Raw genomic sequence first — 72,089 nt, 5'->3', positions numbered from 1 at the left:
TCATTAAAAACATGTTTATTTGAGTTTTGACACTATTTATTGGTACCGCTCTGTCATAAACATCACTTAGATAGGACCTCAAAAGAGATAGCTAGCAAAATCTCAGCTCATTTTGCTAGATAACAGCAAGAGCAAAATTTATTTATACAGAACATTTACATATTAAGATTTAGCTCAAAGTGCTTCAGAAGATGTCAAAGAGAAAGTTAATAAATGAGTAAAAAAAGAAAAAAATAACTAAATAAAAATAAATAAGTCCATACCATCTTTTAAAATATAAGACATTAAATTAGTGGAAGATTAGCATCCTTATATACTATATCATATTGTAGGTATCTAAAAATGAGTTTGGTTTAAAGGTCAGATGGCCAGGAGGACAGAAAAAAAAATAGTAATATTCATGAAAATTGGTACACTACATGGGTACTAGTAATTAGTGAGGGATTTTGAAATTAGATTGTGCTCAATCAGCAAATAAGAAAAAGAAAGAAAAAGAAGGCTGATGAATTTAGGTGAGAGTTAGTGCAGCCCCGATGATTTCCACCCAGAGATGGCTATTGTCCTGACATTAAAGGAATCTTTATTGTGCGTCATTTACAACCACTGCCCAGTGATGGTCATATTACCGCATCCGTTTGGACTGAGTCACTGATGAGTATGCACCTTCACAGTCTAATTGCATGACTCTAAAACTTAAATGTTTCTTGAAACCAATTTAAACGGCACAACAAATTTTCCAATAAAGTAAAAAATGATACAGTACAGCTTTATTCACTTTCTGTTATCAAAGTTTTAGTAGTCTAACAAATATTTTACTTAAATACACAAATACATTTCAGAAAAAGGTAAATATTTTCTTTTATTTCAGATATGGTAAACAATAATATTCACTATGTACATCACAGTTGCATGGATGCATAGTATTTGCACAAAACAACAGACAATTCTTGGGCCAGATGTATAAATTAATCTAGCCATATATCTCTTTTGTGATGAGGAGCCCAATAAGCAATGGATTGTCAGTGGTAGGAGAACCTTAAAAATGTCAAAATCTGATATCAGTCATGCTGGAAGAAAAGGAAATGCACTGATACACTTCTGCAAGACAATGGGAAAAAAGAGGAATCTTGGAGATGAAACCTCCATGAGCAACAGAGCATGAAAAAAAAAGTGGGACACTAGGAATCATGTAATTCTCCCTTTCTAAGGTTAGAGGGCAAGCCACCAGCGGACCCCATGGTCACACCTTTCTCTGTTAAGACAGATAGAGAACATGGATGGTAGGCAAGGGGACAAAAGATCTTTCAGCCAAACAGGTGGCAAAGCCATGATCGCTCACTAAGGAAGAAAAAACAAAGTTACCCTACAATTCAGACACCAAGACTCTGCTACCCAAACTTTAATGTGCAGATCACAGCCACTTGCTAACATGAATAGCAAAATGGTGTCCCTTTAAAATAAGGAGGAAGAAAGATGTTTTGTAGAACCACCTCATTAAGGCGATTTATAGATGTAGAGACACTGAAAGTTTGTCCTTGTAGTCAAAATGAGACATGATTTCAAGTAACCCTGAAATTGGAACGAAAAGCATTTCAGACTAGAGTTCAATGAGTGGAGATGGGAAGAGAGTTTTCATAATGTCACAATAGCAGCAGTCTACGGTATGGACTAGGCCAAAAGAGTAGATATTAAAAGTAAGAAAGGTTCAAGAAAGATGGATAATCAAGTAAGCCACCAAATCCAACAGACATGGGTTGAACACCTGAGACAGATAAACCTGCGGGGACAGATAGGGATTTGTATATTTGTGTTGTAAATTTTTTATGACCCTTCCCTGTTTTATAGGTAAAATTAATACATTTTTTAAATAAATAGTTTTCTTTGGCTTTACTCTGTGTTTGAAGAGATGTCATGATGGAAATCTCTCTTTTCACTATATATTATAAACAGAAAGCCAGTTAAGACCAGGACTTCAGGGAATTTACTAAGGTACTGATCAAGAAAAGGTTTAGAAAAGACCCTGACAGGGTATGAACAGGTACAGACCAGCTGAAGAGCCAGTACAAGTAGGGAACCATTACTAGGAAGTGCCAGGGCCGGCGAGAGAAAATCCGGGCCCCAGTGCAAAGAAGGTGTCTGGGCCCTTATACAAAATTCTACACACATGTATTTGTGTATATTATTATTTATTTCTAGCAATCGTAGATTACATTGATATATTTAGATAAGTATATATAGGTGTAAATGTAATAATAAAGTAATATATTTATAATAGTAGAAAACGTTTATAATAACACATTTATTGTCTGCTGAACAAAGGTGCTTTCCTGGCCTTTTTCCTGGCGAAACTCTGAATCTATACTAATAAATGGCAAAGCCCTCACTGACTCACTCACTCACTGACTGACTGACTCACTCATCACTAATTCTCCAACTTCCCGTGTAGGTAGAAGGCTGAAATTTGGCAGGCTCATTCCTTACAGCTTATTTACAAAACTTAGGCAGGTTTCATTTCGAAATTCTACGCATAATGGTCATAACTGGAACCTGTTTTTTGTCCATATACTCTAATGGAGGAGGCGGAGTCACGTATCGCGTCATCACGTATTACGCCTCCTACGTAATCACGTGAACTGAAAACAAGGAAGAGATTTACAGCACGAGTCAAACGCGGGAACGAAGGTAAATGACGTTAATTGTTGAGTGTCTTTTAATACTGTGTAATTGTTGAGTGTCTTTTAATACTGTGTAAGCATACATATTAAGACATGTGCAATTAAATGTGCATTTACGGGGTGATTTCTCAGGCTTAAAAGCTCGCCTTTTATTAAAAAGATAAATGCAAACTGTTTTCATTCTGAAGGGCACAAACCACGTTAGATTTCAGCCGTTAAACGCGCAAAAATGTCGGTACACCAGATAAATAACCGCAACATATTATCAGTTGTATTGTATGCTTACAATACATATAGAAATGTGTTAATCGTTAACTAATATTATGGGATGGTGTTTTTCGACTCGCGCCTTGATTTAAACGATTGCATGTCTTGGTGGGTTTGCGTAGCTTATTGTCAATATCTTTACACCTCTTTTTAAGACTTAATTTAAAAAGTTTTTCTTTTCTTCTTAATTAAAATTTAAAAGCAATACTTCACCGCTGTGAAGCCCCTCTAGCGCTGACGTCCGAGGTTCGATTACCGTAAGCGAGTGCAGTGAGTGTGTACGCCTGATGAGCCAAGAATAAGGGGGAAACACGTGTCGCGTACTCTTTGCATTATTTGACAGTAAACTATTTTCAACCATTCTATGATCTGCTTCTCACAACTGAAGGCACCGTGGCTGATGTTACCTGACTTGCTGGCCAACCATAAGTGTTACCTGGTAGGTAACCACCCACTCACTTCACTCCCTTACAGGAATCGAACCTTGGACGTCAGCGCTAGACGCGAAGCCCCTAAAATTGCGCCACAGCGTGTGGTTCGTTTATTTGACAGCATGTAGATCGGGGTAATTACATTCACGGCATTCGTAGTCTGATTCACAATCTGATTGTATGGGTGGTTACCTATCAGGTAACGCTTATCGTTGGCCGGCGAGTCAGCTCGAAGTGGTCACTACTAAGGCAGCTTCACAAAAAAACAGATCCTTAACAAACTGTTGTTGGTATATTTTCCCTCAATTTAAAAAGGTTTTCTTTTCTTCTTAATAAAAATTTAAAAGCAGTACTTCGCCGGTGCGAAGCGCATGGATTTGAGCGACTGACGCATACAGACATATTCATGAGTGCAGGTACTTCGGAAAGAAAGCACCGTGTAAACCTAAAGTTTAAATTAAGTTCATAGACCTACAAAAGGTTGCCATTGATTTGAGGCAAGATTGCTTTTCTCATGTACAACTATACGTTTCATTCTTAACAGTAAGCTTGCACGGCTTGGTCATATTACAACTGGAGTGCTGAACTGACAACGTGGTATACAAACAGAACTATAACAATCGTAATAAACGAACAAAAAAAAAAAAGTGAAGAACCCTTGGATTTAATAAAAAGGCTCCTTCCTTGGCGAAGCAAGGAAAAAGGAAGACCTTATATGGCGTTCGTTTATAAAACAGCGGAAAAGCTGTGTTAAGGCTGCTTCACAAAAAAACAGATCCTTAACAAATTGTTATTGGGATATTTTCCCTCAATTTAAAAAGCTTTTCTTCTTAATAAAAATTTAAAAGCAGTACTTCGCGGGGATTTAGATATAGATATATATATATATGTATATATATATATATATATAGATCTATATATATATATATATATATATATATATATATATATATATATATATATATATATATATACTGTATATAGATATATATATATATAGATATATATATAGATGGATATAGATATATATAGACATAGATATATAGATATACATATATAGATATAGATATATATAGATATAGATGTATATATATGTATGTATGTCTATATATATATATATATGTAAGCTTATAAGTACTGCCTTACTTCTCTTTAAGAAAGGAAGATGTAATGATACTTGATTTAAACGATTCCATGTCTTGGTGGGTTTGCGTAGCTTATTGTCAATATCTTTACACCTGTTTTTAAGACTTATTGACTGAAACGGGCTTTCACGAAAAAAGTTAGGGCTTTGCTACAGGATACACCCTCCACAAGTTAAGGAAGTAAAAATAAAAGTATATATTTCTGTTTTATTTAAACCTTTTAAGTTCGTATGCATAGCCCCATTTGGCTGTTTTAGTTTTTTTTTTCTTTTTTCAGTAATATTTAATCTCCTTAAAGAAAAAGAACATATGCATTTTACTTTTTTTGTATCTCTTTAGTAATATTTTAGTGTAAAAGGATAACCAGTATTTAAACCTTTTATGTTACTTTATAAATTTATTTTACACAATGTTGAAAAATTAATAAGAAAGCTACATATTTTGGCAGCTGCTGCTTTAATTTTCAATGAAATGAAAAAAGCTCTCCAAGAGAAAACGTCAATGAAGAAGAAACAGTTTGCACTATCTAAAAAGGAGAAACCCTCATTTATAAAGGTTTGCTGTAGATGACTTAACTGAAAATAAATTAATAGTTCCTATGTGTATAATACATATTTATCTATTTTACTTATGCCTTTATTCCAGCAACTTGCAACATCTGAGGTACAATTTGTTACATTACTTTTGTTTTTTGCAGCACAGGCAGGTGAAGTGACTTCCTCAGGGTCACACAGTGGTGTCAGTACCAGGATTTGAACTGACAAGCTCCGGGTTTGCTGAAATATTACTGAAGAAAGAAAAAAAACGAAAACGGGCAAATAGGGCTATGCATACAGATGTCCATCCATCCGTTATCCAACCCGCTATATCCTAAATACAGGAGCCAATCCCTGCCAACACAGGGCACAAGGCAGGAAACAAACCCTGGGCAAGGTGCCAGCCCACCGCAGGGCGCACACTCCCACACACAGCCACACACCAGGGACAATTTAGAATCGCCAATGCACCTAACCTGCATGTCTTTGGACCGTGGGAGGAAACCGGAGTACCCGGAGGAAACCCAGACAGACACGGGGAGAACATTCAAACTCCACGCAGGGAAGCGAACCCGGGTGTCCTAACTAGCACCTTTCACTGCGCCACCATGCCGCCCGCATACAAACTTAAAAGGTTTAAATAAAAAAGAAATATATACCTTTATTTTTACTTCCTTAACTTGTGGAAGGTGTATCCTGTAGCAAAGCCCTAAGTTTTTTCATGAAAGCCCCTTTCAGTCAATAAGCCTTAAAAACAGGTGTAAAGCTAAACTTGCAGCACCACTATTCAATTACACTTGCCTAACGCCTCTACTAAGGGGACATACTGTGGCTTCTGGGCATCAGTCAAAGCACCAATCACAGGCCCGATTAGAAAGTGGGAAGCTGTGATTTGTCGTCTCCCTCCCATGTAACAATCACAGCCCGTGTTACAATGCACTATGTATGTATGTATATATGTATATATGAAGAGGATGGATGGATTGATGGATGTATATGTGTGTGTTTATGTATATGTGTATATGTATGTGTATATATATGTTGATATGTGTATATATATATGTATATATATGTTGATATGTGTATATATGTATATATGTATATATATGTTTACATAACCTCTTTAACACACTACGTCTCCGCTGTGAAGCGCAGGTATTTTGCTACATATATATATATATATGTGAATGTATGTATGTATGTATATATGTATGTCTTTATTTATATATATATATATATATATATGTGCATATGTATATATATATATATGTGTATATATATGTAGATATGTATATATTTATATGTATATATATGTACATATGTACAGTATATATATATGTAGATGTGAAAATTTGTATATGTATATATATGTATATGTGGATGTGTATATGTATGTATATATATGTATTTGTAGATATGTGTATATGTAGATATGTATATATATGTATATGTATATATATGTTTACATAACCTCTTTAACACACTACTTCTCCGCTGCGAAGCGCGGGTATTTTGCTAGTAACATAATAAAAATAAATAAGTTTTGCTAGATCAGACACAGTACTGAGTCTTACCAGTTCTACTAATTTTGAAACTAAACAGATTTGCAAAATTTAAAAAATACAATAAAAATTAAATGAATTAAATAAATAAATGTTCAAATTATAATAAAAATTATGGGGCGCGTTGGGCTTCATGGGCATCCTTGAGCTTCATAGGCCCCAGAGCGATGTACCGGCTGCACCCCCCCCTCTCCTCGGGCTTGGGAAATACTATACTCTGGGTGTAAGGAGGAGAGCCCTAGAAGAACTACAGGTATGGGAATTACAGAAGTGTGAACTGGATAGAATCAAGGAGACCTTGACTTTAATTACTGATAAAAGACAGGGTTCAGGGAAATGAGGGACTGCTAGGACGAGCTGTAGCCTAGTATTCCTGTTGCAAATATTGGACCACCTATGGAGGTGATTCTGGGGCATGGGTGAAACTTAACTTAAAGTGATGTATAAAGCCTCCGCTTAGTCAGGCAGTCACAGACAAATGGAGGCGTGAGAACAGAAATCAACAGAAATCGACAAGAACTTGATTTCAGACAAAACAATGTCCAGAGTTTTGAAGAGAGATACAGCATGTAAGAGAGGAATGTTGGTGGAAACAGATAGGTTGGGAAGTGGACATGCCACTCCACCTGACAGAGTGGGTGATTCACCTAGTTGAGGAAGGCAAGAGAGGCACAGAGTTTGTTCTTTTGTTTATTTTCTAGTTTTTGTTCTCCTATTTTCTGTATAGCTCCAACTGAAAATATTTTTTGTAATGCAATTTTTATTTTAGTATGATCTGGCCTCTTTAGATTTATTCTGGATTGAGATAATCTACAATCTGTTTAAATTAAAAACTAGACTAAAGAAGAAAAATTGAGCGGTGGAAATTGTATAGTATGTTAACTACAATATTTCTGAAATTAGAAAGAAGTCATTTTGTTTTCTAACCTGCTTAATCCAGACCAGGGTCATGGGAGGGGGGGCTGGAGCCTATCCTAGCTAACATAGGGCACAAGACAGGAACAAACCTTGGAGGGGACACCAGACTATTGCAGAGAAAACACACACAACCACCATCATCAGTTCACCTAACCTACATATCTTTGGACAATGGGAGGAAACTCACAAAGACAAGGGGAGAGCATGCAAACTCCACATAGGGAATGCCTGGGATTAGATCCCTGGTCCCCTTACTGCAATGCAGCAGTACTACCACTGTGCCACTATGCTGCCCTAAATAGAAAGAAGAGAAAAATGTAATTAGTCTACAACACACTGTATGTCAGGCACCTTTGTTGTGCCAAGTGATCTATATGGCTTTAGGTATGTTTATGCTATCCAACTCTGGAAGCAAGACAGCTGAACAGTCACAAAGAAGAAGACAAATGCTAAAAAAATGTTTTCTGCAAATGTAGATACAATGGGAATAACTGCAGCTCAAAAAAGAAAAATGTAATTAACTCCTATCAGCATTACTAATTTGCATTAAATCGATGGCTTGGTAATGCCAATAGGTGTTATGTAATAAGAGCTGCCCAGTCTTTAAGCAGGTTGGCCCTTTTTAAACCTCGGCATGCTTACTAACTTTCCCTGCCTAAAACACACTGTAATGTTTTGTTATACTCCCCCTTAACCAGTGAGCATTTATCCAAAATAAACTCACCATTTACTCTTCAGATAGTCAAAGCATTGAAAAACCTAGGTAAAATGAACATTTCATGCACACCACCTTGCTGTGGATCAATGACTATACACAAAGCATTCCCACTAACCCCATCATAATACCAAATATCAAGAACACACACATTATCACTGTACAGACAAAGCTACAAATGATGTATTCTAACACTCCCTACAACCTCTCTGCATATTGTTCCTCCCCATACTTATTATACACATTTCTCAGAATGAATCACTGAAGCATTGCCAGTAATACATGTGTGCCAGTCTCACTATTTCACAGTATGTTTAACATAATAATTAATGTACATAACTTCTCCATAGTCAGGCTACTGAAATTCAGTTTTGTCACCTTTCTTCATTACTCTTGCATAGAATGTATGCTCTCCTATAGAATTTAAGACTTTATTTGTAATCTTTTTATACAGTCTAATATGTGGATAAACATTGGATAATTGAAAATAATTAGCTTCATTGAACATACCTGGTTATATTGAAAATACCTGGCTTCATTGAAAAAATGAGGAAAGTGTTGATTTTGCATTTAAATACGTGGTTCTCATGCTCCCTGCATTGTGCATGTACCCTGAGAAATATTAGCCTTTTCAGTTACATGTATAAGCTTATGTATAGCTTGATAAGGTTTTGCCACATTAGGTGACTTTTCCAGCAATTTTCAGTTGTAGCCATCATTTATGTAATCTTAGTGAGCTGGAGACAGTGAGCAGCATTGAATCCGGTCACCTAATGTGACATACTCAATGGCTCACTTCAACTAGTCTGCAGCTTGCTCTGATTTGATTTTGTCTTTAGTAATAGGGGTGGGCACTGTGAGTATGAACGTTGATATCCAATGAAGGTTCTTTTGGAAATACAAGGAATACTGTATAATGCAGCAACAAGAAATAAGGAACACACATGTTTTGAACCTTGGAAACAGAAGAAATGCTTGTCTTTATGATGTCTCGTGTTTTACATTCTAATACAGAGAAAAAAAAAAGAAATAAAAAGGACAGAGACAATGGCTGAACTCACCACACATGCTAACCTATTAACCATTTGTACAGCACCAGCTACATCAGACAGCAAGTTACTGGGTGTAAAACAGGGGCAAACACTGCTGTGCTGGAAAGTTTTCAAGGAGTCAGTAATTGTGACATGTGTGAGATTTGCAGTCATAGAAACTGACATAGTCCGGCAGAGTTATTTGGAAAACAAGCAGCAGGTCTTACAAGTTGTCATTTCTTTAGCAAGTGAAAACCCATTTGGATCAGCCAGATTCAATGACATTGTTATCACTGATGCACTGTGATGCTAAGTCAGTGCAGTATCAGCCAACTCAGCAACTTAGAGGCAAGATCCAATTTTACAGATTATTTTACATGTGTAATTTTACAGATGATTGTTTTGCCTAAACATTTTAAAATTAATACACTGAATACTGCAGATTTGCATTGCTTTACCAACACTAATCTATGCTAAAACAATCATATAAACTGTTAGTTGACATACAATTAAACATGCCCATGTTATCCAAGTGTAATTTGACAAGTCAAAGAATAAAACAGATGTTAATAGCAATTTTTTAGTAAAGGGATTCAAATATGTCCTTATGTATAGAGAAACCATGGGCATCAGTCACTTCAGGCTATGACTTTTGATGCGACGACTGAACTCTTTTATGAAGACATTAAGAAAGTGAATGAAAAAATTACTAATGACAGTGGCCAAATGTATCAGCTTTACAATGACAATGTTCAATACATTTTTAAAGAGAGTTGGTCAGTAGTGCAAGTTGTGGTCATATATGATCAGAGATCTATATCATTTATAGTCAAATTTTTAAGGAAAAATGTTTTTCCTTAAATAAAAATGCTTAATAATGAATTTTGTAAAGATAATCCAGACAGGCTGCATTACATTGTTAGAATGTTCTAGATCTTTTTTTATTTGCTAAAGCAATATTGTACTTGTAAAATGGAAATTTTTAAGTGTTTAAAACGTAAATTACAGACAAAGCAAATATGTTGTGTGTTTAAGTTTAAATAAGTGAAAATAATACAAATGTCATTATTAGTGAACTATGGTGTAACGATGATCAATATTTCATTTTTATACTATTTGTATATCCCCATTCAAGGTGTCTTAAATCTTTATTGCTTAACCTTTTTTAAGTAAAATGAACTAACCTGTAGTAGAACTGATACATTTAATACTTATGTTTTGAAAATAGACACCTTTATTAAGACTTTGAAACATATTATTTTATACCTAAATTTCCAGTGTATATTTCTGTCTTTTTAATCTTTTCTGGGATAAAACATTGGAAACAATTTTTTAATGTTATTATATTTATGAGATACAATAATAGCTTTTCCAGTGCAATAATATTTTTTAAATGATGGAACACTGAACATAAAGTTTGAATCATTTATGAAGTTGCTTCTTGAATAATTTCTTTTAAAATAGCTTTCACTACATTTAACTGAGCTATAACTACAACTGCTGCCCCATGTTGATCCAGAACGATGAATTCCTTGAGCAGGGCTGGTGCTGGATCCCATTATATCTGCACTCTCCTGAAAATGAATGGTGGTCCAATACACTTTTAAATCACATTTTGCTGGGGTTTTCACTTGAGGCAGGCTTGTATTTTTGTGTAATGTAAGTAAGCTTTCTAAGCATATTTGATCAAAATATAAAAAGTAACGATTATCATATAACTTTTTAACCAATACATTTTAAAGATTTGTTTTGTTATATTGTGTATTGGGTACATTGAAAGATTTCCCACAGACTAATAAGTAAGACATACTAACCCAGCTGTAACCCTGGTCCACGCCTAATTCATTCTTTTTTGTGTCAACCTGTGGCACTTTCACTGAGTTGGCTGAAAACTGCACATTAATTTATATTGCAGTTTTAAGATTGCAAATCCTGAGGTAATCCTAACATGCACTCTGTTCTCCAACAACATGATCTTCTGCCTAGTTTTATGAGACTTTTAAATATATTTTTCAATGCTTAAACACTGTTTTAATTATTTACCTTGTATACCTTTTCTGTATCCATGTTTTAGAACTAGCAAGATAGAAACAAAAAAAGAGAACATACTCAAATCAATTTTCCCTTCTCCATACCTGATAAACTTTGTAGCCTCTAGAACAGAAGCTATCCATCGTGATTCACCTGTGCAAATACATTTGAAACACTAAATACCACCAAAATCTCTACCTAACTCTCCCAGGATTCCTGCTGGCTTTGATTTCAGGGCGGGGTGGAATTCCGCCCAGCTGAACAAACCAAGCTGCCTGTCTCCCATCTCACCTGCAATTTCAGCGTCTGTTTTCTTCCTTATTTTTTTGTCTCTGAAAGGTCACTTAGAGTGAATACCTCCCTCCGTGTATGGTTGAGTGAAGCTCGTGAGCTTAGTAAAGCTTAGGAGACCCATTGAATAAGTAACACTACCCTTTCTCTCTCCCTCCACTTCACCTGCCTCTGAACTTCCCACGATTCCAACTAAGTTTAAATATCACACAAAAAGCAGCATGCTTGTTACAAGCATTTTAACAATACTAATTCCTTTTTTTACTCTTAATGGGGCTTTGCATAGTCTGACACAATCTGACCAAAAAACACCTGAGCATCTTGAAGAGCATGACAGTCAAAGTAAAATGTGAAAGAGTGAATTCTATACATCAGGAGCTCTGGTTAAATATTACATTTGAAAATGCAAGTTTTAAATGTCTATTACTGTTTTATAATTATATGCTGATCACTCCACACAGACAGTCATATGGCACAGGATTCAAACCCAGAACGCTGGCTTTATAAGGTACCAGCACTGAACAATGACTGCATCAGCCACAGAACTAAAGTACTGACCAAACTGTAAACTTCATTTTTCAAACATCCGCTAATCCAATTTCTTATTTACTGTATGTTTACCAGTTCATGATCACATGGAACCAGAACTGATTTTGACAGTATCCGGTTGCAACACAGAGATCTTTACAAAACAGTGACACCAAGGTGTTGCATATTGTATTTCATTGAAGGTCAATAAATTCAATATATGATATATACAGAACATCTTCTTCAATAAGAGGCTAAAGTGCTCCTTTTCCAAAATTCACCTCCAGTCATGGTCAGAAGGTCACTTTTTTCTTTTACGAAGGCAAGTTTTCTTTTTTTGGCCTCCTTGTTTCAAAATTGCCAAAGCAACAAAAGTTAAAAATCAGTCTCACCAAGCCTTGCAATCAAAGCTGGCCCAAGACATATGAAAACTAATTAGTTGCATATGGCCCCACAAACATCAAGGGGCCACTATCTGCTCAGGTTGTCACAGAAAATAGGAAAGATGGGGAATGGAAAGTTTACAACTGCAGAGTAGTCAGTGAGCATGTGGGTACACCAGCCCAATGTACAGATTAGGCACCAATACCCCTCTCTGCAATCGTGTTCAAAACTTTAAAGGGACACGCATTTTCCGACCATACGAGAAATGCAATTTGATCGCTTTCAATACTCCAAAGGAGACCCCTACCCCAACTCTTCATTTGAGCTGATTATTCCAAGAGGAAACTCTACCTTTGTAGTCTAAATTTTAATCAAAGGGCCTCTAAACTTTATTTAGCTTAGGGCCTCAACAAGCATAAAATCAGCACTGTTTGCAATTATCATGGTTGCTGCACTAATTGGAATTTATTGGTGCTTTTGGCAGATTTTCTATTTTTATACGCACTCCCTATAAAGAGGCACTAAAGCTGCTCATTTGCACGATAGAATGCCAGCTCATACTGTTGGTGATTCATCCACAGGCTGCTGTAGCTTGTCAGCACCATTACATAGCCCTCCATTCAATGCTGCTGTCGCCAGCGACTACTTCCAAGTCCTTAGAACATAGACATCTTAAAATGGCGGCGGTCTTCATTTCTGCTGAGGTCATAAGTCTTATAAAAAAAGACACATCATCAGGGGACTTGAGGGCTGATCTGGCATGTAATGCAGCAGGCGTGTGAAATGCTGAACTTCCATGCAGTGATTTATCCTTCATATGTGGGCAGGCAAACCTCCTTTCGTGGAACTGCAGATGTACAGGTCTGTTGGCCGTAGTCCTTTATTGAAATGATGCTGCAAACAATGTTTCAGTTGTGAATCTCAGCTATGAGAGTCTGATTCAGCAGTTGCTCTGTAACACTTCTATGATCTTCTTCATCCTTTGCCTGTGCAAGTGCACTGTCAGCCCTGCTTCACACTGCTCACCTGGGGTTAGTGGCAACTTGATCAGTCAGTCATACAACTTTTTCAGCTCCATGAGCCCCAAGCTCCACCAGCAACAATACACCCAATCCAATGGAACTTAGCAGAAGGAAAAGTGGTTTTGGAGCTACAGATGTAGCAGTTTTTCAGTTCCTGTACTTTTTTCTTGTAATGTGGCTATAAATGGCATTCCAGGTCTTGGATCTCAGCCTTGGAACTCTCCAGCAACTGCTCAAAAGAGCCCAGCAAGTCCATTTTAAGTCTCTGAAGCACGCATAGCTTTGCTAAGCTGGGCTGTAGGCCTTCTTATACCACTTCTAACACCAATGTACACCAGCACAGAGTGCCCACAGATTCTTGCTCTTTACATTGCTGTTTTAGGTAGCTGATCCTCTTACAAGGATTGCTGACTGTTGTCAAACTAGCTGAACATTTTTTGGGACTTCAGAAGGCTTGCCATTTTTATAGGAACCCTCTGCAGCTGGTATTAAAGCTGCTCATTTGTGTGGTGGGATGCCATCTCATTTTGTTAGCGACTCACCCCAAGGCTGATGCAACTTGTCAGCACTATTGCAATAAACTGAATATCATTAACATTGTGCTATACAAATACATAAGCCGATTTTTAAGATGATGAACTTAAAAAAAGCCTGATGTATTGTACACAATTTAATAAATACAATAAACTATATAAGTTAAACATTACTTAAAGTCTCAAATTTTCCTTCATGGCTCATCATGATTAAATCTGTTTCATTTAAACTATAATGGCCATTTAAATATGTCCCAACAAGCCATCTGCTTCCATTTCTACTTAATACAACCCTCAGATGTAGCTTGGCTGTCACAAAGCCTTATTATTTTCATTATCGACACTTACTAAAAAAGGCTGTTTACATTTTATAAGACAAGACTACTTATTTAAAAATAGTTATATTTAATAAATTAGGTCAGTTGGGTTATCCACAAAAACTAAACTGAAACGTCTGGTCCCTGACTACAGCCTCTTGAGCTCAGATTTGGAAGTGAATTTGGACAGAGGCTATGGCATTTTGGAAAGTTTGATCCAAGAGTAAAGCATGTAAAAGAGGGAGTTGTAGGACTTGCACCACTGCGGGACTTTGATAGTGGGCAAGTGGGTAAGCCTGTACACCTGATAGATGGAGTTTCTATGCTGAAAACACATTACTTTAACATGGCCTTCTCATAACTTCACTTTAATTTAATCCTGATACTCTGTATATTCAATTCATTATAATAACTATTCATGGTGGCTCTAAAATCCGTACTAACCCCTACTCTCTCTTCTGTTTCTTTTCCCGTTTTTTTATGGTGACGACCTGCGCCACCACCACCTAATCAAAGCATCATGATGTTCCTACATTGATGGATTAAAAGTCAGAAGTCTACATCACCATCATCATCAAGTCCTTCCATGAGAACCCTAAATACAAAGAGGACTGTTCATTTATGTTAGGTAGAATGCCCAGAGGGGGCTGGGTGGTCAAATGGTCTGGAACCCCTGCAGATTTTATTTTTTTTCTCTCCAGCTGTCTGGAGTTTTTTTTGCTTTTCTGTCCTTCCTGGCCATCGGACCTTACTCTTATTCTATGTTAATTAATGTTGTTTTATTTTAATTCTTACTTTGTCTTTTATTTTTCTTTTCTTCATCATGTAAAGCACTTTGAGCTACATTATTTGTATGAAAATGTTCTATATAAATAAATGTTGTTGTTGTTGTTGTATCTGAACCTGTAGCTTTCAGATGTACTCAAATAATGCTCCATTTCGGTTCTTAAGCATTCATTGATATATTATTTATGCATTTTAGTATTTGTTTAACTATTTTTACAGTTATTGCAGTGATGCCATTCTGACACCATTTCCTGCATTTATTTCCATGTGTGTACCAATTCTCTGTGTTTTTTCTTCATGGGCTCTACTATTTTGTGCATTTATGTAAGTGCCATCATTACACTAGTGATCAAACATTTGGAATCACCCAGAAATAATTGTGTTTTTGATAGAAATTGATACTTTGTGTTGTGGTACCATTAAATTAATTAAAAAATATAGCCATAATATTATTAATGTTGAAAATGGCTATTGCTGCTTGAAATGAGTAAATTATAATTTATTATTAACATTAACCTGTGTTAATCCAGTGTCTTCATGGTAAATTGTAGTACAGTATAAATGGTAAACCCATCATGCGTAAATGCTAATGTTCAATAATGCAGGTAAATTGGCTTTCCTTGGTTTGCCAGATACTGCCATTTGTAAAGTTCAATTCTGGGCTCTTAAATCCAAATTTAGAAAACTTGATAATTGGGCTACTGATAAACAATATTTGGACCTTGGCTATGATTAACCTTGTTTTTGTAACATTTCTTTAATTTCTGACACTCAATGCTATTAGAAATGAGGAGTATTTGAAGTATTTTAAAACTTGTTTCTGTAAATAAAAAATGTTTCTGTTGTCACAAAAACGAGACATAAACTGATAAAGGTTTGGGGCAGCCACCCGTATAATATGGTATCCTGGCTGCAAAGTTGTTTTTTATCAAATAACAGCACTGATGTGTATACAATTGAGTCCAGAACAAGACTGACAAATAGGGGAAAGGGGAAGGCTTTTAAATGGGAAGACAGGAAGTGAGGTCATAAGGATCGGGCCCATGTTCTTTAGCCATTGGTTCCTACCCGGATGTGACATCACAGGGGCCGGAGCCAGTAAGGTCTCCTTCCATTGGCTCGGTCCTGGAAGTGACGTCAAGAGAGGCAGATGGAATCTCCCGGGAATGGTCTACAGGGAAGAGAGAAAAAGAGTCAGTGCACTCTGCCACCTCCCGGCCTGTCTCAGAACTGCCATCACTCAAGCCCTTTAGCTGCCTCCCATGCGCACGTGTGTAACACTGTTTAATATTTTAGAAAAGCTTCAACTTAATTGAAGATGCATGATAATGCATAATGAAGAGAACCCAATCAAAATGAATTTGCAGGCTACATTGTTTTAATGAGTAGCATTTCTATTGTTTGCTCTATTGCATCACTCTAATTTTGGGTTGTGAATCCTTGAAAAGTACAAACACATAGTTTGCTATTAAAGATTATCCTTAAAAGCTCAAGATGTATGCTAAGAACCATCTACTAAACTAGTTTCATTAAATTGTTGCACACATTATTGCATAATACATTCATGATAAAAAAAAAGATTATAGAACAAATCAGTAAAATGGGCAAGAACTAAGGCTGTGCACTTGTAATCTTGCAAGCCATACTGCAGTGGTAATAAGATACTTGTCTTTCCTAAAGCTACTTGCATCAGTTAAAGTTGTCTAAAAACGTTTTAATTTGTAATATAGAATGTTTTAGTCTATTTTAGCATCATAGTGGGATCACAGCCTGTCTTGGTAGCATGAAATGCTAGACAGTAACACCCTATAGACAAGACATCAGTACATCACAGTTCACACCCATATACACACTAACAGTTTAAGGTTATCAATTAGGCATGATTATGATTATGTATGATTTTGTGATGTGAGAGGGAAAACAGAGTACTGTACTTAGAGAAAACATCACACAGACATTGAAAACCCAGTTTACAGGAACAGTGATAAAATGCTGAAACAACTTTCACACCTTTTTAGGCAGATGTCATACTTAAATGCAGAAATCAGTGTGTGTGGATGTGTATGTGTTCACCCTGCAATTGACTAGCGCCATGCTCAGGGGATTTTTTCAGCCTTGCACTCTGTGCTTGCTGAGATAGGCACAATCCCCCCACAACTTAGCATGGTTTATTATATGCACATTTTACAAAAAATGTAATTCAGAAAAACTTACATTAAGATAAGCAAGTATGTTGTCACTCACACACAAAATGAAATGCTCGTGACACTGAATGAAAAACTAAACAAGAATTGTTAACGCTGAATGCCACTTCATCCATGCACACATGAACAGTAAAATAGATTCAGTCTGTACACTTTTCACAGGCACTTTCTTTGCCTGGGTTCACAGACTCACTGAGAAAACTAGTAAGTGATAAGTATTATTTTTTTTAAAGATAGGGTGAACTTTCCTGGAATCAATATAATTAGTAATTGGTCAAAAGAATGAGTGCATAAGGCAGTGAGTTCAGGTGGCAGTATTTTTCTAATGTGGATTTCCTGGCACTATGGCATTTGATATGGTTTAAGTTCCATAGTTAATAAAATATTTACATTTATATTACTTTTTTTTAATGTTGTTATATGATTTAAACATTCCTGTAAGATGGCAGTTCTGTTCTGACATATATGCCTTGTAGGGAACAGCCCGGACACAGACAGGTAGACATGATGGTTTCACCACACACACGTTTATTATACAATATTTACAAGCTCAAGGTGAGCACAAACCCAGTGCCGCACCACCAATCACCCGTTAAGTCCTGGCCACAAAACACAATGCCTTCTCAGTCCCCGGATCCACCTCCACTCCTCTCCACCGAGCTTTGTCCTCTTCCACCCGACTCTTGCCATTGAATGGAGGGAGGCGGCCCCTTTTATACACCCCCGGATGGACTTCAGGTGCTTCCCGAGGAGCCTCCGTTGACACACCCCTGTGTGGCGGAAGCTCTGGCTGTGTACCCGGAAGTCCTCCGGGTGTCCCCAATCCTCTTCCCCCCAGCGCTTCCGGGTGTGGCGGAAGTGCTGAGGTCCAGGGCTCCCAAGGCATCGGGGCACCCTCTGGCGGTGACCACGGGCCCCTACAGGGTTGAGCTTCCAAGCTCTGTACCCGTGGCCCCCAATAGAACCAGGGCGGTCGCCCCCTCGTGTTCTGGAGGAGGCACAAGCCCTCCTCCGGTCCTCCTGGGCATCCCGGCCGGGCATGAACCCCAGCCGGGTGCCACAGCCTTAAAAGTAATTTTAAAATGAAAAGTAACTTTGCTTGTAAGGACAAATAACGTGTTATCCTGAACAATAGCCTATCAGTTGTAGGGGTTGAGTTACTTGTACAAACTCAAAGCATGTGAAGTATGAAATTATTCAATCTGTATGTAGGTTGTTTGATATCACCCAGTCCAAAAGCACAACACTGGTTTATACCATACTTAAATAATTCAAAAATACTTTCATGTAATTGTATTTTTGATTCTTCAGTCCTTCTCCAATTTACATGTTTTAATAAATACACATTGAGAACAAAACAGAAAAATCTTTTTGATGGAGATGTTCCATTACTGCTCACTTTTCTGGCGTTTCTATCATTACTTTTTATATTTTCTTTATTGTATTGCATTTTGTGTTAAAGAATATTGATCTCCTTGAAAAAAGTTGAATAAAATAAAGCTTATCTGAATTATTGATGACAATATATACAACAATGTTAAGTCGGTCACATACTTAAGCAGGTATGCTGTTCTAGATTTAACACTGTAGCAGACACTCAATCACACTTTTCCATACTCCCAGGTCAAATACTGTAAATGCACTGTTGTATCATCCACCCCCATACAACAGCCTATTGTGCTCGCAACATGTAGACTTTTCAGCACACACACACAGGCATGCTCTCTAACTCACTCTCTTATGTACATCCTGAACTGGTCTGTCTCCTTAAATGCAGGTTGGGACTTGACCAGCGTGCCAGACTAAACTTGGCTACACCCTCCCCACAAGGTACATATTTCTATTAGAACTCACTGCGTCACCTCGATCTCACATCACCTGTGTAAATGTCAGATTCGTTGGATATTCAGAGGTCTATGTCAGTGACTTAAATGATTATCTATCAAGAGGAGAATTGTTTATGCATTTAAAATATGTATGACCATTTGCCATTATGTTATTATTAAAAAATTGTTTCAACTCTTTGACAGCAAAAATAATATTCTTTTTAGGTGTTCTTAAAAGAATCATTTTTGTTTTTTTCAAAAATTATATAAGCTCTTCTTGGATAAAAGTAGTACTTGAGTCATCACTCATAGACTATAATTAAATATGCAGTGACGACTATAACATTCATTGCTTAGGTATGATAATTACGTGATGTTTGCCTGTCATTGACATGTCAATCTGAATTTGTGCAGCAAGGATGGTAATGCGTGTAAAAATAAATAGTCATCTGTGATATTCTGTGTGGCTTCACAAAAAAGTATTAAGTGATAAGCAATTATGTAACAAAGCATACTAGATTTAATTGGTGAGTTGCAATGTAGATTGATGCCTTATATCAAAAATTAAGGTAGATACAGCTTGTTATTGGTCCTTTAAGCTGAGTATTAGTTTATTAATTTATCCTGATCAAAAATCAGATCAAACTTTACCATTATCAAATAGGATATTCAATTGGTCATGTATGTTACAAAGGAATAAGAAACAATATCAAAAATAGGAGAAAGAGTGCATAGCTAAAGTATTCACATTTTATTGTTATACATTGAATTAGAGTGGATATAGTTTGGCTTTTTAGACACTGATAAACATGACTCTTTAATGTCAAAGTAAAAACAGATCTCTGCAAAGCAGTGTAAATTAATTGCAATATTACAACATAATTGGTCACATAAGTAATCGCTGCCTTTAATATGACACAAGTAAATCCTCACTGGTGCAGCCAATTGGTTTTAGGTATCACCTGATAAATTCAGTTGTCTGCAGTTGAGGGATTTCAATTGATTGTAGTATAAATGCACCTTATTTGAATGGTCCAACTTGTGGAGAGTCAGTACTGTGGTCAACCTACACAATGAAAACACAAAGAACACTCCAAGCAACTCCTGATGAAAACCTGATTGAAAGGTACAAGTCAGAGGATGGATAAAAGAAAATATCCAAATCAATGAATATCCCTTGGATTCTAGTTAAATCAGTCATTAAGAAATGGAAAAAGTATATCATAGCTGTAAATCTGCTCAGAGCAGGCCATCTGCAAAAAAATGTTTTAATGTTATTAACTTTATTACATATTGTTTATGTATAATTCTTTGCCTAATTTTTGGTTAGTACTTTGGTTTTGCATTATTTATAATATTTTATGTTATGAAGGTTGACACCATTTGTGTTACTGTTTCCTGATATTTCTGTGGGCAGTGTCCATGTTTACCTGTCGCTTGGCCAGTTGCCATCATGTTACTGTTATCAGTGTGATGCATGTCATCATCACCAACCAACTACATGGTATGCTTGCTATGCTAGTTTTGGAATAATTAAAAAAAATTTGTGTAACTTTGTGTTGTCTTTGGTTAGGCCTCAGTTCTAGTTACCATGGCTTCTAAAACTCAGATGGTTTAGGATTTTAATTCTCTAATGTTCCCAAAAATGCTTGCTAGCTTCATTTCTTGGGTTCCTGACCCTAGGACATTTTTGATGCTTAGATTGCCAAGCTTTTTAAAGTTTCTTTTCTTTTTCAGGGCCTCATGTATTAAATGTGCTTACACTTAGAAACATGTATAAGCCATTTAAGATTAAGATTTATAAAACATGAAATTGATGTGAAAATTGACTTAATGTTACACAAAAAAAATTCAATCGTTTCTAATTCTTTTGCAAAATTTTTTGGTATTGGTATTTTAGCGACTCCAGGTAGCAGGAAAATGAAGTGCACAGATCTGATGTTCTTGAACTAATTATATCATAGTTAAATGACACATCCTCGCATTGCAGCTGTCTTCAGTACTGGTAATAATGCATATGCTTAATCTTAATCCTTGGTGTGTTGTCTATAAAAGTAGTGTGCTGTGTGTTGTATGACATAACTGGCAATGGCAGTGTTAGCTGGAGGATATTGCCAATGGCAGACTATGCAAGGAGTGAATTGTCAGGGATTACAATAATTTTTGGCTCATGATGATGACTGGGCTTATAAAATGGTATTGACTTCTTAGAGCCAACCTATTGGAAATATGTGTTGAATTGAAGCCTACATTATAGAACCCTTCATGCAGTCCCTATTCTGTTGCAAGTTTAAATAACCTTAGGGTATTTAGCAATGGTCCCTTTCCAGTGTAAACTGGATGACCAGTCAGGAACCTTGCAGTTATCCCTGAGCAATGTCATGCCATCTGTATGGGATGGTATAATTAAGATGCTACATAGATACATCCCATTTATTTACTGTCAGGGTGAGCAAGACAAGCTCAAAAGGTAATTTGAAGGGATTGTTAATTTTTTAATGTAATCAATGCATTGACTGACATACGTTCTGTGATCAAAAGCACCATCACATAATGAATTTGCTAAACAGACAGCACTTTCATTTAACTAACATACAACTAATATATGATGTCCCAAATGTGTCTGATTAATATTGTTGTGTGGTGACCTGGCTCAACCAATGACTTCTTTGTTTGTTAAAATAGTTGTGTGGGAAACAGACTTCAGGATCATGCTGTGTGTGATGTTTGGCTTCTTGGTAAGAAAAATTGCAATTAAGTTTAGTACATTACAGTCAACCTGTATAATCTTTTTTTCAGATGATAGTCGATACACCATAAGAGGGGACGTATAATGAAAGGCACTACCACCCACAATCGGTGTGAAAATCCATTATTGTTCATTAAATGGTAGATCAGAGTGTTTGGACTCATCGGGCACCACACTGGGGTTTGCAACATTCTGTTGGCCTGTGCCATACTGCACAACATAGTACAGAAACTGCCTCTTCCACCTGAGATAGGCCAAGATGACCACATTGATGACCCAGACCCTGTCTCTCAGAGCAGTTGTTACAAATATCTGTTGTATGGCAAGCTCTGGGTTCCTCACCCTGCTCACACCTGCTTTAGCAGGATGCTGGAGAAATAAAGTAATGGAACCAAGAGTCAGCATGACAATAAGCGAGGCAGACACAACAAGTAACAAGATGGCTTGTATTATAAAAAAAAAAATTCAATAAACTCAGTATCAAAAACATGTAAACAAACACTTCAGTAGATAAGTAAGATGAATACAAAGCTACTCTTAAAGGTATTCTTAAACCCAATGGCCACGCAGAAAAAACACTGGGATGAAGGACAATGGACAGAAGCCATGTGTCTCCACTTGAGGGCCCTTCAGATGAAAATATGTGCTACACTGTCCACTTCAAGCTTATCAACATGCGGCTATTTATTGTGTGCACTCGGAGAACAATCAGTTAAGAAAACAAATGCTTTTCATCTTTTTATTGTAATGATTGTGCCTGCAAAGAACTAAATGAAAACAGGGTAAAGTGCTTTAGAATTCCATATTTTGAGGAATTTCCTTGCAATAAAGAGAATTGTATGTACTGTGACATTTACATTTATTCATAAAAATTATTTTTTTTTTACAAGTTCACTAAGAATGTTCTTAATATCTTTTCTTAATATCTCGCAGTTCTACGCATACAGCCTGCATCAATTACTGCTTTGTACTGGTGGTGGTCTGGGCACATTGCTCTTGTCCTTTCCACTAAGTTGCTATCATTTGCTTCCACTCTTGTTTTTCTTTAATTTGTGAATCCAGCAGAAAGACCAGCAAAAGAATGTTTTTTGCAGTTCACCACTTTAGTTGGTAATACTTCAAGTACACATCCACTAAAGTTTCATTTTCTCTGTTCTTCCATGGTTTGCAGTAAAGGCGTCACTCAGGAACATGGCCAACATTATGTGGTGGTAAAATAATGAATATTCAGAAAAGGCATTTTTCAAGTCATAAGTGGTTACTGATAGCTAACAGTGTGCATGCGTGCATGGTTTTGAGTTTATGGTTTTATAAACGGTGTACACCATTTTTGCATTTTAAGTGTGGAATCCAAGCAATGGTTTTTAAATGAGGGTCCTGGTTTTTAGCAACTAAGTGTAAACCTCAGTTCAGACCAATCTAACAGTCAACATTTAGCATTTGATTTATGAGAAAAATGCAAATGTCACAATTCTCATTTTTATAACATAAAGTATTTTAAATTAAAAAAGTACTATACTATTATTTTAGGAATGCAAACATTTTCACAAGAACATGTCATTCAGCCTTATATAACTTATCTATATCTGTTTATTTACCATTTGTAAAATATACTCAAGTTAAGATCTGAAAGTCCCCAAAGTATTAAAATCTACTAGTATTTTACAACTTATTCCATTTATATCTTGTTCTCTTTTTGACATAAAAAATCTTTCAAACATTTATGAGAAATTTACACTTAAATAACTTTCATCTGTTTTCCTGTGTTTTTGTGGGTTCGCTTCCCAGTTCCTCCCTGTGTGGATAGCGCTTTGAGTACTGAGAAAAGCGCTATATAAATGTAATTATTATTATTATTATACTTTTAAACTCTTCTATTATGTCTTAATCAATTTCTGCTAAAACTGAAAAGACACAAATTCCACATCTCTCCTTTTAACTCACTCCCCACAGTCCTGGATTAAGTCTTATAGCTTTTCTTCAGGGTTCTTCTGGTGCTGTTATACTATATCTTTTTTTTGCAATAATGGGATCAAAAGTGTAACCAGTATTTAAGATGAAGCTTCACACATCTATTGTGATTGAAAAGAGATTGTAGCTGAATAAATTTGGCGTTGATTTGGATCAGAAGAAAAAACTATTAAAAGGAGTTGTCTAATGCAATATGTAGTCTAAGAAGGAGCCACAAAGTCAAAATATCAGAAAGTCAAAAGATGAGCTATACTTCAAGCTGAGTACATTAATCAGAAGTCAAAGTCAAAATAAACATATCATAAGCTCAAAAACCTGTTTGTGAGCCTTTCCTTATCTATCTGTAAACAAAACTGAAGTTTTTTTAAGGCTTTAGTATGTAAACATGGATTTTAGTAATACTGCAGAACAGTGATCCAACATGCAGTGTTATAATAGACAATGGACCTAATAACAAAAACAATATGGCCACAGCCATCAAAAACAATCCCTAAATGTTGACGAGCCACAGAAACGCAAACAAAATGACTTCATAATGGTTTCAAAATATTGTCATGAAATTGTTTATTCATTAGAAATACTGTACATAACCTCTTATATCTAAAACTGCTGCAGTAATTTCACAATTTAGTAAGGATCATATTTTTTTCTGAACCACAGGGATTTCAATATCCAAGTTTGTAAGAATACTCTTTACTTTCATCAATGCATTAAACTTACTCAAGAACTAATTTTTTAATTAATAATCACTTACTACCCTCTATTCAATCTAGTAGATATGAAGCTATTGTCATCTAAGATCATGCTTCTCAGAACACAAACACAGGAATTAAAATGTGGCTGGGAATAAATCAGGGAGGACATAAAAATAACTAACACATAGAAGGAATGCTTTGAATCCTTATATTCTTCAAAGTGTAAAGAAAGTAATGTTCAAGCCAAAGACTTTCTTGATAAAATATAAATATCATAGTTCAATAATCTTTTCATAAAGAAGCTTGATACATCTTTGAGATTCTCAGGAATTTGAGGTGCTATAAACTTATTGCAAGGAGGAAAGCTGCTAATGGTTAATTAGTGGAATTTTGTATAAAAGTTTAACTTAGTTTACAGCATTATTATTAGCAATGGATATTGAGAACAGAAAAAAATCTAATTTTATCAAAACTATTACACCAAACACTAAATCATGCATCACTGTCTTCACAAAAAGAAAAAAGGAATTCCTAAAGTGTGAAAATGGTTCCACTTGTTGAGTAGTGATTTTAAGATCCTAATGAAAGTTTTAGTTAGGGAATATGTTCACCTCTATAATATCACAAAACAGAACTTTTTATAGACAGTTAATATCCAATCTTTGGCATTTGTTGAATGTTTTTAAATTTTCCCATACAGAATCTGATTTTGTAGAGGTCTTATTATCTTTGGAATAAGAATTAGTCTTTCATAGTATGGAAAAAGGATATATTGAGCAAATTTGGGGGTGATTCCATTATTTGTATCAATTAAAATGCTTTTTATTAGTGCAGAAGTCTCAGTCTGTATAAGTAGTAGAAATTTAGATTATTTCAAATTAGAACATGGATGCTTTTTGTGATTGCTATTGAAACCTTATTGAGGGTGTAAGATGTGATTGAACCACTAGGGTCAAGTGACCATGCTATAATACAGTTCTCAGTGCAGCTGCAAAGACTAAAGTTTAACTTTGGTAGGGCAAATTTTGAGCAGATGCAGTAAAGTCTAAGGAGGATAGACTGGGATAAGCTTTTAAGTGTGGAGACAGTCAAGGAGTAGTGGAACAGGTTTTAAAGTGTTTACATGTAATGTAGGACTGGTATATACCTAAATTTGGGATTAAAAGGAAACCAGCTGTATAAGACATATAAGACTAATAGCTCCAGAGTGAATCATAGGGCATATGAGAACATGAGGGCAACCTTTAAGAAGGATATTAGGGAGGCTAAAAGACAGTTGGAGAGGAATACAGCAAATAAGGTGAAAGATGACCCTATGAGATTCTTTCAGTATTTTAGTAGTAAAAGAACAGTCAAGGAAGAGGTGAAGTGAATCAGGAAGAGTAAAGGCAAATTAAAAAATACAGTCAGTGAAATAGCGGATACTCTAAACTTGCATTTTTCTGAAGTCTTCACAATTGAGGAAGTGGATAACCTCCCAGTGGTAAATGGGACTACTAAGGATTTGGAAATTGTAGGGAACAAACAGAGGTTCTTAAGGAACAATGTTAGGTAACATAGCACAAGGTGTTGAGTACAAGTCCAAGGAGGTTATGCTCAAATTTTATAATACACTGCAGTTTTGGTCTCCATGCTGCAAAAAGGAAATAGCAGCACTAGAAAAGGTCCAGAGAAGAGTGACCTGGCTAATTCCAGGGCTAAAGGGGATGAATTATGAAGAAAAGTTAAAAGAGCTGAGTCTTTTCAGTTTAAGCAAAAGAAGATTAAGAGGTGACATGATTGAAGTGTTTAAAATTATGAATGGAATTAGTACGGTGGATCAAGACTGTTATTTTAAAATGAGTTCATCAAAACACAGGGACACATTTGGAAACTTAAGGGTAAATTTCACACATACATTAGGATGTTTTTCTTTACACCGAGAGCCATAGACACTTGGAATAACCTACCAAGTAGCGTGGTAGACAGTAAGACTTTAGGGACTTTCAAAACTAGACTTGATGTTTTTTTAGAAGAATTAAGTAGATATGACTGGCGAGCTTTATTGGGCTGAATGACCTGTTCTTGTCTAGATTGTTCTAATGTTCTAATGTTCTAAGCATTTATTATCCATTTTCAGAAGCAGACAGATGTGAAGAAAATCAATAGGGAATGCATTGGACAGAAAATATATCTTTATGGCGAGGATATGGTGCTCAATATTTCAGACCTGTACTTATCTTTAACATTGGCAAAGATCCTAAGGTCTTTAGACTCAAAATTCATTTGAATAAGCACATGTTTTTTTCTAATAAATTTTCTCAACTGCCAGACAAAGGCTAAATTAGTTTTTGCTCATTATATCAGAGTTTCTTGGAACTTATTACAAAAAAATAAAAAGCTCCTTAAACATAAATTCATTACTATATAAAAATGTTAAACAACACAATAATATATAGTCTTCCATTCATTTTACTTTAGCTGATAGAATTATATCATCAGAACTGATATCAAAACTCCCACTGTAATTATTTTGTTTTATACTTGTAATTAATTTAGACCACATTGCAGAGATGTTTTCTCTTTGACTTTACAGAGTTTTTTTTCTGTTGATCATTATCAAATAAGAGTGGCATTTAGGGATGGCAAGTGGGGCAACCGACCCAGGCCCTGCGCCTAAGGGGGCCCCACTTTTTGAGGTCAGTGTGTCCCATTCGAACAGATTTGTCAAGTTATATTCTCCAGTTATATTTTGATATAGTCTGTGTATTATCTTGCAAAAATTTAGCTGAATACTGTAATGAGAAATGAAATTCAATTTGGTTCCATGTTGTTAAAGACCTGAAGCTAAACATGTTTGGGTCCAGCCAGTTCTACGATGGGAGACCAACCAGGAAATCTTGGCTTTTATTGGTGAGGCCAGCACGAAGCACTTACCCCGTGATCTGTGTGTGGATCATAATGACACAGTACAGTGACAGGAATGAGATTTAAAACCATGGTCCTGACTCTCTGTGGTCATAAAAATTGCTGGACATCCTTTGAGAAGTGCAGGATGTATCCCAATGTCCTAAAGAAACTGCGCCCCACAGCCAGCCCCACATCCATTGTTGCCCCCTAATCATCCCCAGTTACTATCTCTCTCACCCCTTCTCCACCTAATAGCTAATGTGTGGTGAGTGTACTGGCACAAATTTAGTGTGGATGCTACACATTGGTGGTTGTTGAAGTGGCTCCCCACTCTCAATGTAAAATGCTTTGAGTAATGAGAAATGCACCATATAAAGGTAACTATTACATTATTATCAATATAGAATATTTTTATATTTAGCTTTTTTTTAAAAAACAGACGAAAAATGTGACAACTGAAAAGCTAATAGGAGTCAGCGTAGTGTAGTGAAAGAAAGTATTTAGTTTTGTAGGCAGTATTTCAGGTGGATGAGTGCAGTAACAGTGTGGGAGGAGGCAATGTAACCTTGGTTGGGAGGAGCAGAAATTCAGGTGACAGATGAATGTCATGGCAACTCTGTGGGTGGGGTCAGTGGGTGGTTGCTTGAAAGACAGGAGAATCATTGTAATTATTGTAATTGAGTAGAAAAGAAGTCAGGAGCAGTGGGACATTTTTGAGATCAGGTGAGGTAAAATAGGATTCCCCTTAAGCCTTGAACTACTCCCTCTTCATTGTTACTATACTACAATTTTTTTCTCTTCTTCATCCCCTTTTCATTCAGAGTACTGTATCTCTTGATTTGTTTTCATTTCTTATCATTTTTATTTTTATGTTTTTTTAGTACAATGAAACCCATTTTGGCTGAACACTTGACTAGCATTTTCTGTAAAACATAGTTAATTGTAAAAAAGGGGTTGTCAAAGTGATTAAGATGTTAAATATTTTAAAAATGATTGATTAAACTGATTTTGACTAATGTGAATACATTTTGAATATTGTATATTTATACATAACTACATTTATAATTATTGTATATATATATTTATATATATCCATCCATCCATTTTCCAACCCACTGAATCCGAACACAGGGTCACGGGGGTCTGCTGGAGCCAATCCCAGCCAACAGAGGGCACAAGGCAGGAACCAATCCCGGGCAGGGTGCCAACCCACCACAGGACACACACAAACACACCCACACACCAAGCACACACTAGGGCCATTTTAGAATCGCCAATCCACCTAACCTGCATGTTTTTGGACTGTGGGAGGAAACTGGAGCGCCCAGAGGAAACTCACGCAGACACTGGGAGAACATGCAAACTCCATGCAGGGAGGACCCGGGAAGCGAACCCAGGTCTCCCAACTGCGAGGCAGCAGCGCTACCCACTGCGCCACCGTGCCGTCTATTTATCTATATATTTATATATATATATATACAGTATATATATATATATATATATATATATATATATATATATATATATATATATATATATATATATATATATATATATATATATACATATACAATAATCCCTCCTCCATCGCGGGGGTTGCGTTCCAGAGCCATCCACGAAATAAGAAAATCCGCGAAGTAGAAACCATATGTTTATATGGTTATTTTTATATTGTCATGCTTGGGTCACAGATTTGCGCAGAAACACAGGAGGTTGTAGAGAGACATGAACGTTATTCAAACACTGCAAACAAACATTTGTCTCTTTTTCAAAAGTTTAAACTGTGCTCCATGACAAGACAGAGATGACAGTTCCGTCTCACAATTAAAAGAATGCAAACATATCTTCCTCTTCAAAGGAGTGCTTGTCAGGAGCAGTGACTGTCACAGAGATAGAGAGAAAAGCAAACAGATCAATAGGGCTGTTTTTCTTTTAAGTATGTGAAGCACCGTGGCACAAAGCTGTTGAAGGCGGCAGCTCACACCCCCTCCGTCAGGAGCAGACAAAGTGAGACAGAGTTTGTTTTTCAATCAAAAATCAATACGTGCCCTTCGAGCTTTTAAGTATGCGAAGCTCCATGCAGCATGTCGTTTCAGGAAGCAGCTGCACAAAAGATCACAACGTGAAGATAATCTTTCAGCATTTTTAGACGAGCGTCCGTATCGTCTAGGTGTGCGAACAGCCCCCCTGCTCAATCCCCCTACGTCAGGATCAGAGAAAGTCAGCGCAAAAGAAAGAGAAAAGTAAGCCGGGTAGCTTCTCAGCCATCTGCCAATAGCGTCCCTTGTATGAAATCAACTGGGCAAACCAACTGAGGAAGCATGTACCAGAAATTAAAAGACCCATTGTCCGCAGAAACCCGCGAAGCAGCGAAAAATCCGCGATATATATTTAAATATGCTTACATATAAAATCCGCGATGGAGTGAAGCCGCGAAAGGCAAAGTGCGATATAGCGAGGGATTACTGTATATATATATATATATATATATATATATATGTGTAGGTAAACGAATAGATAGTAATGAATTGAAATAAATAAATGCATAAATAATAAAAATAACAGCAGTAACAAATGTACTGCATATAAAATAAACTACTATGAACAGATCTAAGAGGAGAGTTCAGAGTTTTGGACGGCCAAGGGGTAGAACCTGTTGCAAAACTTTCTGCCAGATCGAAGTGGGACAAAGAGATTGTGAAAGGGGTGGAAGTGGTCCTACACAATGCTATAGGCATTCCAGATGCAACACTTGATAAAGATGTTTTTATTGGAGGGCAGAGAGGCCCCAATGATCTTTTCTGCTGTGTTCACTATAGTAGACATTACAGTTCCCTAATCAGACAATGGTATAACTGGTTAAAACTCCCTTGATGGTGCATCTGTACCTGTACTCTAACCATTCCGAATGTGGTGAAAATGGGAGTAGTTAGATTTGCCTTTCTTAGACACTGAAGGAAGCGAGAGATAATGCTTTGCTGTGGAGGTGGTGTTAATTCAACAAGTAAGGTTCAGCTATTAAGTGCACAACAAGGCATTTGGTGTTCTTGATCAATTCCACCACAGAACCCTTGACATACAGTTGGGTGTAGAATACATGGGACTTCCTGAAGTCAACTATCATGTCTTTCATATTACCCATGTTAAGATTATTGCATTTGCACAAGTCTGCCAATCACTGTATCTCCATTCTGTAAAGTGATTCATCCCCATTGTTGATGAAAGCCACAACTGTTGTGTGGTCAGCAAACTTAATGATGATTTTACAGTTGTATTCAGCTGTATAGTCATGTGTCAGCAGAGTAAACAGAAGCAGGCTGAATATACAGCCCTGTTGGGCACTAGTGCTCAGCATGATGGTGCTGGATATGGTATTTCCAATGCCGACTGCTTGGGGTATCTTTGTCAGGACGTCCAAGATCTATTTGCATAGAGAACTGTTGTAGACTAGTTGCATAGGGAACTGTTGTAGCCTAGCAGACTCAACTTCCCTATAAGGATGTGAGAGGTGATGGTGCTGAATGCTGAACTGTTTTTTTTTGAGCAGTATGATAAAAAAACAGAATATCCAAAATGTAACAAGATAATAACAACTTTTAGCCACGATATAAGACAACGTATCACTGGATTTGTCAAGTACTGTATGTTGAAATGGCAGGTTGTACACCAGCAAACGTTCACTTTAATTAATGTACAGTTCAAAGAGCTATACATAAATGTAATCATATAAAATACAGTTACCATAAAACACCCATGAAATAGACACATATGATATTATACTTGGTTGTGTTTAAAGTGTGCTCTGCTGTTGAATTATAGCCTATCCCTGTTCCCATTTTTTGCTCATTGTTGGACAGGTAAAGGCTCCTCATGTCACTGGTTTAAATAAGTGGGTTAGAAGATTGATGGAGGGATGCTTACAAGTTGCTGTATATTTTTCAGAATCATCTTAACATGCTTATTGTATTTTGTAAAGTAATAAATTGTTAAAGTTTTGGTCATATGAATTAAGTCTGTAAAGATACAATCATAATTATTTAAATATTTTATGTCTGCTTTTATTTCATTGCTTCTGAACATTTACATGGCATAGTAATGCATTGGTTAGAGCTGTTTCAGATTCATGGGGTCAAATTCCAGTCTGTACATGGCCTAATAGTGTTGACATGTTCTCCCGTGTCTGCTTAGGGTTTTCTTAGATACTCTGGTTTTAGTTTCAAAGGCATTCATGATATATCAAATTTAAAAAAAAAACTATAAAATGGCTTAGTGTGGGTGTGTATTTGAGTGTGTACAAAGATGGACTGGTGCCTTGTCTAGGGTAATTTCCTGCTTTGCACACAGTGATGCCAACATAGGCTCTGGTGCCTCACAAATTTGAAATTAATAAGCAGGTATCAAATTGATTAATGTTTTTTTTTGTGTTTCTGACAGGAAGAAAAAATATATTCAGTTTTGAAGAAAGACAGAAATTTTAAGAGCAAATATTTTTTACATAAAATTATTATATATCCTGTATGCCAGATTTGTTGGTTGTGTCCCACAGAATTTTTTCTTTAGTTTTTTTTTCTATTCTGTGCTACTGTGTAGAATAAGTTGGTTCTGTGAAACATCTTTTGCCTGGCTAGGAAATCCTTGACTATTAACTAACAAAGAATGTGAAGTAAAATGAATATCTATGAGCCTAAAGGCTATTGTTCCAAAGGTGAATAACAAGTAATTTAGGCCATTTCCATCTCCTGGAATATTTTGGTTCAGTCTCTCAATAAATATCATAGATTTTTTTCACATATTTGGATATACAATTTATATAAACCTTGCTGGGCTTCTAGCACATGCTTTAATTTGACAACAGGCAGAGTTGGTTGTCAGTACTTTAATTTTCTTAATCTTTTGCTGATATTTTTCATGTCACTCTGTATAGAAGGTTTCTGGGAAAAAAACACATACTTTTATTGTTTGAAAGGAAATTTAAAAAGAGGTAGAGTTCAGCCCTTTTAAACTGAGCATTGTTCTCTTTTGACAGGGGTTATTGATAACCAGGTAATTACCTGAAAGTGATAGCACTGCCTAGTGGCACACCGGATAGAAGATGGGTAGGCTTACCTACTCTGTTTTACAGGAGATCAGGTATTTCAAAGGTGAACTATACTCACCTGTGTCACACCTCTACCTAACAGCACAGCTCTGTTGCCGGGAGCAGCTTCACATTATCTGAAATGGTAAAAATAAATTAAATGTTTTATAATGTTGTATACACAATAGCCATTTACATGATGTTTATTTACATGTTTCAAGAAATTGTATTTGACTGTGAAAGAGGTTGTTGAAACTAATGACAACATTAGCAAAAATGGAACAAAAAATTGCTTCTTACACTTTATAACATAATGTCCAGATCTAATTGTTCCAGATAACAGTTGATGAAAGAAAAATAGCCTCATCTTTCCACACAAAGACATGCAACCAACAACAGTTTTTATTTTGCTTTGAAAGTGATGTCACTGTGAATAGAAGGTAATATTTTCTATTATGATGTTTCAAGAATTAATTTAGTAATTCACTTTAAGAACCTGTTAATATATACCATAGTGCCACAGTATAGATAGATAGATAGATAGATAGATAGATAGATAGATAGATAGATAGATAGATAGATAGATAGATAGATAGATAGATAGATAGATAGATAGATAGATAGATCATCCAAGTATGTGTCATTCACATCTTAGTAGTAAAACACATTTCATTTTACAGGAAAAATAAATATTGCTAACATAAAAATCTTTTTTGATTTTTTCTACTTTTGAGAATAACTGTCTTCACTCCTCTACTTAGTTGTGAGTTTGTGCGCTTTGAATAAAAATAAATAACACTTAAATGTCATTTTGAAACATTTTTATACTCCCAGCACATTCATGTTCTTTCTAAATTCATTGGATGCTGAAGCTAAGAATGTCTTTATCACTATAAATTATATTGATAAAGCATTAAGGAAGCGTACAAACTATTGTAATGCTGTAACATTTGGGTTGGTTTATAGCCAGTCAAAATTAACTCTGTTAGCATTGTAATACCTTTTTATCTCTATCATAAAAATAAATTGGAGTAAAAATAGTGCTTTAATTACAATAAGTTCACCTCTGTATGAGTCTGCTTTAGCAGATATGAAAGCATTACCAATACAAGTCTCATACAAAATGTCTATCTAACCAAAAGTAAGCACAAAACATGGAACAGCCCATGACAGTATCGCAGTCCATTGCAGAGGACATTCATATTCATATGCATGGCTAATTTAGTTCCTGGGTCATTCTGAGCTGCATATCTTTTCAGAGTACACAAAAAGAACCCCATAGATGCAGAGCACATCAAGAAACTCAACACAAATCATGCTACTACTGAGATTTGTACTCATAACTGTGTGACCATGAGGCAGTGCTGCTGATCACTGCCTTATGTGACAGCTTAAAACAACTGGCTAAATACAGTTTCTTTATTTCCATATAAATAAAAATTCCTAGTTTGTAGAACATGTGACTATGTTATGGATGTATTATTAAGCAATGCATTTTTTCAAACATGGGTCTCTGTGTATTTATAATTTAGTAGTTTGATGAGCAACAATATTGATTTGAGGGTGTGTAACTGGATTGGACTGCAATTAAAATTTGCTCTAAAGCAGTAGTTCTCAAATTCAGACCCTTATGACTGTGGGTTTTTGTTCAAACTAACTTTTTTTAACTGTACTCCTAGAATAAGTAAGTAGGCTGTTGTTTCCCAGTTTCTATGTGTTGAGATTAATGTAGAAATTGTAGAACTAAGTTTGATAATTCTTTGTTAGAATGTAATACGCCTTTATGTATGTTACATGGAGATAATTTAGTCATTTTTCAACTTGGCTTTTAAGGTTTTCATCATCTTTATGATTTTCATTCTGCTTTTCCAGGTAACAAATAATGGGGTCTAATGCGGACGTAGGTGCAGGATTTCAGCATTCTGTGTTGTTTGCCTTGGTGTCTACTTTAATGATTGTTAATTTTTATTATTAGGTTATAATCAAATAGAGCAAACTATGCAGAAAAAATGCAATTAATAGGAGAACAACAAAAGAAAGTTAGCTTATCATTTAAAGCTATAGAAAAATTATAAATATTTCTAAATGTCTTATAAAATTAAAAATCATACTAATGTGCTTTTCTGAATGCAGAGAAGGAGAATAGAAAAAGACTAGGTAAATAAATAAGATTATTTAGAGGTAAAATGACTCACTAATTGTGAAATTTTAAGGAACAAAAACCCATGGCTCTCCAGGAATGAATTTGAGAGTCCCTGATATGGATGATAGTTGTGGATGTTAGAATAAATGGCATGTGACTGAGGTTCTTACTTCTCCATTTATCCATTTCCTGTATTCACTTATCCAATGCAGGATCACAGGGAGTCAGAGTGTGTCCTGGAAACATTGAATATAAATCAAGAGCGTACCCTTGATGGGATTCCAGTCAACTTAGACACCCACCATCACTTACACTGGGCCATTTTAGAATTTCCTAATCATTCCATCTTTAGAATGTGGAAAGAAAAAATATGCATAAGCTGGATTTGTCTAGGGTAGCACAACAGGTAGTGTTGCTGCTTCATAGCTCATCATCCCTGCCACAGCTCCCATCTAGGGTGCTTCCAATGTGACATTTGGAAGTTCTTCCTTTGTACACATGGACTTTCATTAGACACACTGATTTTCTCCAATACTCAGTTTCTAATCACTGCAAGTATTGACTCCAGTTCCTCCACCTACATGATGGAAAATCAGATTTAGAAATGAATTAATGGATGTATTTATGTCTGATGTGAGCAGTGTTTGCTGGATTGGAAGAAATAATGGACTTTGTGGTATTTCATTAGTCAAATTACTTTGTAAGGTTATTGTGCAAGAAATATTCTACAGTAAACAGATTACAATGAACATAAAGATTCTTCAAGTCCATAAAGTTCATCCTTTTCTACAGTATCTTAATTTTCTTTCATAGAGCTTCTCTTTAAACTTCATGCTAACTCTTTTCTTATACTTTTCTCTTTGATATAAACCATGGAATTTGTTATGATAACCCAAAGTAAATTAATGAGGATTTTACAGCAATATATTTGAAGTCATGAACATTTTGAGTAGATTTTACACATTTAAATATTTGAATACAATTAACAGTGGCAGAATTGTTAGTGCTGCTGCTTCATAGCACGAGTTTGCTGGACTTGAATCTTAATCTGGGCAATTTGCTTATGGACTCTGTGTCAGGTTAAATGGCTCTGAACTAGCTCCATACAAATAAGTGTGGGTGTAATTGTGGCTTGTGGAGGTCTGTTACCACTTTCAAGAATACTGCAGTTGTGAAATGGATGGGCAAATAGATTCTTAATTTAAAGATTGTTGCAAAACATGTACGAAAAAGTGCTTAGTATGAAGCAAGCTAAATCATATTTGAGAATATGTGGCAAATTCTAATTAAAAAAAAATCTGTCACTCACTTAGTGAAGTACAGTTTGAATAAGGAGTACAAAGGTCATTAAGGTACATATCTCCATATAAGTAACAGAAGACATCACTGAATTTCTTAATGTGGAGGTTACATTTGAAACACAGTATAGAGGTAAACATTCCCTGTTACAGTACAGACAGTTTAAATATTTGTTTAACATGTCAGGTTCTGCTACAACAAAGTCTTCTAGCTTCTGAATAAAAGCAGTTGCTTTTTTCTACGGGCTAGTTGAAGAAACTATTTTGAAGAAAGGAAAGTGACAATTCATACTGATCTGTGTAATTTACTTTTTATTATCCATTTGACTAAGATTTTATTCAGTAAAGAGAAGTTTACTTTTTTTCATTTCATATTTTACAATTGCTTCTAATAAAACAATGCAACATTTTAAGAATTGTAGGGAAGGAACCCCTGCTGAATCAACTACTTTATTGACAAATAATTTGCTTTGCAGCATTACCAGTATGATTTTCTTTTTTCCTACAGTTGAGTGATATTTATTAAGAGGGAGGGGTAGAAGGGGAATTAATAATAAAAAGCATTTAAATATCTTCATTTATTATTAATTTTAAACGAGGCTTTCCTTTAAGCTAATGGGCAGCCTTTTAAAGCATTTGACTAACTGCCGGGGTGATAAAAGGCCAGTAATTTATCCTGATGTAATGCGCAAGATAAAAAAAAGTCTTTTGTGTGAAGCGTTATAAATTAGCGCCGAAATGTGAGCGCATTTGAAAAAAAAATGAAGTGGTGCCGCATGAATCCCAGTGTTGTTTGAGCTTCATACCTTTCAGCTTCATTAAACCAATTTCACGCAGAGGTGAGCCGAAAGAGGAAGCCGTGAGGCTCAGGGTCTGCAACAATGGCTTATTGAAGGGGACGGGGCGAAAGTAAATTAGGTACCACTTCAGAAACAGCAAATTAAAATTTGAAAGTTAGAAATGAAAAGTTCTGAGAAGATGATTATGTCATTATGGTGCCCCCTCGCAAACTCCCCCCTTTGTCAAAAAAAAATAATAATCTTTTTGAGGCCCGGTAATTGATTTTTACAATGCTCTTACAAATAACTGCATATTAAAAACTCCTTTAAAGAGCTGCATGGCAATCATTTAGCAAAGTTTCCTTCAGCCACCAAATGAAATGCTGTTGCTGGACTGTAACACTGTGGTCATTCTAATTGGCAGCCACTCTGAGCTCCCTATGTTAGCATACCATGATAGTTATTATGATTCTTATAGAAGACCTCCTGGAGTTGGATCACTTAGTATGCATTTTAAAGCTTTTGCTTAAATATTATAGAAAATACTACCACTTGGTTTCTGCACAATATATATACTTATTTATAATATTGATGGAGTAAATAGTAAAACAGGAAAATCATTATCAAAAGAAGTCAGCACAGCTCTGTTTGTTTTCTTATTAATATGATAAGTACACAGATGTTCACTATAATTGCTTAGTAAATTGTACCATGTTTATAAATAAAGCAATCTATAGTAGAAGTACCTTTTTACTTATATGTGTTATACTGCATGTAAAATATGGGGCCTAAGACGAATGTGTTTCCTGTTGCCCATTATGTTACCACATTTTTTCCAAATTCCTATGCTATAAGCTCAGTGTTTTTGTCAAATTTTTTCTAGAACTCAGAAATAAATGAAACTGTAAAAAATTAATGCTATAACCTTTTTTCTTTCAGACACATTTTAATAGAATTGTCAATTTTAGATATAATCACAAGACTTTGATATCTGATACATTTATTTAACAGTCATCTATGAAAGTACCTGGAATCTGACTGTAAGATACCAGTGTATGTGACTAATGGGATGCTTCTCGGATCACTGCCTTTGCTTTCTGGCTCACTGGTTAGATGGGCCACTGACATGACGAACAGTGAGTGCTGGCCTGGGGATGTGGACTTAAGACATCTGTATTACCTACTGTATATTCAAGAAAAAATACTTAAAGTTACTTCAATTCAATTATATTTTCCTCAAATTAACTTTTCTCTTCTTTATAAGCACTTTTTCAGACATAGCATTTCTTTAAATTAATAAGTCAATTGTGTATGAAAAATGTAACATTCTGAAACCTGCTTAATCCAATTCAGGGTTTTATCCTATAGTCATGGGCAAAAAGCAGGAAGCAGCCCTGGACAAGATGCCATTCCATCGCATGGCTCACTCACACACACAACCACATTCACAAGAGGCCTGATTGGAATTATAAATTTACTTAACCTCTGTGTCTTTAAAGATATGGGATGATAACCAAAGCAGCCACAGAAAACTCTACACAAACATTAGGAGAACATTCTAACACCATAAAGGCAATATTCAGGTACCGGGTTCAAATCTAGAATCCAGGATCACTAAAAAATTAGAAATGGTCACTTCCTATTACCATAAATGTGGGTCAGTATAACTTAATGTCTTCTTATCCTACCTTAATGATTATAACAATAAATAAAAGTATGTGTTCTAATTAGCAATTAGAATATGCAATTAGAAAAATGAAAGATTACAGAAATAAATAAGTAATCTATTCAAACATACAGTATTAGAATCACATTTATTTATAAGCATCTATTGCATTTCCAAACTACCCTTCCTCATTTAAATATGGGAAACTTAACTCTGATCTTTTATCCTTGCTCTTTTGGTGCTCTGTGCCTTTTGAATGCACAGGCCTTTTCCAGACGTTCATTCTAGACCTCATTCTGGCAGTACTGGGCATGTGCGAGGAACCAGCTCTGGACAAGAAATCTGCTGAATGTAATTCACTGATTTAATATTCACTGAAATCCTTGTACTTGCTTGTAAACTGCTCTTCAGTATTAAAGTAGCCAGACAAAAAAAACAAAAAACAACAATTTATCAATGGATAGGTCTTAGCCACAGTTTTTTGTGACCCCTACAATATGTTAGGTCTATTTATTTAATTTCCTCCCAAACTGAACAGGTATTGTTAGTTATCTCTGCTTTGCATGGGATACACTAGACCGACAGAACAAGCAACAAAAGGAAAATAATGTGGCATGTAGTTACCCATCAGGATGCCAGTACTGGAGGTGAAATTGGAAGCTACATAGCAACACTGGGTGTGTAGAGTTGTGTTGCTTCTTGAAGAATTTCAAAAGCAGTGCAATAATTTTCATTAATAAAAAACTTTCAAAAAAATTAATGCTTAATGGTGAAATCAAATAATCCAAACTCAGTGCTAAAATCAAACGCTTGAAGACTACAGGGGCTGCAGGTTTTCATTCCAACTACATTCTTAATTAGAATCCAATCAATGCTGCTAATGAAGCATACTTATTTTGTTTTAATTTTACCTGAATGGCTTTTTAGGATTCAGAATATTTTATTTCTTTCCTTAACCAGCAGTCACACTATAATGACAGGCCAATTCTGGGTTCAAAAAGTCTGCTCCTGGAGTGCCACTATTTTAACTATAACAATTTTCTTAATGAGAAGCCAACTCTTGCTGTTAATCATAAACATAATTTAATTCTGATTCTTGTTATTGCTCTCATTCTGCCACACCAGACATTTCCAAAGCTGTTGATTTTCTTTTTTCAGCAATTACTATCCAATTTTTCAACAAATCAGTATTTCGTAGACCATCATTTTCGTGTTTTTTGAATATTTTATTGAAGCACAAATTACAGGTATTTGATGGAGATAAAGTTATAAATGGGATCAAGTTTGTGTGTCATCTGTTAGCTCATTTTGCATCTCATTATTTATATGGCAGATGGTTAAGGTGAAAAGAAACATAAGTTCAGAATTTTAAAAAGAAAGTTTCTTAAAGGTAAAGCAAAGGAAATTGTAGTGGTATTGTAACTTGGCAGAGTACAGTGAAAGTTTCACTTGCAAGTCCAACCAATGTCCCATTAATAGCAGCTAACTGGTTATTAATAAGAAAAGTGGCTGTAACAAAAACCTAAAGCTACTGCAACCCCCCCAGGATCAAAGTATGACACCCCTACCATGTATCAATGTTGTCAGTATCTTGTTGACAATAAGGTTATTTTGATTGTTATGGCTTTCATACTTAAGAAAGCTGAGAAAGCTTCTCTCATGTACTTCAAGAGGGCAGGTTTGAAATGCGGTGTCTTATGGTTTTACACTCTCTTTACATGGTTTAGCACAGATGGTTTATGACTTACCTTTATCCTGGAAAATGTTTTTTCTAAAATACTGTATTAGCAAACTTCATAATGCTCCAATAATACAACTTTATGGGGTATATCGTAATGGATTTCAGCATTCTCATTTGACAGAACGATGCATACAGCCATTAAGGAGTCTGACTGAAGAATAAAATGACTAAGTACTCAAGGCTTGGAAAATCCTCTGACTAAGAACAGGACAAAAAAAACAAGTTATCAAAAAAGTGCAATTGTGGGTTTGCAGTCTGGCAGGGCAACTCGTTACATGTCCCAGGAACACGGAGAGAAGTACCTGGTGTCAAATGTAAATGTTTGCACTTTACAGACGGGCACATAATCATTTCTGTAAGGTGGCAGCAGACATGGTGGAGCTGTACTCTTCAATCAGGAGCAGCGGTTTGAAGTGTGTATTTCCCTCCGGGGGCAATAGTTTCTGCACTCCTGCCGCATCAGGGTCCACAGTCATAAATGCGTTATTTTAATTGAAAATTAACAAAACAAAACAAAACATGGGCTCAAAGCGGGAGTGGGGGGGCGGTGACGTCCCTTTACTGGGCCCCTTGGCTTGGTGCGTGCTGCTGTGGCGCTGAATAATGCATGTGGGAGAAAGCAAACAGCAGCAGCGGGTCTGTGCGAAAAGCGGAACAATGGGCAGCGTACAGCTCGGCAAAGGGCGTCTTCGTTTATCACCCGCCTGTCAATCCCCCAGCTAGGGAATCGTGGGACCAGGGCCAGGCGGCAGCTGCTGACCGCTTGGGCTGGAGCCGCCGAGCCGGGCGCGGTAAACAGGCATGAAACCCAAGCCACCTAATTTACAACAACAACAACATAATCATAATAATAATAAGAAGAGTAGTATTTATGTGTTATTATATAATGATAACTGATAACAGAAAACACTGTGCAGCGGGAGCGCGCACAAACCGACACGCGAGCTCGCAGAAACGCAGAGATAGGCGCACTCAACGCGCGCCAAAAGTGTCAACGCCCGCGGACTGTCCGCAGTAGGCAAAAGAACACATTTTGTGCACGAGGAATCAAAGTAAGACATGTCCGCTTTTATGACACCTGTTTGACATGAGTGGCCACGCAGTCCATAAATGATATATTCTGCGCATTATTATTTGCGTGCTTCTAGCTTTGGAGTAATTGGTATCGGTTGTGTTCCTGCAGTATTGGTTTGCTTATATATGGAATTGGTTTGTTCAGACATTGCTTTGTAGTCATATATCAAGGAACTGGATGTGATCTGTATAATGAATACATTATAACGCATATTATTGCCTGGTGATTTTATACAGCAAGATTTTTTTTCGGAGCCATTTAGGGCATCTGTCGCAGTTTCATTGGTGGTGGTACGCATAACTATAGTATTGAGTATTCTGACATTAGAGTTTTTTAATACCGTACTTATGTGATTGTGTTTCACCAACACGTAAAAAGGGGAGCGTCGTGAAAGTTGCTAAGCTGCAGAGCATCAATGCTCTGCGCGATCAGCTACTTCACTCCATTTCTAACGGTGCTTTCTGCAAACATTTCACGTTGAGTTTTTTTACAGCCTCCAAAGTAATTCCAGTTAAGCTTTAAGTTTTCTTTCGGATGTGCCTGCACATTGAGGCGGTTATACACGCTTTTACCTATATTACAAATAGCGATGCTCCTCCGCTACATCTATGATTTTTTTTTTTTTTTTGCAAAATCACATTGGCTGTTACCGTGCGTTCTTACCTGCCTTAAACATGGGAATGCTTTTGAAGATAACCTGCTTGATCCAAGTGAAGTACATCACTTGTTTATTGTAACTTTTTGTGTTTATAAGTAACACACGTCGCATCATAATTAACAATCCATCGAATAATTATAAAGAAACAAGTAAACAATAAAGAAACACTTTTAAAACATAGATATCTGTAGTAAAATGGACAGTTAGAGTCGTACCGCCAGAATAGATTGCTAAGGAGATGACGGAACTGTCATGGAATGGAAGTATGCGGCTTGAACTGTTTACCGACTACCCATTTCCTAGGAGCAGAAATAACTAAATTTCATTAAAATGTATTTTGTTAAAAAGGATGTTTTTCTCAAATGTGTAAAAGTTGTAAATTTTGTAGAAGGTGGTTTTTACTATACCACCATAATTCACCAATTATCAAAAATATCATATGCTATTTCTGTAATGTAATAGTTTACTATGTTCTTACGCAAACTATGAAATTCAGTTTTAGTTCAAGAATACTTACACCATACTACTATATATTATTATTACATATCTAAATTGTTACTTTATTGTATTTTGTTTCCTTCAACCAAAGCGACTCACATTAAATCCATACTTTACTATGAATATCATATTATTAACAACTGTTCTATTATAAGTCTTTGATTTCTGTCATCTGGATCATTTGAACTGTATGGTGTATTGTCACTGCTTGTTCAATGCTTCTGCACCAGCTTGACTAGAAACGTTTACTTTTAACTGTATGTTAAGGGATAATAATCAATTTAATTTCATTAAACACAATACTTTTGAATGATTGAGAAAACAATGCAAGTAAGAATATAAACTTGAGAGTACACAAAATTAATGCAAGAAGTTCAATTGAAGTATTTTCATTGTCAGTTCTCCCTTTTAAAGAATAAAGTGAAAGTCTCATGATCCATTTTTATTTAAGACATAATTCAAATGCAGCTACAGGTGTTGAGGAAAATATGAATGACAGTGAAGGTGTTTATGCTGATAAGTGTTCTAGGAATAGCTGCAAGCACTGGCTACCAAGCTTTCAAATAAATTAAATATTAAAATTCAAACCGTGCCTGAAATTTGAGAAAGGATTATGATAAAAGTATGTGATAAAAAAATACTATAGTATCAGAGTGTATGCACATGTTTTTGCACTTGATTAGAGTGTTATCATAGCTTTTTTAAAACACTGCCTACTGATTTCATCTTAATATACAGTTCCTAAATGCACAAAAACTAAACTCCATCCTAGTGGAAAGTTCACTGGATACAAGATTAAGTGTTACAGTACTTGTAGCTTCTTAAAATACAGAGAATCACTGTGGAAGAAACCTTTACAAATATAATTTTTATGGTTTGTAGTGTTTAAAAATACATAAATAAAATATATTTTATGCCACAATTTTTTTTTATTTTTAATGGTTGAAATTTGCAAATCCTCCATCAGGCTACTGTCAATAATATTTCTAACTATCTGAAAATATTTTCACCAGGCTCCTTTTTTGGATCTGGAATGGCTTTCCTTTAGTTTTAAATATTAAGATTCAAGTCCTGCTGCTTCTCCACAACCTGTTCGGGTTGCCATGCCGACCCATAAATTGTCTACAGAAAGGAGTGATTGCATGATTTTTTTTTTCTGTCAGGTCCTTTTCAAAGGCTTTAGTACAGTTGCCCCTTTTTTGTAATGCAGTGTTGCGATGAAAGCTCACCAGATGTTAAGCTCCTTGTATCCAAACATATCCTTCTTTTCCATAGGTCACAGTGCAGAGAAACTGGAGGAAAAGAAGGGGAAAAAATCAATGAGGAGTGCAATACAGATTTTAATTATGGTCTCTAACTCATGTTTTAAGTATGCAAATTCAATCTGGTAATGGGTTGCCTTTTTAGAAGTAGATATACTTTTTTGTTTGTGTCTTGATATGTATTCTTCATTAACTGTATATATTTAAGGAGTATATCTATAAAGTCATTTAGCTATGTAACTGTCCTTATATCTATGATCTGTCTCTTCCCTTTGCAAAATGGACCTCCTCAGCCTTTTCATTGCCACCTGTGACCTACAGTGTTTGGGGTCCTGCGGGGACTTCCTGAACGCTTCACTTCATTTGCCCAAGTCTTCACTGAGATATTTGCCTTTTAAAGCTAAGAAATGCAAATTTCCGGCCTCCTCCTGCTGTTTTACTGGGATCTGATTCTATGCTTTGTGAAGGCTTTATTTTAACTTGTTTGCTTTTTAATTTCCTCTAGAAAGGTAAAAACTAGTCAAATTCTATATATTCTACACCATAAATGATTTAGTTTTCTAAGAGATCATATTTGTAGTACAAAATATGCACATACTGTAATATGTTCTACAAATAAAAGTTAATAAAAAATATAATTTTTAAATATTATACATATATAGAATTTAATGATGTGAAGAAGTTTTTGAGTATGTTGTCTAAGGTTTCAGCCGTAATTCTTCATTTTAAAAGGGGTATAGATTTAAAAAAAATAAATAAATAAACATATATATATATATATCTATATATATATATATATATATATGCTTTTAGCAACTTGAAATCACAGTGATAAACACTCTGAGAATAAAACTGTTTTTTAAATGAAACCCTGAGACAAAATATTATCAATATTTTGCAACTTAATAAGATTTAAGTGTTATAGTAATACACTTAGTAATAAGTGATTACTAAGAGTCTATCTTTTTAATTACTTTTTCACCAAAATTTAAAATTGAAATTGTATGATTATAATGCCATGAAGCAGTAGAGTTTTTACATACTGAGTGACTAAGATATAATTTCAGAACTCATTGTTCATTTTTGTGTTTTGACAACTTCTCCTATTGATATTTGCTTTAGTGTTCACTTGTTTCAACATTTACTTCATATACTCTTCTGTGCAATGATATGTAATCTATATTAAAACCATGTTTCAAATTAAAAAACAATTCAAAACTTGAGATCACATAATACATATAACTTTCTGAAAAGAATAACAAGAAGACAAATAGATATCATCCATAAAGGAGTTTTGTGAGTATGATTTTTATTGAAAAGAGTAAGAAAGATCAACACTGAAACTCTAGCCCAGATCTTATAGACAGGTACTGATGAAATACTAGAACGCGATGAAATGAAACATCACTATAAAAATATAACAGAAAGAAAAGGAACACTATCGATGAGGTGATGTTTCTGTCATAGTGTGTGTTGATTTTAAAAAGTAGCCCAAGCCAGTCAACTATATGAATTGATTTTGACAATGTCTACTTTAAAGTTCCACATGTGTGCTGACTGCTAAAGATTACAGCTACAGTATATGAGAAGTGAGCTGTGGGAGCAGTAATTTAAAATAGCCAGCAACAAGTGGCTTTGATTGACAAAACAGGATGTTTAAATGTTTAATTTACTTTAACAACATCCTCTGGCTGACACAGTTGTATATAGATGTGTGAGAGATAGGAAGCACCAGAGAGCTTGTTCTGCACTTTGCCATTGTTTTCCTTATCTGGCAAAATGGCTGATCAAAAACTGAGGTCTAATTAAGAACTACTAGGCTACTGTTCAACAGTGATAATAAACCTATCTTTCTTAATTTTAGAACGATAGAATGAAACCTGGAATGGCTCCTCATTTATTACCTTCATGAAACTTATAAGAGTTATAGTAGCAATGGCAGTCTTTAGTGCTTTGCAGATCTTTCAGCCTAAAGATATCAATCTTGACTGGAAGCTCACTCTTGCATGCAAACAGATGCTATGCAGGTATCAAACTTATCCGGGTGATGTGACTCAAAAGGAAACGTTGTCTGCTCTGACATTTCTTGTCATCAGGTACACAAAAAACTTAGTGATACAGAGTGGTTCACAATGTGTAGCATTAGCAACAACAAGGTTCACTATGTAAATTGTTTTTATGAAGCATCTCATGATTCAAGATAGTTATATAATGATTTGGAAAATGACATGTAACAAAGGGTGTCATTTTGATCTGTTTGTAGGGGTAGATTTTAAAACAAAATCCAAATGTGCTTCTCACAATTAAGGAAAAAAGCATTGCCTATTTTTTTTATTTTATTTAATTAGATATCAGTGCAATGTAAACTTTAATGACAGAAAATCAATTAAAACATTTAGGATAGTAATCGTGAAAAAACTGCTTTGATCACAGTAGCCCTGAGTGAAACAGTCACTCATTTGTTTACAAGTACAAAGCAAATAAATCTATACATTTCTTAATGTGTTTATTTATCTGTGTTTATTATACTCTTGTTTTTTTTTTCATTTTCAACCTTTGTTCTTTATTCTTAACCTTAATAACTGTCCTGTGATTTACAGTAAACTGCAGCAGGTTATAAACCTGTTCTCTTTGTGTTCATGTGAGTTTCTTGGGGTAGTACTGTTTGCTCGCATATCCCAAGTTAGGCTGAGTAAGTAACTTCAAAGTTCTGTCATTTGTCTTTTATCATTGTTTTATTCTTTCCTCATAAAACCTATGATTAAATATAATTTTTGTCTGTGTCTGCTCTTCTGCCCAATTGCAGAAGTGTTTTGCATCAATTTAACTCATTGCAGAAGAATGTTCAAAGCAAAAGCAGTGTTATACTCTTCTCCTAGTAACAGTGTTATACTCTTCTCCCCAGACAACAGTGCTCCCTTCAGGCAGTTAGAGTGGAGAACTGCTATGGACTGTGTAGGTTATCTGTCCAGAATCTAATTTCTTTCCCTTAGGGTAAAGTCTCAGATGTGCTTTGGGAAGAAGATTTATCAAACACACTGACTGCTTTTTATCCCAGCTCAGGTATCGACTGTGGGGAGGGGTATAAGTAATCTGCCAGTTGCCTCCTCTCTGACTGAAGGCAGCCCTTTGGGTGGGAAAGGGACCAAAGATGTCTTCATAACGCTCAGAGTACACTTAGAAAAGGAGAATTGTTCAAAAGAGCTTGAGTACACATTGAGAATACTTGCTGTATTTTAATGCCAATCACATCCTATGTGTGAAGAGTTCAGGAATGTGGATGAAACAAACCACCACCCTTAGTGTAACTGATGTCTGCAGTCTCACTTACATCAAATTAGCTGTTGCACTTTAGATGTCAGGCAGGCACCCATACACATTCTTGGGGAGATTATGTTAATATTTATTATCACGTAAACTATTGTTTATACACTATTGTTATGCCAACCTATCTCTCATTTATCATTGGACACAATTTGAAAATTAAATTCATTAATGTTTAAGAAGTAACACCAGTAGTATAAATTATTATTAAATGAAATAACCAGAATGTAAATACATTATTGTTTTTAACCAATTTACTTAAAAGTATTATTCTCAAATTTAAATCGGTAATTCAGAACACTTTCCTCATGTGACCTCTGAATGTAAAACCATGTAAAACCATGTAACCATGAATCTAAAACCTACTTCATATTTATTTTATAAATTATTTTCAGCAGAGTAGAAATATATTATTATTTTTTTTTATTAATTTTCCATAAGAATATCAAAACTTTCAAAATATATTATTCAATGCTCATGAATTTTAAGCATATATTAATCTGCATTATTCTTAAACATTTTAAATGATCTTAGTACTGTTTAGTTCTTGGTGACTGGTAAATTAAAAAACAAACTTTCTTCTCTTTGCTTTTTCTGAGATACTTTTATAGAAAATTGTCAAAATAATGAGAAAGTATATTTATTGCCTCAGATGTAATTCATGTAATATAAGTTATATACAAAATTGATACCTTGCAATGTATATTTACATAGAAATTAGAGCGGCAGTAAATAAGTATGTGTGTGCTAGCTCTTTTTGGAATGGTGGTGATGTCTGAAGAAGCTGGGGTAGGTTGTGGGGTCATGTTTACCTATGGCAGGTATTTCCTTTGCTCACTGATAAGGCAGGAGGAAGGGAAGTGTTCAGTTCCAGGTGAGCGGAGAGAGCGCAGGAAACTGTGCTGTGCAAAACACCTGCAGGTCTGAGCTTATCACTGCCCACATCACTGATACAGGCAGACACATCTGTATGACAGGGCTATCGACTTGAAGAAGTACAAAACTTTGAACTCTGAATAATTTATTCAGACATAATTTCCATGAATTGTGGAATTTATCTGATCAATGCTGACAAAAATTAATTTAATTTAATTCAATATGCAGTGTTACATACTGTAGACTACAAAATCATATAACTTATAACTCACATGCTTTCCATTTATTTATAGTGATTTCTGTCTTTGAATATTAACTGTTTTCCTGTTTTCACTGTAAAGTGCATATTTGAATATACTATAATTGGATTTAGCTTCTGTGTCAGGGGTTTGTATCATCTCACAGGTAAAAAATGATCTTGTAATTGTTCCAGTTTGACATATTGGCTCAGTGGCATTTCTCTGTTAAGCAGAGTGGCTGAACATTAATAAGAACATTAATAAGCTTCTAAACATCTTTTGTGCTGAAAGGGTAATCCTAACTTATTTAGGAATATCTGCAGGTGCAGAAGGTTCTAGGATCAGCAACATTAAAAAAGTATTGTGAACTGTCAATTCTGTAATTTCGCCAGCATTAGCATGTTTCACACTTTCATAGGTTTCTTCTTTGACCTCCAAATCATTCCTAAACCTTAACTTAAATTAAATTCATGAAATATTTAGATTTATGAGCTTTTGTCCAGCTCAATTTTAACACAAAATGTTATGCTCATAGCACATTCCACCATTTTGTGATCAATTCAGTCTATTTCAGGATCTTTAGGAACTGTATTATATGGGTAAGATATAAATGAAACGTCAGTTCAATGAACATTTATAACATGAAATTTATGACACAATTGAGCAATAGGTAAAATACAAATTAATATAATATTATGTAATATTTTGCATACATTATATCTGCTGTTTCAGTGTGGAGTATGAACATATACAGTATAAGAATATACATATTACACGGTAATGTGAAATTAGGTTTCCCTTTGTACTAAAAGTGTACTGTTTTTGTTAAAACCTTGGTTTGCGCTTTATAAATTAAAAAATGGCAGCACCTCTCAATAGCATTTTTCCTATTTACCTTAATTTCTTTAGTAATAATAAATATCATCAATCCATATTCACTTATTTAAACTTTCCTCATAGGTTATAGCCCATGGTCCCTCCCTCAATGAACCTAGTAGATAGGGAAAAAGCTGCTCACAGTATCACAAATGTGGCTATAATTCAAGTGCTTTTTACACCTTAGGATACGCTTGCCACTCAAACACCTTTGTACATTAAGCTAACCCTACCAAAACCAAGTCTTTCTCATAGGATGCACTTTCCTGTTTCAGAGTCTTCAATGTATCATTTTTAATAATTATGTTTCTTGTCTGGTACCTTATCAGAGGAGTTTTGCAAATCAAGATAAATAGTTTAATAAGCTCCACATAGACCAACTTATTTTCTTGATTGCTGAAAAAAATCTAGCATATTAGCAAAACATGATCTCACCTATCACAAACAATGTTCATTGTTTGTTAATACTTCCATGTTTGAAATGTGCTGCTAAGTCTTACATTTACTAATTGCTTCCAATAATTGCCCTAGAATATAAATGAAGTTCTTGTGTATATTAAGAGTATACAGTGCAATGAAAAATAATTTGCCTTCTCCCTGATTTCCTTTATTATTGCAAAATCTTGACAATGAATGCATATCTTTTTTACATGTCATTTAATTATTGAATGTAATAACTTTACATTGTGAACTCCTGTTCCAGTGTTTGACTGTTTGTGTGATTTTTCAGACTTGTTTATTACACTTCCCATTTCTATAAGGTCCCCTGCTAAATGTGTTTCTTATTATAGCCAAAACATATTCCTTTAACGATATTATCTGTTTTTCAGAGTTAATAACATAAACCTTCCGTGTACATTTTTGTTTAAATCCAAATGTTCTCTTTAAGACAAGGGCATCTCTCATTTTGAGGCAAATTCATTTCTGTTATGTAAAAGGCAACCCTCTTACATTTCTGACTGGGCCTGTTTTTTTGTTTTTTTTAAATAAATCTAAATCTACATTCATAATTTGCACTGGATGCCAGGATTGTTCTTCTAATATCCATCAACTTTGTAAATGTATTGAACTGTTAATTTTGATAAGCAAATATTACCATGTCCATAAAACTTGGTGCTGAATTGGTTTTAATTTTTTCAGCACCTGAAAACTTGAAGCCAGTATAACAGTTGACTATAACCGTATCTTCAGCAAGAAAGTCTCCTTATTTTGAGGGTAGACGTTTGAATTAATCATCTCCAAAACCAAACTGAAGTAATTGTAGTGTAGTCAAAAATGAACCACCTTTAGACTTTGCCTTCTGAAAAATGGTTGGCTTTACCCTCAATGAAATGCTTCAGCAGTGTATAACTCCATTTTTACAGAAGCTCTGTTAAAATATCAGTCAAGACTGTTAGGGTCCTTTGATATTTACAGTGTTGTAATTTATTTATAGCGGTAATTAGAAAGTATGTCATTATCTTTAGTAGTCTTTGTGATTGTTGGTGCACATGATAACTTCAACATATACTCTTTACCAGTGTTAATTGATGACTCAGGCTTGGTCTTAGTCTGAATAATTATTTGGGTGTGAGCATCTGTGTCCCCTGAAATGAGCTGGTGGCCTGTCCAGTGTCGTTCCCCATCTTGTGTCCAGTGTTCCCAATGATCCTGAATTGGATTAAGTAGGTTTAATAATGTATATAAATATGTAATCCATTACCAGTGTCATTTAATTCAAATTCTAATATATCCTTAAATTTAATAGAACTTAATTAACTCATGATGGACAAAATCTGTACTTGTGAAATGTGCCCCATTAGCTTTAAAATATAGTTGGCACATCTGACAATATAAATATAATATTACTGTGAAAAAGTAATCATTTTTGTTCAATGCAACCATTAGGGCACACATGATCCATCTAATAAAGTTTGGTTGAAAGATTCAGGGCACAAGCTCAGTTTTCATTTTTGTATTCTTAATCATTATAACAATTTCTGTCAGGAGAAATAATTGTAGATACCTTGTAGTTCAATGCATGTCTCTATTGTGTAGCCTTAATTGAAAAAAGTCCATTTGAAAACAATACATGCACAGGTTTTGAGAAGGTGTTGATATTCTTTGTGCCACCGGAAATATAGTGGATAGCGACCTTTCATTTTTGTATGCATACTGGTTTCTGCGTTTTATATTGGGCCCAAAGCCTACTACTACTACTTAGGAGCAATAGTGCTTATGGGAGGAAACAATTCGCCAACCAGCTCCAAAAAAACAGAGCCAATTGTTTTTATTATTATTATTATTCAGTAGTCTGTTTGCTCATATATATAAAATATTTAGATAGATAGATAGATAGATAGATAGATAGATAGATAGATAGATAGATAGATAGATAGATAGATAGATAGATAGATAGATAGATAGATAGATAGATACTTTATTAATCAAAAGGGGAAATTCACATACTCCAGCAGCAGCATACTGATGCAAAAAACAATATTAAATTAAAGAGTAATAAAAATGCAGGTAAAAACAGACAATAACTTTGAATAATGTTACCTTTTACCCCCCCACCACCCCCCCGGGTGGAATTGAAGAGTTGCATAGTTTGGGGGAGGAACGATCTCCTCAGTCTGTCAGTGGAGCAGGATAGTGACAGCAGTCTGTTGCTGAAGTTGCTCCTCTGTCTGGAGATGACACTGTTTAGTGGATGCAGTGGATTCTTCATAATTGATAGGAGCCTACTGAACGCCCATCGCTCTGCCACGGATGTCAAACTGTCCAGCTCTATGCCTTCAATAGAGCCTGTTTTCCTCACCAGTTTGTCCAGGCGTGAGGCGTCCTTCTTCTTAATGCTGCCTCCCCAGCACACCACCGCGTAGAAGAGGGCGCTCACCACAACCGTCTGATAGAACATCTGCAGCATCTTATTGCAGATGTTGAAGGATGCCAGTCTTCTAAGGAAGTATAGTCGGCTCTGTCCCCTCTTGCACAGAGAATCAGTATTGGCAGTCCAGTCCAATTTATCATCCAGCTGCACTCCAAGGTATTTATAGGTCTGTACCCTCTGCACACAGTCACCTCTGACGATCACGGGGTCCATGAGGGGCCTGGGCCTCCTAAAATCCACCACCAGCTCCTTGGTTTTGCTGGTGTTCAGGTGTAGGTGGTTTGAGTCGCACCATTTAACAAAGTCCTTGATGAGGTTCCTATACTCCTCCTCCTGCCCACTCCTGATGCAGCCCACGATAGCAGTGTCGTCAGCGAACTTTTGCACATGGCAGGACTCCGAGTTGTATTGGAAGTCCGATGTATATAGGCTGAACAGGACCGGAGAAAGTACAGTCCCCTGTGGCGCTCCTGTGTTGCTGACCACAATGTCAGACCTGCAGTTCCCGAGATGCACATACTGAGGTCTTTTTGTAAGATAGTCCACAATCCATACCACTAGGTATGAATCTACTCCCATCTCTGTCAGCTTGTCCCTAAGGAGCAGAGGTTGGATGGTGTTGAAGGCACTAGAGAAGTCTAGAAACAGAATTCTTACAGCACCACTGCCTCTGTCCAAGTGGGAGAGTATGTACAGTACTTATACAGTACTTATAAATTCAGTATTTATGCTGATTATTAATTGGGTGGATGGATGGATGGATGGTTATAAGATTAATGCTGAATATCTGAACATTTATCTGTACATTTTCTGAAACTGTTGTCTCAATTTCAATGCCACTGTGGGGGTGGAGCTATCAGGCAAAAATCAAAAACTATCCTGGCAGGAACACATCATAGAGTGCAGTCATGTCCATGCCTTTAAGATGTAGAAAGAAATTGGATCCCCTACACAGCAAACTCATCCCAAGTTTAAAATATTAATTTCAAATAAGTTCTAATTGAAAATCTCATAAATTAGTACTGTATACTTATCATACTCCATATAAAATCTATCTATCTATCTATCTATCTATCTATCTATCTATCTATCTATCTATCTATCTATAAAATGTATATGTTACATTAACACTAAATATACAGAAAATGACTGGTATTCTATCCAGGATCAGTTTCTGTCTCATGCTTAATGATACCGAGACTGGCTCTCTAAAACCCATTGGTGGGAGTCATCTGTTTATTAAAAAGGAAGAAGAAAATATAGATATGAACTTTATATACATGTTATGTTTAACTATAAATAGCAAATGTTGCTTTTTATTTATATTTAGTGCCTGTATTTGCAATTACCAGAGAGATTAAGCATGTAATATAAGACCTGCATACCTCAGAGAACTAAGGCAAGCAGTTATATGTAACAGTACTAGCAGAAACCTTGGCAGATATTTGTTGATGGCTTATTCAGTGACATTAACAGTGTACTCAACGGTTAGAACATACTGATTTATAATGTTTACTGTATGCAACTGAAATATATTATAATAAAATATGTAACAGTTGAGATTTGTAATTAGAATTTATCCTGAGACGCTAAAAGGGAACATATGAGTTAGCAGCCATCAAAGTGTATATACATTTATTGACAGTCCTTATAGAGAATTTGACTATACATAGTACATATATATACTGTAGAATTTGATTCCATATATATCAGGATTTCCTATAATTGTGTCTTCTGCAGTTATATGTTAGAGCAATAATTATTCACTGATGAAGGCCAATTACTAATCTTAAAAGAATCAAATATTTTCAGAAAGTTACAGTTTTAGTTTCACTGCAGAAGGTAGTGTGGCCTGTTGAATATGGAGCTCAGCTGAAAAAAATTTTTATGCGAGTATAGTCACCACCACTGATTAACTGCAACTTAAGCCTTCAAGACTACAGTTGTAAAAATATGTACATTATAATTGTTCTATACTGGTAATTTGATAAAAGTTACAGCTTTATGCATATATGGTAATGGACAGAATAATAGAGAGGAAGATGACTCTTGGCGGCACGGTGGCGCAGTGGGTAGTGCTGCTGCCTCGCAGTTGGCAGACCTGGGGACCTGGGTTCGATTCCCGGGTCCTCCCTGCGTGGAGTTTGCATGTTCTCCCCGTGTCTGCGTGGGTTTCCTCCGGGCGCTCCGGTTTCCTCCCACAGTCCAAAGACATGCAGGTTAGGTGGATTGGCGATTCTAAATTGGCCCTAGTGTGTGCTTGGTGTGTGGGTGTGGGTGTGTTTGTGTGTGTCCTGCGGTGGGTTGGCACCCTGCCCGGGATTGGTTCCTGCCTTGTGCCCTGTGTTGGCTGGGATTGGCTCCAGCAGACCCCCGTGACCCTGTGTTCGGATTCAGCGGGTTGGAAAATGGATGGATGGATGGAAGATGACTCTTGTTATTTTATTTTCAGGAAAATATGAAAAAGAAATTATTGAAGATAAAAGTATTTGGTGTCTATTTCAGTCTATTCTCATATTCATTGGCGAAAATGTAGATATTGGACTATATTCGGTAAGTAGCCATTACCAAACTTTGAGGCATTTCATAAATATAGAGGATGTTTTAATTGTCCTTCATTTATTTGTAAAATGACCAGCTATTTTCTTCTGTTTATGATTTTAATAGTGAAGTCAAAATTGATGATCATTATACTAATAGGAAAACACCAGGAATTTATGTGTAATATCTAAGCACAAAGTAATGCTGAAATAACAAATTATTGACAGCTATTTTGCTCCTCTTCAAGTTTTGCTCTTCTGCTCAGGGTATGCAAATTGAGGTACTGAAGCTCCCTTTGTCACAGGCTCAATATGAATGTAACGACTTACAAATGAAAACACTTCCAAGAAACACAATGCTAGAAAATTAAAGGAGCTGAAGTGGGTGGTTGTTTTTATGATGAGCTGATCATTCCCACACACTGACTTGCCACAGTTTGAAAACAGCAAAGTTCCCTCTTATTTGTATGCCTAATGACAACTCGGCCTGAACATACTTCCCCCATTAGAAGTGTGGCTGTTATGCATCTAGCAGAAACTAACTCCCGCTAATCGTGTTTGTTTGCTGTCACATCCTTCCTGTTTTTTTTTTTTTCCTTTTTTTGAGTGAGTGAATACAGATAGTCTCTTCAGAAGTGCTTTACAGATTCAATGAGCTAGAACATGTTAAGCCTCACTGGAAGCCAGAGTACTGCAGAGAACAATGAGCAAATCAGAAAAATGTTACTGTGCCCTTATCAAGGCAGTTTTCAGTTAACAATTATAAAGTATCTATCTATCTATCTATCTATCTATCTATCTATCTATCTATCTATCTATCTATCTATCTATCTATCTATCTATCTATCTATCTATCTATCTATCTATGACTAGTAACAGAAGAAGAATCCCTCAGGACATCTCTTTACACCCAAAATAATCCAACAGAGTCAAAAAATATAAAATTACAAGAGTGAGATGAATTATTGAAAATATGTAACATGTAAAAATAGATCAATGAAAAACAAAACCTTTCAGACCTGCTGGAGCAATATATACATGTTTTGAACCACTGTTTGCCAACTTGTTTTTCTGTCTATCAAGAACCTCAAGACATTCCCTTTCTCACCTTTCATCGTTCCCGTTCTGCTTCACAAGATTTGCTACCTTCTCATATCAGTTATCTTCCTGACTATATAAAAATACATCTTTGACTAGAGGTTTTTTAACACTACCCAAAGAACACACCCACCCAGGTCACTTTTACAGCAGAGAATGACCTTTTGTGCCACAGAAAAACCATACTAGAGTCTTATGGACCTTGGTGTCCCTGAACTACCAATTTCTTTGTAGCCCAGGACTAAGGCCATTTTGTCATGCAGCCACAAAGCTGGTTGTCTTAATAGGAAAAATTGACTCCACTCATTCATTGAGGACAATGTGCTGCCATCTAATGGGCTGAAAGGTTATGATTGTCCTTCTACCACCTTTCACTATAAAAAGGATACATGGTTCCAGCTTTGATGGCTAGTGACCAAGTCCTGCCACTTCTCGGCCAGGTGGTATTCTGACCTCCTCTATGTTAACATTCTAGATTTTTGGTATGCTTTGAATCCAATTTTTGTATTTTTTTTGAAAGAGTAATTTTAGAGTTATAATAATTTATATCACTATTATTATTAATGTTTTCACACTTCCATTTTGTTTACAGTTTTTGTCCATTTGGCCCACCATTTCATGGTTTTGTTTTGTAATGGCCACAACCATCTTGTTGTTAGGAATAGCACTCCGTTGCTACCACATGCCAAGCAGTAAAATGTCCAATTTTGTTAATGAAATTTTTAAATAATTTTGTTCTAGTTAGTATAATTCAGTTTGTGGATTTATGTTTTTTCAGTAATCATTTGACTTTGATTTTTGGGTTTTGATATATCAGTCTTATTTACCTTTTTGGCTTATGACACTGATCTGTTACCAGAAAATGATTTTTTGTTTTCTCATGTCCTGGTCCCAGCCTCATTTGACATCTGGCCTGCTATTTCTTCTACCTTGACAGAACAAAAACCCTAGGCCATTTAAAACAAATTGGCCCAAGATGAAAAGGGCTTTTGGGGAGATAAACAGGCCCAGACGAAATTTAAAAAGGCTGCAAAAGAAAGTAAATGACTTGATGGCCTTATTTCTGCAAATAGTGTTGGAATTTAGTCATATGTAACAAAGGCTGGATTCGCTATTGCAAATGCAGCACAGGCTAGTGGATGTAGCAGTAGTAGTAGGGATCTGCTGTTTCCTATCCCAGTAGACTTTCCAGGAATCAAAGGAAAGGATTTTTAAATCAGAGAAGATTGATCTTTGATCAACAGCCCCAAACATATTCAACTGACAGGTCAAGAATTATTTTTATAATTATCACTTACTGATGATAACTGGAATAGGCCTATGATTTACACATTGGAAATCCCCTGAGTTGTTATTTCTTGGAGGTTTTTCTAAAAGAATTTAAAATCATATTTGTCCAGCCTGAAAAAAAAGATTCAGGAATAAATTTCTTATTAATAGAGATGAGCTACATGATTTGTTTGAAATTGAATTCACTTTATAATTTGTAAAATGAATTGTCTTCACTTTAAGTGAAATTAATGACATCGAAATTAAAAAAACAAGTTTTTAAATTTTGCCTGGAATCATTTACATGCTTTAAGTTGGTCCTCCCTGTCATTTTGTATATAAATAAAGATTTCTAGTAAAAAAAAAACATATATATAATATACAGCATATATCACCAGAATTATTTCCTGTCATGTAATGACATTTTTGAGCAGCTACATATGTTCTAGTAATACAAACTCAACTTTGCCATTTTATGATGACAATTTTGTCAGCTGCAATCCTAAAGATAAATCAGATACAGAAAAGAAACTTGAAACTCAGTGGTTCTTGGAGAGTACATATTCTCAACTTTTCTGCAGATATCAAGAAACAGGAAAGGATGGTAGTGAGATTTTCCTGTGGAAAAAGACCAGTAATGTGCACAATGGGGCATTTGGTGTGTCTTTGTGTGAAATATGCAGCATGTCATATTTTAAAAAAATGCACCCTGTTCCTTTACAGTGATGCATAAATGAAATTGGTTTTGCTGGACAGATTAAATGCATTGCACAGCTGCAGAAAAGAACATTGGTGAACATGGAACTGTGACAGAGTCTTTAAGGAGCAATATTGCATTTTTTCCATACCAAAAAATTTTGAAACATTCCAAAAACTCTTTTTAGTGAAGTCTGTGTTTTGAAATTGTAAAATCACTGATTAAAATAATTTGTGAAACTGTAGGCAAATAGAAATTTCTTTATTTTGTTCATCACTCCTAATTAAATTCTAAACATAGGAATAAAATCATTATTGATTACAATTTCACATATAAGACAGTTAAATGTTGAGTGGAATTAACATTAATATTATTGTTTAAAAAGGATTTATCTGATTAGCTTCACAGTCATGATGTTTTGAAATACTCTCTATTATTTTAGCTGTAGAAGTGAACACTAATCTTAAAAAGCCAGGATGTAGTGCAGAACAAGTCAACCATCTATTGTTAAACCAGCTAAAGAAGCCAATCGTTCATCTGTTCCTGTGAAAATGAGAAGCATCAATTTTAGTTTTAAAGAACACAAGAACATTTTATTGTGATGACCCAAGACATATAATTACCTTATGTCCTAAGTGTCAGGAAAACTGAAAAGCCTATCCTATATTAGGGTTGGTGAGGTGGGCCATTAGATCCAGATGCAAAAAGATGATTGCTTTTTAGTGCCAGTGAAAATTAAGCACTAATAGAACAGCACTGATTGATTTGTATTACAACCAAAGAATCATTAAAAATTTATGTAAGTAATACAGTTTTTATAAGTTCCCCACTTATATTTTTATTTATAAGTCTTAAACGTCATAGATTTTTTTGAATCATTATTTCATTTCTGTTATGTACCTACAATTATATTTATTCATTTGTTTTTAGTATTGCCATTTATGGTGCCACTATTTTGTTTTGAGATTAGGAAGTCGTACATTTTGACGTCACTGGCACAACCCTTGATAAGCTAACTCAATGGACGTATATTGTACCGATAAGAAATCTGTGAGAATTATTCTAGTGCATTCTGGTGCAGAAAACATTGACAAACCTTTTTTGATTTTGATTTTGGTTAGCTCTTGGGCTTTGGTGACAGTTATTTTGATTTTCTGGCTTTTGCTTATTTTGCGCTGGTGGTATATTTCAACAACAGTAGAGCATTTTATTAGCTTGGCACTTCTGATTCAATTACAAATCAAACAAAATTCCTTTAAAATGTAAATTCTGTATTCGTTTTGTTTATACTAGCCTTATTGTTATGAGGGTTATGAGAGTTTATGATCCCCAGTACCATAGTCTGCAAGATGGCAACCTTTGTTTCAAAACAACACTTTTTTTTGAAGATAAGGATTGGCTCTAAGGGCTGGGTCAGTCTGGCTGGCGTGCGAAGCAGGACTCTGCGCAATCTGTGACTGGATGAGGCACTGGCACTCACACCCCGCCCCCCGGAGGTGACTATGGATGTGCTCCAGGCCCTACCTGTGGATCACCCCAGCACGTATTGGCCTGCCTCTGATGGACTACCCTACTAAATGGATGAACGAGATTCCCACTATACCTACCTACTATCTAGCGAAACCACAACCAAGAGAACGGGGTTGGCAGAATCAGCGAGGACAAAGACCCTATTGACTCAAGTATGGCACTGTGAAGTAACATGAGAGGTGCTGAATAAGTGGGAGATCCCCAGCTCCACTCAGGGCCATGGGCTGTAGCTGGTGAAATACCACTATTCTTATCGTTGTTTCACTTACCCAGTGAGGTGGGAGGCGGAGCCCTGTGGAGCTCTCGCTTCTGGTGTCAAGCAACCGAGCCACCCTCAGGCAAACCCACTCTGGGGACAGTGTTTAAGGGGGTACTTTGATTGGGGCAGTACACCTGTCACACTTTGATGCAGGTATCTTAAGGAGAGTTCAGGAAGGCCAGAAACCTCTCATGGAGCAGAAGGACAAAAGCTTGCTTGATCTTGATCTTTTCATTATGAGTACAGACAGTGTAAGTGGGCCTTCATGATCCTTCTGGCTTTTCGGGTATCAAGCAGGAGTTGTCAGAAAGGTTACCACAGGGATAACTGGCTTGTTGCAGCCAAGCATTCATAGTGACGTTGCTTTTTGATCCTTCAATGTCAACTCTTCCTGTCATTGTGTAGCAGAATTCACCAAGTGTTGGATTGTTCACCCACTAATAGGAAATGTGAGCTGGGTTTAGACCGTCATGAGACAGGTTAGTTTTACCCTACTGATGACTATGTTGTCGCAATAGTAATCCTGCTCAGTACAAGAGGAACCACAGGTTCAGACATTCTGTGTATGTGCTTTGTTCTGCATTTATATTTTAGTTTTTGTTTGACAGAATACTTTTTTTGGTAACTTTATAATTTTAGGACTTGGAAAAAGCAAGAAATCTGTTTTATTTTGATTGTTCATTTTCACACTGATTCTGAACAGTCTGATTTGTTTCATCCTTTTGCTTATAGTACAGTATATTACCGTCACACCGTTCTAGGTGGGTCAGAGATCATCATGACTCGTGATGTCACTTTCTTACCAGTATAAATGTGGAAGAATTTGACATGTTCAGAATCCCTTGGGAGATAAAACTACATTCACAACAATTATTAGTGATAGTCAATTGTGAAGGTGTTTTTGGTGCCAGTACCTGTATCAACTTGAATTACTCCAAGGATGTAAATATATTTCAAGGACAGTGGGGAGTGATCAATAAAAGAGTACACATTCCCCAGCCTGTGGTAACTCTTGGCAGCAGGAGGCTGCTATTGAAGTCTCTGCAGCCTTGTTAGGCCCTTTGGTTGGAAATGAGCCAGCAGTCTGGTAGGGACATCTGGGGTCACCAGCGGAAGCTCTAGGAAGACAAACCCAAGGGTGTTTCGGGGCTATGCCTGAAAGTGATCACAGAAATGACCGATGGATGGGCATAAAAGAGGTTAGTGCTTGCTGCTTTGGTGAACTTGGAATTGGGTGGAGTGTGGATGGGAGTTCAGTTTGGAGGAGGAAGGAAAAGACAAAAGATCAAAAAGAGAGAAAAGTAGAAGTTATAGACACAAGGAGATGTGAATAGTCTTTTCATTTTTTCTTTGCTACTTCATTTGCTAGGTTTTGCCTCCAAAGCCCTGTTGCCTTCTTTATTCAGTTGTATTAAAACCTTCCTTCCCTTATTTTTTTATCCTTTGGCATTTTTTTTGGTTTAGGAACTTTAAGAGTGCCCCCAAAGACCATACAATGTTTCTAACAAAACTCTAATATAGTTTAGTATCAGGTTTTGCTTTGGTTTTGACCCTCCTTTTGTGTTGATTTTTTTACAAAGATATTTTGGAGCTGGCACTATGTTTGGCTCTGACCAACACATTCCTTTAGCCATTTTTACCTAGGCCTTTGGTTAGTATACTTTGGTTAGTATATGATTGTGCAACTGATTGTACTACCGGGGCACCATTGCCAAAAGGAATAATGCATGCTTTATCTAAATATTTCTCAGATAATGGCATATTATATTTAAGAAAGTTGTCAAAATTGATTTATTAGGCCCTCCAGTTAGGTGCCATGCTGAGGAGCAGAACTGATAAGGAGGTCTTCTATGAAGTTCTGCCTGTGCCACGCACCAGTCCAGGCAAGACTAAGGAGATTAGAAGGCTTAACACGTGGCTCAGTTCTTGGTGTAGGGCAAAAGGGTATATGTTTTTGGGCATTGGCACTCCCTTTGGAACACTCCTGTTTGGCCACGATGGGGCATCAATGTGTTAGGGAGGTGTATGAGTAGGTTAGTTGAGCATTTTTTTAAACTAGGGTATGGAGTTGGGTGGCAGGGAGTTTAGGACAGGCCAGGTTTAGAATTGTACACGGAGGAACATACAATAGTGTAAAAGTAAAAACTAATAGTAATGTAAATTCTAACCCAACATTTAAATGTAAAAGTAGAATGAGCAACACATTAAAAATAGCTTGCCTTAATGCTAGAAGTATCAAAAATGAAACAAGTGAGTTGGAGTTGAATGTAGAGGAACATAGTTATGATATTATAGAAATAACAGAAATCTGGCTAAATAACATTTGGATGAGTATAACATAGAGGCATACACATTTTTATGTAGGATAGAAAGAAGAGAAATGCAGGTGGGGTTGCTGTTTATGTCAAACAGAATTTAAACACAAGTCCTATTCAGTTAGATGATGATTAAGATTAGTCCATCTTAATGAGGACATGCAAAGCATTAGGATAAGAGGTCTTATTTTAGGTGTGTTATAGACTGCCCAATGCAGACAGTAATTTCAACTTACATCTTTTTAGTAAAATTTAAAAAGGCAAGTTTATAGGGGGTTACTATAATAATGGGGGACTTATATATCTGAATATTAACTCGGACAACTCCGTAAATAGTGGAGTAGGAGTTTTTTAGAAGTAATCAGTGACTGTTTTTAACACAATATGTTAAAGCACCAATGCAGAGTGAAGCTTATCTGGATATAGTATTTTGTAATAATCAGGGTAGACTTAAAGGTGTACAGGTGATTGAACCACTAGGGTCAAGTAACCATAATATGGTACAGTTCTCAGTGTTTTGGAAGAATGTGGATGCAAAGACTAAAGCTGTTAAGTTTAACTTTGGTAGGGCAAATTTTGAACAGATGCAGGAAAGTCTAAGGAGGATAGACTGTGATAATCTTATAAGTGTAGAGACAGTCGAGAAGCAGTTGAACAGGTTTTAAAAATATTTTACATGTAATACATGACATGTACATCCCTAAATTTGGTAGACCTATCAATAGGAAATTAAACAAAAAAAAACTCTGCAGGGGGTTAATAAAGAGATAAAAAAAGCTGCAAAGTGAAAAAAACAGCTATACAAGGCATATAAGAATGATAACTCTAATGTGAATCGTAGGGTGTATTAGAACATGAGGGCCACCATTAAGATGGATATTGGGGAGGCTGAAAGACAGTTAGAGAGGAATATAGTAGATAAGGCAAAATATAACCCTAACAGATCTTTTCAGTATTTTAGTAGTAAAAGAACAGTGCATATGACTGTCGAGCTTTGTTAGGCTAATGTTTTGGTAGGAAAACACAAAGGTACCATAATGCACTGCAGACACTAAGGCACAATTAGTAATCTCTTTGTGGATATTTGTTTGCTATCTCTCTTTCATACACTTTATAAGACTAAACTAATTTGAACTTTAGTTAAATATTGATTCAGTAGAAGAGTATTGGAAAGACTTATTTTGGAAATTCCTGAGGACACAGCTAACACAACTGGACCAGTTAAAGCTTTTTTTAAAGAAAAATGGACAAACATCCCCCAAAACACATATAAGAGAATAAAAAAGTGTGGGTCCTGTCACACTTGCTAAAAATGTGCCATCTCTTATCAAATTAAAAAAAAAATCATTTTACACACTGGTGTCATTGGTTTTCTGCTGAATCAATGTTTATTAAAAATGCAAAAATATATCATCTTTATCTTGTACGTATGTTCAGTATTTATGTTATCTAATCGGAGTGCAGGTAATATTTTTGTATCTGAAATTAAATAAAAAGAGGAAGATAATTTACTTATTTTGAAGATGGAAGGGATGCAAGGGGCATAAAATAAGAGAACATACAGCATTGTACTTTTTCATTTGCAAGGAGATTGTGTAGTTCTACAAATCTTTCAGGCATTACAAACATCCTTCCACAATATTCCCCTGCGCATACACACACACACACACACACACACACACTAAGGTGGTTGAGAGCAGTAAATTATATACCTAACATTGTAAGAAGTAGCCAACAGCAGGAACAGACATTAGTTGCTGCTGGAAATCAATTTTTGAAGCCAGGGACCTATACTTATCTCTATAACTTGCACACCACAGTTCATAAGATTTTTTTCCAAACCCTGCATCAAACGGACAGAACTGCTATTTTTCGTTATTTGTCTATTGTAGATTATATTTCATGACATCTTTTGTAGTAGTGCTGACTGATGTGTATGATTTGAATATCTTTTTTGACCATAAAAGATTTAAGGAATTTGTTAATTCAATTGAAACCCAGGTTGACAAATAAAACCACAAATGGAAATCTAATGAGACTGAACAAGTATTAAAAGTTTGATATATAAAAGTAACTGCTAGCATAGCAGCCTATGTTCTAGTTTGTAAGGAGTTTTCCGTAATGCTCCTTTTTTAGTAACAAACAACAATGATATTGTTTTAGCTAGCTGGAGAGTTTTAATTATTTATTTTATAAAATGCACATTGTTCAGATAAGTAACCTTTTGTGTTAATATAACATGAAGCATTTTATGATTTGTTGTATTTCCCACCTTTCAATTGTTTAAACCAATTATGTGTCACCTTCAGCTTCTGGAGACCTCTGTTAAATTCCTGGCCGCATCCACAAGTACAGTTTGCGTGTCAAAACACTCTAAAATTGTTAATTTGAATCCCAGCAGTCCCAGCAGCCAATTCTATCAAGGGAGCCAATAGAATGCAATGTACTTGCCTCTGAGCTCAGACATGCTGAGAAGGAGCATCATCTGTGTTGCATTCACTTCAGCTCACCGTGGCCAAGTCTACTTAGCAGGCGCTGGGACCAGTTCTAATGCTATAACTATTCAACAACAAAACCGGTAATTGTGCCATGAAGTGCTTCTCTCCTTACATCCTAGGTGAGACTTTCACTGTCGATTGCAATCAGAAAGTCCCAGCTGGATGGGACTGGGAGGGAATTCAGTACTGAGCAATTTTGGTCTTTGCTGTGTTTGTATGTACCTCCTGCTGCATGCCATTAAAAAGGGACTTGCTGTATTTTAAAAAGCCCTTCTTTCTTTCTTTCTTTCTTTCTTTCTTTCTTTCTTTCTTTCTTTCTTTCTTTCTTTCTTTCTTTCTTTCTTTCTTTCTTTCTTTCTTTCTTTCTTTCTTGCATAATAGCTTATGCACATAATAACATGATATCAATTACACTCTCATTGTACTCTTCTAATGGAATCATGTATGATGGAACTGCACATTAATACATTATGAAAATAAATCATATATGATGAGAAGAAAATATGTAAAAAGAACAAATAAAAACATGAGATATGGATAGTGTACAAATTATCTACTTAAGCAATAACACCATCAGTTCAAATTTAATGTTAAGCACAGGTAATGTTGGCTAGTTTTACAGTCATTTTACATCTTTACTGTAAAATTTTGCTTGTAAATAAGAATGCTTGCATTGTTACTATTTATTATTCTGTTTTCCTATACTTACTGGACTGACTGGAAGAGTGGTGCAGCATTTAGTTTTGCTGCTTACAGCTCTAGGGATAAAGAGTGAGATTTTGTCTGCATGGAGTTCTGTCTGGTGTTTCAGCTTCAGCCCAAAATATGCCTGCTACGTTAATTAGCATCTTTGCATTGGCCTTGTGGTGACTGTGTCAATGTGCCCTGCATCCCACACAGGGCTGTTATATACCTTGTACATGATGCTGCCTGAATAGTCTTTAGCTCCCAACAATCCTGTAGTGGAAAAAGAAAGCATGAGCCCTTTGCATTTAATTAAAATACAGATGGCGTGGCATTTTAGAAAAGAAATGAAAATTAAACTTCCTGGCTTTTATGCAGAAACCTTTGTCTGGTCCTCCTCTCTCTCTCATATATATCGAATCTCGGATGTCAGCGGCAAAGCCTCTTTACGTTGCGCCACGGCATGTGGTTCGTTTATTTGACAGCATGTAGATTGGGGTAATTACATTCATGACATTTGTAGTCTGAATCACAATCTGATTGTATGGGTGGTTACCTACCAGGTATATATATATATATATATATATATATATATATATATATATATATATATATATATATATATATATATATATATATATATATATATACAGTAATCCCTCCTCCATCGCGGGGGTTGCGTTCCAGAGCCACCCGCGAAATAAGAAAATCTGCGAAGTAGAAACCATATGTTTATATGGTTATTTTTATATTGTCATGCTTGGGTCACAGATTTGCGCAGAAACACAGGAGGTTGTAGAGAGACAGGAACGTTATTCAAACACTGCAAACAAACATTTGTCTCTTTTTCAAAAGTTTAAACTGTGCTCCATGACAAGACAGAGATGACAGTTCCATCTCACAATTAAAAGAATGCAAACATATCTTCCTCTTCAAAGGAGTGCTTGTCAGGAGCACAGAATGTCACATAGATAGAGAAAAGCAAACAAATCAATAGGGCTGTTTGCTTTTAAGTATGCGAAGCACCGCGGCACAAAGCTGTTGAAGGCGGCAGCTCACACCCCCTCCATCAGGAGCAGACAAAGAGAGAGAGAGACAGAGTTTGTTTTCAATTAAAAATCAATACGTGCCCTTCGAGCTTTTAAGTATGCGAAGCACTGTGCAGCATGTCGTTTCAGGAAGCAGCTGCACAAAAGATAGCAACGTGAAGATAAACTTTCAGCATTTTTAGACGAGCGTCCGTATCGTCTAGGTGTGCGAACAGCCCCCCTGCTCACACCCCCTACGTCAGGATCACAGATAGTCAGCGCAAGAGAGAGAGAAAAGTAAGTTGGGTAGCTTCTCAGCCATCTGCCAATAGCGTCCCTTGTATTGAATCAACTGGGCAAACCAACTGAGGAAGCATGTACCAGAAATTAAAAGACCCATTGTCCGCAGAAATCCGCGAACCAGCAAAAAAATCCGCGATACATATTTAAATATGGTTACATATAAAATCCTCGATGGAGTGAAGCCGCGAAAGGCGAAGTGCGATATAGCGAGGGATCACTGTATATATATATCTATACTAATAAAAGGCAAAGCCCTCACTGACTCACTCACTCACTGACTGACTGACTGACTGACTCATCACTAAGTCTCCAACTTCCCGTGTAGGTGGAAGGCTGAAATTTGGCAGGCTCATTCCTTACAGCTTACTTACAAAAGTTAGGCAGGTTTCATTTAGAAATTCAAAGCGTAATGGTCATAACTGGAACCTCTTTTTTGTCCATATACTGTAATGGACTGCAGCTTGCTGGCCGTGGAAGGCGGAGTTGCGTATCGCGTCATCACGCCTCCCACATAATCACGTGAACTGACTGTGAACGCAGTATGTACAAAACAAGGAAGAGCCCCAAAGAGCGCTGAAGAAAACATTCATTACACAATTGAGAAGGCAGCGAAACAATAAGAAGCGAAGCACTGTGTAAACCGTAAGTTTAAATTAAGTTTATAGAAACGCTCCCGCTGCCGTTTGCAATACCATATTCGCGAGATACAAATTTAATGAGAAGACACGAGGTATAAACGACATTTGGATCACTTTGTAACGGAGTTAAAATTGCTGTAGCGAGAAACTTTGAAGTGCCGGGTCTTAGCTAACATTAAATAAAGCCATGGACATCGCAACATCACACAAGAGAGCAGCTCACGTGAACTGACTGAACGCAGCAGGAGTGATCACTTCGCTACTGCGGAAAATAAGCACGGTGTAAACCGTAAGTTTAAATTAAGTTTATAGAAACGCTCCCGCTGCCGTTTGCAATACCATATTCGCGAGATACAAGTTTAATGAGAAGACACGAGGTATAAACGAGGCTTTGGATGACTTTGTAACAGAGTTAAAATTGCTGTAGCGAGAAACTTTTAAGTGCCGGGTCTTAGCTAACATTAAATAAAGCCGTGGACATCGCAACATCACACAAGAGAGCAGCTTACGTGAACTGACTGAACGCAGCACGTCGGAAACAAAGCACCGTGTAAACCTAAAGTTTAAATTAAGTTCATAGACCTACAAAAGGTTGCCATTGATTTGAGGCAAGATTGCTTTTCTCCTGTACAACTATACGTTGCATTCTCAAGAGTGTGCTTGCATGGCTTGGTCATATTACAACTGGAGTGCTGAACTGACAACGTGGTATACAAAGAGAACTATAACAATCGTAATATGTATATATATATATATATATATATATATATATATATATATATATATATATATATATATATATATATATATATATATATATATATGTAGATATGTATATATATGTGTATATATATATATAGATATGTATATATATGTGTATATACAGTATATATATATAGATATGTAAATATATATATGTATATATATGTGTCTGTGTGTGTATATATATATATATATATGTGTGTATGTATGTATGTATGTATGTGTGTATATATATATATGTATGTGTATGTATGTGTGTATATGTATGTGTATATATATGTTGAGATGTGTATATATATATTTATATATGTGGATGTGTATATCTATAATAATAAAAGGCAAAGCCCTCACTGACTGACTGACTCACTCACTGACTCACTCATCACTAATTCTCCAACTTCCCGTGTAGGTGGAAGGCTGAAATTTGGCAGGCTCATTCCTTACAGCTTACTTACAAAAGTTAGGCAGGTTTCATTTCGAAATTCAAAGCGTAATGGTCATAACTGGAACATATTTTTTGTCCATACACTGTAATGGAGGAGGCGGAGTCACGTATCGCGTCATCACGCCTCCTACGTAATCACGTGAACTAAAAACAAGGAAGACATTTACAGCACGAGTCACACGCGGGAACGAAGGTAAGTTACGTTAATTTTTGACTGTCTTTTAATACTAAGCATACAAGCGTGTTCATAAGGGAAACAAAGCACGGTGTAAAACGTAAGTTTAAATTAAGTTAATAGAAACGCTCCCGCTGCGGATTGCAATAACATATTCGCGAGATAAAAGTTTAATGAGAAGACACGAGGTATAAACGAAGCACACGCCGTGGCGCAACGTTAGGGGCAACAGTTTCAACCATTCTATGATCTGCTTCTCGCAACTGAAAGACGGCACATGGCGGATGTTAGCCGACTTGCTGACCGCAACGTTAGGGGCTTCAACTATGGCGCTGACGCAACATCTCAGTGCCAACACTTTGCAGACTGTACTTAAAAGACACGCCCTCCTCACTGGACAGTTAAAAACACCAATCAAACTAACGATGACATCAAGTATTACCCAATCAAAAGTAGGAAAGGAGGCATCTTCATAAAATGCGTGTGGGATGATTTGCATGAGACGCTGCTTTAAAAAAAAAATGATAAAAAAAATACGGGATAAATCCCGTCCAGTATTGATTCAAAACGGGACGCGCAATTTCATTCTCAAACGCGGAACGATTCCGTATTTTAAAGGACGGGTGGCAACCCTACAGTGCCAGGTAACCACCCATACAATCACATTGTGATTTAGACTAGGAATGCAATGAATGTAATTACCCCGATCTACATACAAGGCGAAAGTCTTGCAACATTCAAAGATGATGGTTTGGGATAATTAGTACTTATTAAGTACAACATTGAACATAAAAGAGCTTATGAAGCCTTGAACCGAAAAAAGCAAGATCTCAGAGATCGTAAAAAAAAAAAAAGGAGGTAATGTCGTTTTACTCGCTGTAGATTTTACTCAAACATTACCAGTTATTCCACGAGGGAGACCAGCAGATGAACTCAACGCGTGTTTAAAATCCATGCTTCTCCCACGGTCGGTTATATGTCGCGTGTTCTCGGGTAGGTACACCAAAAAATGTATACATTTAAGCATGTAATGGGCAAAGAAAAAATGAGGTATACCCGAAGGCACTGCAGTAGTACTCAATGTAACTTTACTTCTTAAATGTTAATGTTTTACTGTTTAATAATTTATACGCTTCTTATATATTGTTCAAATTCTTTTATGAAAATACCAGTGACAGCGCAATGCACGATAACATGGAGTGAATACACCATACGCATCTGCCCACGGCCGCCCTGGTGTGCGCAGATAGGAGTTGATTCTAAAATAAAATAAACATAAAAAGAGTAATACATTCATCACCCATAAAGCGGATAGCAGACGTGACGTATTATATGTGTACCACATTTCAAGTCAATACGTGAAACGGTTTGCAAGCTACATGTGATTTAAAATCCTGGACAGACCAACGAAAAGCCACGGTAGCAAATTATTGAAGAAGATTTTACTGTTTAATAATTTATATTTATATGAAATGTGCTTCTTATATATTACTTCATATTCTCATATGATAATGATGTTAATGTTGTTTATATTGATTTCTATGTTATTGTAAGTGCATCTATGTGTGTATATGTATGTATGTATGTGTATATATTTATATATATATATATATATATATATATATATATATATATATATATATATATATATATATATATATATACATATATATATATATATATATATATATATATAAAAAATATATATATAAAAAATATATGTGTATATGTATATATAATATATCTGTATATGTGTGTATATGTGTGTGTATATGTGTATATGTATATATATATATGACAGCAACACTCATAACAATGACAACACAATTACATTGACAATCATGTTACGTTATTTTTAAAATGTTTCCTTTACTTTTTCATAACCTCTTTAACACACTACTTCTCCGCTGCGAAGCGCGGGTATTTTGCTAGTGTGTATATATATATATATATATATATATATATATATATATATATGTGTATATGTAGATATGTATATATATGTATATATGTATATGTATATATATGTTTATGTGTGTCTGTGTGTGTATATATATATATATGACAGCAACACTCATAACAATGACAACACAATTACATTGACAATCATGTTACGTTATTTTTAAAATGTTTCCTTTTCTTATTCATAACCTCTTTAACACACTACTTCTCCGCTGCGAAGCCCGGGTATTTTGCTAGTGTATATATATATATAGTGATGGGTGGCCGGGGCCCATGCCCGGCTAGGATGCCCCTGCAGCATATGTTCCAGGGGAGCAAGCATGTGAAGCCTGTATCTCCTCCTGGACGCTAGATGGCAGCCTCCCTGAGTTGCAGTGGTGCCTCAGACTCCTGCAGGGCTTCATGGGAGTTGGAGTTTGGTGCAGCCCTGTTGGGTTCCGCAGGTGCCGCCAGGGGGTGCTGCAGCAGGAGCTGCTAGCCCCTTTTGGACACTAGTTTCGCTTTTGGACACTAGTTTTGGACACAGCCGAATGTCAGCAATCAAGCACCTGGAGCACTTCTGGGTGCCTAATAAAAGGAGCCAGCAACCACCACTCATTGGCCAGAGTCAGGAGGAGGAGGACAAAGCTTGGAGGAGGGGTGGAGGTGGAAGAAAGAGAGGAGTGCGGTGTTTTGGTGTGTTTATTTTACACTTGGGACTGTGTTGTACCTGTGGGGATCACGAGGAAGACATGCCCGACAGGTGAAGAAAAATAAAAGTCTTTTTATTCTATACATGCCTCCAGTGTGAATCTGTGTTGGGTGGGGCGCTTATATCGTACCTTGTTAAAATAAATATATATAGTCATATGAAAAAGTTTGGGAAGCCCTCTCAGCCTGCATAATAATTTACTCCTCTTTCAACAAAAAAGATAACAGTGGTATGTCTTTCATTTCCTAGGAACATCTGAGTACTGGGGTGTTTTCCAAACAAAGATTTTATAGTGAAGCAGTATTTAGTTGTATGAAATTAAATCAAATGTGAAAAACTGGCTGTGCACAAATTTGGGTATGCTTGTAATTTGGCTGATTTGAATGCATATAACTGCTCAATACTGATTACTTACAACACGAAATTGGTTGGATTAGCTCGTTAAGCCTTGAACTTCATAGACAGGTGTGTCCAATCATGAGAAATGGTATTTAAGGTGGTCAATTGCAAGTTGTGCTTCCCTTTGATTCTCCTCTGAAGAGTGACAGCATGGGATCCTCAAAGCAACTCTCAAAAAATCTGAAAACAAAGATTCTTCAGTACAGTGATCCCTCGCTATATCGCGCTTCGCCTTTCGCTGCTTCACTCCATCGCGGATTTTATATGTAAGCATATTTAAATATATATCGCGGATTTTTTGCTGGTTCGCGGATTTCTGCGGACAATGGGTCTTTTAATTTCTGGTACATGCTTCCTCAGTTGGTTTGCCCAGTTGATTTCATACAAGGGACGCTATTGGCAGATGGCTGAGAAGCTAGATTGCTTACTCTTCTCTTTCTCTTGCGCTGACTTTCTCTGATACTGACGTATGGGGATTGAGGAGGGGGGCTGTTCGCACACCTAGACGATACGGACGCTCGTCTAAAAATGCTGAAAGATTATCTTCACGTTGCTATCTTTTGTGCAGCTGCTTCCTGAAACGACATGCTGCACGGTGCTTCGCATACTTAAAAGCTGGAAGGGCACGTATTGATTTTTGACTGAAAAACAAACTCTGTCTCTCTCTCTCTCTCTCTCTCTCTCTCTCTCTCTCTCTCTCCCTGCTCCTGACGGAGGGGGTGTGAGCTGCCACCTTCAACAGCTTTGTGCCGTGGTGCTTCGCATACTTAAAAGCCAAACAGCCCTATTGATTTGTTTGCTAGAGATTGTTTTCTCTATCTATGTGACATTCTGTGCTCCTGACACGCACTCCTTTGAAGAGGAAGATATGTTTGCATTCTTTTAATTGTGAGACAGAACTGTCAT

The sequence above is a fragment of the Erpetoichthys calabaricus genome, chromosome 12 (genome assembly GCF_900747795.2).
Source record: "Erpetoichthys calabaricus chromosome 12, fErpCal1.3, whole genome shotgun sequence".
In the NCBI taxonomy this organism is placed as follows: Eukaryota; Metazoa; Chordata; class Cladistia; order Polypteriformes; family Polypteridae; genus Erpetoichthys; species Erpetoichthys calabaricus.
The sequence above is the reverse complement of the archived record's forward strand: the minus strand, read 5'-3'. Positions refer to the sequence as shown.